The sequence below is a fragment of the Phyllostomus discolor genome, chromosome 13, assembly GCF_004126475.2.
Source record: "Phyllostomus discolor isolate MPI-MPIP mPhyDis1 chromosome 13, mPhyDis1.pri.v3, whole genome shotgun sequence".
NCBI lineage: Eukaryota > Metazoa > Chordata > Mammalia > Chiroptera > Phyllostomidae > Phyllostomus > Phyllostomus discolor.
In genome coordinates, this window is record NC_040915.2 from 9,557,916 (window position 1) to 9,628,131 (window position 70,216).

Sequence of the window (70,216 nt, forward strand, 5' to 3'; positions counted from 1 at the left end):
TGTAATTCTTTTTCTTTTTCTTTTTTTTTTGCATCTAGACAGTAAATGAAGTATTACTGTAATTCCTCTTTCTGAGCTCATGGAAAAACTCAAGTCATGGAATGTTAGTCTCACAGAGGAGGAAAGTTTGATGGCGAGGTTACCTGACTTGCCCCAAAGCCTGTAAATCATGCCGGAGGAAGAGCTGGGCCGGGCAGGGCTCCCAGGCCCTTACACACAGATGGCATTTTCCTAAAGCTGGGATGCCGCCAGTGCCCCGGCCCCAGGGGACACTGCAAGCCCTCGTTTGCATAGTTGTGAGCCTTCCCGATGTCCCGTGCCAAGTGGTCATGATGAAACAGTAATGTTTTGCCTTCCATCAATTAAATGATCATTCTCAGATGCTTGCTTCTATAGTTGCTAAATTACCCTATCTTGTCAGTGCCCTCTATCACGTGGAACAATTACTGGGGAGAAGTAGCCTTCTCATTAGCCGCTTTACTGGGATTATGTCTCTGAGGTAGGTTTTATTGTCTCCGGGCCTCAGCAGCAGAGTCTCAGAGGAGTGGAGCAGCTTGCTGAGGACCACACAGTTTCTAAGTAGTGGGACTGGGATTCCAACCCAGGACGCCCGCCTCCACAGCCTTGGAGCAGCAGCTTGTCACACCAGCGCCGCTCAGGCAAGGCTGCCATCCCTCCAGGTCCTGGCTGGGGACTCGAGACCCTAAACCACCAAGCGAAGTTGCCAAAGGCCACCTCCTCCTCTCTCGGTGCTTTTCCTTCCCCGAAACTCCTTCTAGTTCTTACCCTGCTCTCCCGGTCAGGACCACCCTGTTTTATAAAGGGGGTGTTTTAGAGCAGCTTGGACTCCGATGCCAACCCATGGAGGCTGCTGCATGCTCAGACTGCAGCCCGGGTTGACCTGAGGTTCATCCCCATGGACCATAGAGCAGGGTCATTGCCAAAGACACCTCTCTCTGCAGGATCACTGACTGAGCAAAAGTCAGCAGGTAGGATTCGTTGATATGGAAATCATCAGAATAGGGTTTCCTATCCTGATCTCTGGATTTTCTCCCTGAGGCTCCAGGACAAAAAAAGAAAGAAAATGATAGTAACACCACAATGAAGAAAAGAATTCTAAGACAAAGCAGAGCTAGATCCCGGGAGCCCAGATGCAAAGCCTCCAGCAGCAGAAGAGGCGTCCTCCTCTCTCAGACAGCAGTTTTCAGAAAAGTCCCATAATTCCAGCCTGAGGTCCTCACCAGCCAGCAGAATGAGCCTCATCCGGACAGACAGACAGGCAAAGGGAACACTTTACCCAGTGTGGCCGGGTCCCCAGCGCTGGGACTGGCTCCCACAAGAAGCCGGGACAGTGAAAGTCCTAGCTCTCCTTTCTGGGAGATGGGAGAAGGGGAGGACATCCGGGAAAGACCTGACTCTCTAAGGCCAAAGCCACCCCACGACTCCTCCTAGTCGTCAATGCAGACAATACCACCTGGGGTCAGAGTGTTCCAGAAAACTCTGGAGCCTTGTGGTCGCTGGATTCCTGAGTGCCAATCATAGTCAGGAACCACTCAGAGACAGGGTCCAGCTTGGATTCTCCTCTCCTGTGGCCATTCTGGACTTCTGCCCCTTCGGGGTTCCTTCTCTGCCTTCCCCTCAACCTCTCCAGATGGGTACTCTTCCCTCCTCCTCTTGCCCTTTCTCCTCATTTCCAACACTTGCTCCTGAGGGACGGTGTCCAGTCCGTGGCTTTAGCCACCACCTGCTGGTGTGGCGACTCCGGCCTGCATCTCCAGTCCTCGTACCTCCCCTGACCTCCAGACCTTTGGAGGTAGCCGCCTCCTGGACACGTCCTGCTGGAAATGCAGGGGGCCATCAGGCATGATGGGGACACCTGGAGTCCTGCCCCCTCCCCGGAGGGGCCCAGCGCGGACCTTCACCAGGGCCCAGCGCGCACCAGTCAGCATGGTTGTCTCCCACTTGCCCCTCCCTGACCCTTCCTGTCCACAGTGTCTCCAAGTCGGGTCTGTGCTGCCACTGAACTGTCCCCGGAACCTGTCCCCTCTACTCCACTCCTTCCAACCCCATCTCCCCCGCAGGCCCTCAGTGGCGTTTGCTCCCTCAGGACCCTGTCCCTCCTCTGGCCCCCACACTGCCACACCCCCCGCTCCTCTCCTGCTTCCCCTCCCCCCACATGAGCCCTCTCCCCCATGCTCTTGACCAACTCCTCTCCCTCAGCACCCCAACACGGCTAGGCCTCTGTGACTTTGCCTTCCCCTAGCTTCCACCCTGACTCTCCCCTTCCTGTCTCAGACAGGCTTCTTGAAAGACTCATCTGCACGCTGCACTCACTGTTTTTCCATCAGCCCACCTCCTCTGGCCTCGACCCGCCTGCTCGCCACAGCCAAGTCCCCGGCCAGGCGCCTCTCCCCTTTTGTGTGAGACACAGGGACGCTGGCTCTTTGGATGCGTCTCGGGGGCGGCATTGCTGCTATCAGCTCCCTCCCTGGGGGCCCCACCGCCCATGTCCTCCTGCCTTCCTGTCCGCACCCCTCCCCTCCCGGTGGCTGCTCTGTGCCGCACCTCCTCCCCGTCACCTGTCATCACTCACCTCTTGTTCCACACTCGCATGCCCCGAAGAATTCTCTCACTCCCACAGCGGCGGCTTCTTACAGGCCAAGGATGACTCCCACATCTGACTCTTCACCCCAGCTCTCCGGCCCGTGCTCTAGATCCTTATATCCAACTGCCCACAGGACACTCCCTCTGGGTGAATCACAAGCACCTCAAACTCAGCACATCCAATACCATTCCCCTGGCAGACCGGCACCCCCTCCCATACCCCTTATTGTAAAACTGGTGTCACCATCTACCAAGATGCCTGTGCTAATAGCACCTTAGTCACCCCTGACCCCTCCTCCTTCTCCTCCACACCCTGCCTACAGCCTCCAAGCTCTGCTGGGTCCGTTACTCTAGACACCGCCCAGGTTTATGGACTCTCTTCACACCTGCCTCCACTGCCAAGGTCAAGCTTCCACACGGTCCCCTTCCACACTACCCCTCAAGGGTAGTTACCTGACCCTCTTGCCTCCAGTCTTGCCTTGGTTTGTTTCAGCGGATCCTCTCAGAGCCTGCTCCTGACAGAGATGGAATCGCTCACCTGCTTCTCCATCCCCTGCGGGACTCCAGCTTGGCTCTAGGCCCTGCCACAGGGCCTCCCTCTTCCTCTACCCTTGACGCCACCACCCCTGCTTCGGCCAACCCCACGGCCTGAGTTCCCCGAAATGCACGCCTCGTTTTGCTTGCAAACTCCTTCTCGCCCTTCAGGCCAAAGAACAGGTGTGTCTCCTGTTGGGCCTGGTGCCCCCTCCAGGCCCCCAGACCCCAGCTGCCCCGCTGCTCCATGGCACATTGTCCACGGCCCACAGATCTGCAGGCTGTGAGCTCTTTCAAAAAGAGCCTGGATCTTATCCACTCATCCATCTCTGTCTCTCGCAGCCTAGCAGATCCAGGTAGCTAAGTGGTGGGTGATTGACAGGTGTTTGGATGAATCCTCCCTCCGTGTGACTGTTTGTTTACAGTTCCAAGCTCCTCCAGGGCAGAAATCTTTGCAGCATCCACCTGGCTGCAGTGCCAGACATATTTATTGCAGGAGAGAATGAGGTACCAAGGTGGCGGGCCCCACCCTTCTCCCGCCTTTGCAAGAGGAGCTTACATTCTTTGGGCTTCTTTCAATCACAAGATTTAGTCCTTATCTATCTTTTAGCGAGCAAGCCTGGGGAACAGAGGGGCGCTCCTGGAATGCAGAGGCAAGTCTGCTGGGGAGAGTGCTGGGGGGCTCAGCATTGCCTTTCCCCACTTCGGGCAAGGGTTTGTAGCCTCATGGCCAGTGGAGGATCTTGGGGTTCAGGGACCTGCCGGCTCCAGGAAGGGAGTGTGGAGTGCGGAGAGCCTCTCCAGTCCCGGGACCTGTAGTCTTGGTGCCAGGAAGCGGGTTGGGGAGGGGAGAAGAGGAAGAACTGGGCGGCCGGCAGGGGCGGGGTGGGGGGGGCGGGGAGGCAACGGGGCTCCCGCCCTCCGCCAGCCGGCCTCCCCGCCCCTCCTGGCCGCTTATTAGCCCGGCCGAGGTGGAGGCGCCCTCACTGCCCGCCGTCTGCTCGCCGTCGCTGCGTGCATCCTCGCTCCATGGCGCTCCTCCTGCGGCTGCTGCCCCTCGCCCTGGCGCTGGCCCTGGACCCCGCCACCACCCTGGCGGGCCCCGCCAAGTCGCCCTACCAGCTGGTGCTGCAGCACAGCCGGCTCCGGGGCCGACAGCACGGGTAAGCCGGCCGGCCGCCTGCCGGGGTGGCTTTGGGATGGGCTGGGGGCACTGGGACAAAGCCGGCGGAGTGGGGCGCTCCCTCCGCACGACGAACCTGCATAAAGTGGAGAGAGGAGGGTACAGTGGAGGGAAACCCAGCCGCGGAAGCTTTGTAGAGGAAGGGGGTGGGAGAGTCGACCAGCAACCCCAGACTCAGGCCAAAAACGTGAGACCACCCAACCCCGGCTTTCCGCTTCTCCAACCAGCGAACTTCTCCAACCCGTGACCGGGAGAAGAGGGGAGTCCGCAGCTCTGCCCAGAATCACCATGGGAAGTTGCTGGGCAGAGAGGAAGCCCACCCAACAGCACACGTCCAGCCGGGTCCTTGTCCAGCACCTCCGGGCATGACACTGGGGCCACACAAGTCGGTAGCATCCAAGGCCGCAGGTTCCTATTCACCTGGCCTGGCTCCGTGCCCGCCTCCTGGCACTAGACAGAGCTCCCTGCGCAGAGCCGGGATAGTGGAGGCAGTATCTCCCCTGCCAGATGAAGAGCTGGAGAATCCCATGGCCTCCCACCCATTGCACAGACAGGGAAACTGAGGCCGGAGGGAGCACAGCACTTTCCCAGTACTGGGATCTCTCTTAAAACACTAGCTATGTTTGTAAATTTGGGACGTTTTCATCACTGACATTCCTCAGGGGTAGATCTGCATGAGATGTGTTGGCTTTGGAAGGCAAACACAGGCAGAGGGTCTGGCCTGGCAAGGACCCTGGCAGACCCGGGCAGAGGCAGGCAGTATTTCTGCATCCCGAGCTGGGCCGTCCTGCTCACACAGAGCCGGGCCATGTGCAGCTCCCAGCCTGCCCAGGTGCCCCAGCTCCTTTCCCACCACCAGGTACAACCGCATGTGGGAGGAGTTGTGTACCAGCCCAAATGCCGCTGGGTGCAGGCGTTCGCACCCAGGGAGGTCCAGACCACCTCATAACTAGGGACATCTGTTCTCAGATCAAAACTCACTCGTTGGGGTGATTAGAGGTGACTTCATAGGACTTTACAAAGCCTCAGCTCCCACCCCAGGACTGCTGCAGGGTTTGGGGTCACTCCCTTATTATCTCTGCCTGTGTCCCTACGCCCTTACCTGGCCTTTCAGGTGCCCAGGCCTGCAGGCAGGGAGACAGCTGGGAGTGAGTTTGACAACTCTGCAGAGTGGAGTGAAGCCCGGCCGTGCCACAGACCCAGTGCCCTTCTAGGAGGACGAGAGCACCAGGGAGGGGTGTCCTGGGGTCTTCAGGGAAGGGGGACCATCAACTTGGACTCAGGCCGGTACTAAAGGGTGAGGGCACAGGTCAGAAGGATGAGGGGCTCACATGGCATTAAAGCCCAAATGGGAGCAACTGGCATTTTCACTGCCTCTGCCCAGTTCACCTTTGTCCTTCTGCCTTTCTAGCAAATGACATTATATAGTTTTTGTTATCGTTTTATGTTATAGTTTCTGCCTGGAGGTTTGTGTTCCTTTGTGTTTTTGCTGCAAAGTAAGGAGAAGCGCCCCCACAGAGTCCCCTGTAGCCCTGTCACCCAGAATGGTGTCTGCACACCACAGTGAAACCTCCCCAAGGTGTCAATCTCTGTAGCAAACCTTCTTGTCAGAGCACTAACCAGCCTGAAAACAGGTTCGTTGTTTTAATGCAAATGCTCTTTGTTAAGAATTGCAGGTATTAGATCGACTTTCCACCTCCCTCCCCAGTACCCCTGCAGGCTAGCCTTCCTGATTAGCTTCTGCGTGCAGTTGGCACGCAGTAGGAGAGGCCTGCATGCGGTGATCTGTGATGGGTGGTCTGTGATGGGCCGAACGGTCTAAGAAGGCACATGTGCACCCCTCCCCCAGGGAGGTCTAGATGCTCAGGCAGACGAACTGTGACAAAACGGTTGCAGGCGCCATTGTGTTCCCTCTGACCAAACTGTCCCTGAGAATACCCCAGGGCTGCCTGCCTGACACAGGCATGTGGCGCCCTGTGCAGAACAGATAACCTTGTTCAGGCTCCAGCCCTCCGCTCAAAGTGAAAACCAGTGAAGAGGGAAGAGAAAGCTCTCTGCCGTCTGAAGGAAGGACAGAGTGCTCCGAGGTGGCCCCGCTGGTGTGCGGCCCGGCATCACCCAGCGCCGCTGTTGTAGCCACAGCTCGTGGTCCCCTCCTGCAGGTGGGGAAAGTGCCGCTCAGCGACACGGCATGGCATAGACCGAGGCAGACAGCTGCTGGGAGAGTAGTGACGGTGACAGGGTCCCTCCACTCCCGCTGTATCTGTGTTGCCATAGGGAAGGCAAAAATAATGCTGAAAGAGAAGTGAAAATGCAGTTGCACTTCCGAATAACACCGACCAAAACTGGACTGAATTTCCTGAAGCACTTGCTTTTCAACTCCAAGTCGTGCAGCCAAGCTGCTGTGCTCGAGGCAGAAGGCCCAGACGTGGCTTGCTCACTTCACCAACTGCTGTGTACACCGCCCAACCCTGTCACTCTGATGTGAGGGGGGGCGGGCCGCAGTGCCCCCCAGCCCCTGCTCCTGTCTCAAAAGGCAGCAGCAGGGGAAACTCACTCCGCCAAGGAATGTTGGAGCCCCATTCAGAAGAGACCCGCTCAAGGCTCGCCAGACGCCCACGGGAGCCGCAGGGAGCTGGGCAGTAATTGTTTCCTGCTTGGTCAGATGGAAGAGCTTCGGAGGCTGTGCACCTAGGGCTGGAGCGTGGCCAGCAGGAACTCCCCAGGGCTTGGCTGGGGACCACTGTGGCCTGCGAGTCGCAGACAGCAAACAGAAGCAAGGTGGCTTCTTGTTACAATCCTCTGGGAGCTGCGGGCATTGGGCCAGACTGAGTCACCACTAAGGGGACCTGGGCTCTCCTCCCGGCCTGCCTGGGCTTCCCTCTGCAGCCCTAGCCACTCTGGCACTCAGGTTCTTATACCAACTCAGCTATTGCCTCCTTGTCCTACTCCCCTTTGCCTACTGAACCACCAGGCAAGAAGTGACAGCCACATGGGCAGAGAAATAAAGGGTCAGCACACTCTGCGACCTGATAACCTGGGGATGGCAGGTATAGGTGTCCTGGATTATCAGTGTCTTCCTGAAAAATGCACGCACATCAAGTGGTGCCCGTTGGTTGCATTTTACAGCAACAGAGGAGTCAGTGTGAAAGAACGACACTTGAACTTCTCCGGCCCAGGGCTTGTGTGAAAGCCCTTGGCCTCTTCGCTTTGCTTCCTTTGACTCAGGATTCGGCCGCACGGACTGCCTGCCCCCAGCTCAGGATGGGCCCCTCCCAGGGGCCACCACGAGGCCCAGGCACAGTGCGGGGCAGGACTCGGTGCACCGAGCTGGAACATACGGAAGCAGAGCCCCATGGCTCTGGGAGAGAAGGCTTCTCAGCCCGACCCCGCAGCACTTGCCCTCTGCTCTTCCACAGAGTTCCTGAGGATCCTTCTGAACTGGGTGGTCCTGGGAGCGGTATTTTCATTCTGTTCATTCAAGTTCTCTCCGAGATGTTCCTTCCCTCCGGCCCAGTGCTAGGCCCCATCTAGAATAGACCAGAACAAAGCAGAGCTCCTGCCTGAAGGTTCTTTGGGAGGTGGGGGACGGAGGAGACAGACACACCCTGGTCAGTTCTAGGATTCGGTTTAGTGCCCAGGGCCAAACAAGGGCTATCTCCCAGGTCTGAGGTAGACAGAAGAGTGTCGCCTGGGGCACCAGAAGGCTTTCTGGGGGAGGTGGGGCACGAGCTGGGGCCTAAGTATGAATGACTGAGTCCAGTGGGACAGCGTCTCGCACGAAGGTCCAGCTGGCAGCTGGCCGTGCCCTCCTGTCCCCAGGGCGGCACTGGGGCAGCTGCCTACGGGAACCAGGCGGCTGGTCTAGGGACTCGGAGTACGCCTGTGTGTGGAGCTGCCTGGGGGGTGCGGGGCCCAGGCCTCAGCCGCCCTCCTGGCATTGCGCACTGGGATGCCCGCCTGGAGCCCGCGGGCGTCTGGCTCAGTGTGAGGCAGAGAAGCAGAGGAAGGCTGGGGCTTCTCAGAAAGTTGCTTCATTTACTTAGCAAATGTACAGCTTTTACTTAACTAGTTATCTCACTTAGTGACGTGCAAGCTAAAACTTTTAAGATGCTTTTACTTCCACTTGCCAAATGTCCGTGTCAGAGAAGGACACTCGCATGAAGAAATTATGTCCCTCCCTGTGTGAGGTATTTTGGCGGTTTTTAGTTCGGAGGGAAACTTCCAGGAGGGTGATGGAAATCCAGGTCAGGAGGATCGACGTCTGCCCCAAGCCGCCCTCTGGTACCAAGACTGAAAAGACTGTATCTTCTATGTATCTAGAATGTTCCAACATGCCAGGAGGGCCCCCGGGAGGGAAGAACGTGGAGGTGGGTGGACGTGTGGTCATCTTGCCAACGCCGCTGTGTCGTTTGCAGCCCCAACGTGTGTGCGGTGCAGAAGCTCATCGGCACCAACAAGAAGTACTTCACCAACTGCAAGCAGTGGTACCAGAGGAAGATCTGTGGCAAATCGACGTGAGTATGTGTGACCACCCAAGACCGCCAGGCGCCCAGGAGGCTGGGCTCCGTGTCTGCCCGCTGCAGGGACCCCTGGGCCTGGGCCGGCCTCTGGAAGGCCGGGCTGCCTCCGGAGCTGTGCGGGTGCCTGTGCAGACACGCCAGGGAGCTGCGTGACTGGGAGTGGTGGTGTTAGTAAGCTGGCCAGTTTTGTTTTGCATTTTTAAGGCTCCTGACAAGACTTGGCTGCATTTTTCATGGGCTGATTTGAGATTACAAGAAGCATGAAATGTGGTGTGCGAGTGTGTGTATGTGTGAATTTTTTAAATGTTATTTTAAAAATTTTATTTCTTAAGTATATTTTATTGATTATGCTATTAGTTTTCCCAATTTTCCCCCTACCCCCCTGCATTCCCCAACCCTCCAGCATTCCCCCCCGCCCCGCACTTAGTTCATGTCCGTGGGTTGAACACATAAGTTCTTTGACTTCTTTGTTTCCTATACTATTCTTAACCTCTCCCCGTCCATTTTATGCCTACCAATTACACTTCTTATTCCCTGTACCGTTCCCTCCATTCTTCCCCTCCCCCTCCCCGCTGAAAACCCTCCATGTGATGTCCTTTTCTGATTCTGTTCCTGTTCTAGTTATTTGATTAGTTTTTGTTTTCCTTGAGGTTTTTTTTTTTAGATTCAGTTGTTGATAGTTGAATTGCTTGTCATTTTATTGTTCATAGTTTTTGATCTTCTTCAATTTCTTAGATAAGTCCCTTTAACATTTCATATAATAAGGGCTTGATGATGATGAACTCCTTTAACTTATCTTATCTGGGAAGCACTTTATCTGCCCTTCCATTCTAAATGATAGCTTTGCTGGATAGAGTAATCTGGGATGTATGTCCTTGCCTTTCATGACTTGGAATACTTCTTTCCAGCCCCTTCTTACCTGTGAGTTTTCTTTGGAGAAATCAGCTGATAGTCTAATGGGAACTCCTTTGTAGGTAACTGTCTCCTTTTCCCTTGCCACTTTAAAGATTCTCTATCTTTAATCTTGGGTAACTTAATGATGATGTGCCTTGGTGTGCTGCTTCTTGGGTCCAACTTTTTTAGGACTCTATGGACTTCCTGGAAGTCTATTTCCTTCACCAGTTTGAGGAGGTTTTCCTTCATTATTTGTTCAAATAAGTTTTCAATTACTTGTTCTTTCTCTTCTTCTTCTAGCATCCCTATGATTTGGATGTTGGAACATTTAAAGTTGTCCCAGAGGTTCCCAAGCCTCTCATTTTTTTGAATTCTTGTTTCTTCATTCTGTTCTGGTTGAATGTTTATTTCTTCCTTCTGGTCCAAACCATTGATTTGAGTCCCAGTTTCCTTCCTGTAATTGTTGGTTCCCTGTACATTTTCCTTTAATTTAATTTTTATAGCCTTAACTTTTTCCTCTATTTTGCCACCATACTCAACCATTTCTGTGAGCATCCTGATTACCAGTGTTTTGAACTGTGCATCGGATTGGCTATCTCCTCATTGCTTAGCTCTTTTTCTGGAGTTTTGATGTGTTCTTTTATTTGGGCCATATTTCTTTGTCTCAGCACACCAGTCTGGTTGACTGTTTCTTTAATTCGTTGGTTGTTGGAGTTCCATGCAGTTTGATTTTCTGGCATTTCTGGTTGTTTATTGTTTTTAGATTGGTAGTTATCCTCCTTTCAGTTGTGCAAGGAAGTGAAGGGTTTCTACCTATGCCTCCTTAGCCGGAGCTCCTTGAATTTCTGAATCCTCACTAAATGGCACAAATAGTATCATTAAGGAGAAGTGGGCAGCCTGTGACTCTGGAAAGAAGGCCCCCTGGTGAGCCGACATTCCGGGCTTGCTCTGCAGCACCGAGGTGGATGCCCCAGAACTGCTTGCGAGAGCCTAGAACTATGCGCATTACCAGTCAGTGTAGCATTTGAAGAACAGAGGCTGCACTCCCTCATTCAAACCCTGACTCTGCCGCTTCCCTGGGCAAGTTGCTTCCCCTCGGGGCCCTCAGTTCCCTTGTCTGTGAGATAGAAATAGCACGGACTTACAGGACTATTAGGAGGACTGAATGGAGTAGTGCATTGAAAGGCTACCTGCCGTTCTCAGCACCACTAGGCCTTGCATATCTAGGCCACGCAAACAGAGGCCAGAGTGCCAGCAGGGTGTGGGCCAGCATGGTCACGGCGGGGCTCGGCGGCGCCTCCGCCAGCGTGCAGGGAGGCGCACTCACCCGGCCACCTGCTGCCTGGCCCGGACAGGGCGGCATGCATGTTCTAACAGAAGCCCCTGGAAACCTAATCTGTTTGGGCGCCAACCGTCAACAGAACTCGAAGCTGGCTCTCTCCCACAGACAGCAACATGTGAAACCTCCCGAGCCTCTTGGGAGGGCCTGACCCCCCCTTGTCTGCATCATGGAAGGGTTCTGAGACTGCAGGCTACTGCCTTGAACACGTTCCACGTTGGGGATTTTTAAAAGTGTTGCTTTTGAGCAGATAACTCCTTCAGTTGCATAACCAACTAAGGGAAGGTAAAATGCTCTCTTTTTAATATGCATATGGAAATAAATACCCCAACTGTGATCCTTATTATGTTAGTCAATTATCCATCCTAGTATGCATCAAGAGAAGTTAGGGATCATGGCAGAGCTGGGGAGAGACCAGCAGCTCCCTGGGAGCCTGTCAAGGGCAAGTGCATGACAGCTGACTCCCCACGTGCCCAACCCCAGCTTCAAAGGTAAGGGCTAAGTGAGCTAAGAGGACACACCTCCTGGGTTCGTGAACAAACACCCAGGGATAGTTCTCGTTGCTGTGGACAAAAGAGATTATGCAGGTTCTGGACCACAGATCCTTTCATGGTGCTCAAGTTAAAAAGAAAAGAAAAGAATATACCTTGGCTGGGTGGCTCAGTTGAGTGGAGCATCGTCCTGTACACCAAAAGGACGCAGGTTCTATTCCCAGTCAGGGCAAATACCTAGGTTGTGGGTTCGATCCCTAGTCGGAGAACATATGGGAGGCAACCAATCAATGTTTCTCTCTCACATTGATGTTTGTCTTTCTCCGTTCCTTCTTCCCTCTCTCAAATTAATAAACATACCCTCTGATGAGGATTTAAAAAAAGAATACCTTTAGTACTCTGATTTTTCCCATGTGCAAATATTATGCACTCAAATAAACCAAGTACTTAAATACCAAACCAGGCCCCATATAATTGCTTCTTGGAAGGTGACCAAGCATCACCTTCCAGACAGAGAACTGTGGGTTTCAAAGAGCTCTACCTTTGTGTGAGTATCTTTGTGTTTCCCTGAAAATGGGACCTGCTTGTGATGTCAAGCTGGCAACGTAGTGGCATTGGCCTTGGTGTCCGGGGAGCCCCGCATGGAGGCCTGTGCCCGAGCAGCAGCAGTAGATTGGAGACGTGCCCCGCAGTGCCCAGCGGACACTGCTGTGGACGGTGAGCCGTCCTGGCTTATTGGCTCTTGTTCCTGCATCCGTCTCCATCTGTGTGCTAGGACATGGCACAGGTGGCACAGCGGTGTGCTGGCAGATGTCCTGGTGACCCAGTCCTCCCCTCCAGGCAGGCCTGGCTTTGAAAGCGTGGCCATGTCACGGTGCATCCCTGCACACCAGTGTGTGCAGGGAGTCCCAGGCACTGGGACAAGGAATGGATGGGTGGGGCGCATTTTCACACCTGCAGAAAATGCAGTGTGCAGGGGAGTCAGGCAGAGCCCAGTGCCCAGGCCCAGCTGTCGCCCCGGCCTTATGGAGCCAGAGGGGGCCATAGGCACATTCAGCTCTTCAGTGTGGCCGTTGCTTTGGGCAGCTTCAAAAGAGGAAATGAGGGTAGAAAAACACGGGGTGAAACAAAACTTCATGATCTGGGACAAGAGGGTCCCCTCCTGGAACATCGTGTGTGAGGCAGGTGGAGCTGAGTTGGTAGGGGTGCAGAGAACCCGGGAGGGAGAGGGGAAGCAGCTGACCATGGTCCCTGGGAGAGCTGAGGAGGAGCAGCCTTGCTGCTCACTGCGGTGCCCAGGACCGAGAGCCACGTTGGAGCCACCATCTGACCCCCGGAACTAAGTGCCGTGGGTGTCCAGGACAGGAAGGGGAGAGAGCTGTGCTGCCTGGAGTTGATGTCACACTGGTGGGAAGGGGTCCCTGCACACCTTTGTCTGGGTGAGGACCAGACTGGGCAGTGGGGAGCACGAGGTGGTTGGAGGACCCTTCCACGAGGGGCCACCTTGGGCAGTGGGGACTTTCTCAGCAAGTCTCCAGGGAAGAGGTTGGAGCAGAAGTGTATGTTGTCACAGGGAAGGGGAAGCACAAGTCACCAAGAGCCCAAGACCAAGGAGAGCTTGAACTTGAAAGCAGTCCAGTGACACCAAGCAGGGGTAGGAGACACCTGTGCACATATGTGCATGTGAAGACTTTGTAGTGTCAGGTCAGACCCAGAAGCCTGGAGCCACCTCCCTGGAGGGAGGGAGGGAGGGAGGGAGGGGACACCCCACACTTAGCACTCCCTTCAAGAGTCCTACCTACATTGTAGGAGTCCTCCCTACATTGTCCTTGACAATAACTTCTCTGCTTTTCCTGAAAGAGAAGAACCAGAGTCTTTGGTGCTATTTGTCAAGCCAACGTGTGGACCTTATTACCAGAAGAGGTTACCAATGGGCCTCTATTTAGGGACTTGAGTGAAACTTCAGACTGGGACATTTCAGGCAGCTTTCATTTCGGACCCCAGGAGCACCAGAGTGGTCCAGTAGCTAAGGACACAAAGAGAACTGAGAGCGGGCAGCATCCCACTCCAGTTTTAGGCCCCAGTTGGGTCGGCCACCAGGACGTTTATACACGCAATGGCTTGAGTGACGGTGCAGGAAACTGTGGTCAGGAACCTTGCTGGCCCTGCGACGGGCCTCCTTTGTGAGAACCCCGGCGAGAGGGAGGCCTAGTTCACAGCCAAGTCAGAGCTGACATCGCCAGTGCAGGAGCTCAGATGTCATAAATGTGGCACCCCAGGGCCAGTGGGACCTGGCAGGTTGGAGTGGCAGCTGTCTGTTCCAGAAGTCGTGAAGTTGCTTCACCAGCAACACATTTCACAAGCACAGTAGCCCTTCTCCAGAGCCGAGCTGAGCAGGCAAGACACTCCCCTTTCTCAAGGAGCAAGCAGCACTTTGCCCCAGGCTGAAGTATTGGTGCTGCTCCAGCATGCATCAGCGTTTCAAAATCCACCTCTGACCAAAGCCGCCGGTGGAGTTGAGCTGTTCATCAGCTGGTAGGGCCATTTCAAGGAGATTTCATCCCGGCGGGGCATCGACATGAAGCTGTGTAAGAGCCTCCTTGTCCTCCCTTTTCTATGTCCCACAACTTTGGTCCCAAGAGGAAAAAGAAGAGGATGGGGAGAAGCCGTGCAGGGAAGCCAGCTGTCCCCAGACCCACACCAGCACTGCCTTCCTTGTTTCCTATTCGCCACCCTGCTTGCTGGGACCTGTGAGTGACCTGCTCCAAAACAGCTGAGATTTGACATACACCCAACGCCAGGGGCTCATCAAACCTCTCTGCTGTGCAGGGCTTCCCGAAGGTTCTGTCCCATTCTGCAAACTCCTGGGCAGCAGCGTAGCTGATGTGGAAGTTTGTTTCATTGAGTATTTTCATAAATCCATGTACCATCTGGGGCAAGGCCCTGTGGTGGACCCCTACACATGCCCAGGCCCTAATCTCTGAACCTGCGAATGTGCCCCTTACAAGGAAAGAAAAACTTTGCAGATATGATTAAGTTAAGGGTCTCAAGAGGGGGGGTTATCCAGCATTATCTGGTGAGCCCATTGTAATCACAAGGGTCCTTGTAAGCGGGAGGCAGGAGGGTGGGAGTCAGAGCAGGGCGTGGCAATGAACACTGAAGTAGGATGGGTGCGGCCAGCGGGCTCAGAAACCCAAGCAGCGTCTGGAAGCCGGGTAAGATGAAGGACGGATTCGGCCCTGGAGGCTCCCGAAGGAATGCTGCCTTTGAGCTTAGCCTCACGAGGTCAGTTCCTGGCTCCAGGCTTGTGAGTTCATAAATGTGCGTTGTTTTAAGCTACTAAAATGGTGCAGATCTGTTATAGCAACAACGGGGAACTAATGTGAGCCCTGTCTAGTGCATTCTGTAGATGTGCTGTGGGAGATTTGCAACTACGTCACTGATTAATGGTCTCATGTAAGACATTACTTTTAGTGAAATTATTAACCTACCCTCAATTTTAAAGTTTATAGCTGGAGTTTTTAAAGAGAAAGCTCAACAGTGAGCAGTCGGTAAATACTGAGCATCTATTAAGTGCCTTTCCTGTGTGAGCTCCTTCAAGCCTCACAGCTACCCACCTGATCTCATCAGTCTGGCCATCAGCCCATTTACAGAGGGGAAGACTGAGGCTCAGAAGGGCTAAGCAACCTGCTGGTCAGCAGGCTAGGTCTGCTGCCCTGCTCTGCTCGGCTTCCCTGGGGGAATGAAGTCCGGCGGCTAATGTCAGTGAGCAGCCCTGTCAGGCCTGGGCGAATGGCCCCGGATCGCTGTCTACAGCCCTACGACCTGCGGCTTTGGGCCCTAGGGAGAGGCCTTCTCAGGGTCAGCAGAGGCCATTTGGCCCTGACTCACCAACCTTCTCCTGGTTGTTCCCCGCCCCCGGTCTGGTGTCATTCTGATCACCAGCTATGAGGGGCCTCCCCAACTCCCCTGGTGAGGTGGTGAAGGGCCTGGGAACAGAGGAACCACGGCCAACATCCAGGAGCCCCCGGAATGCCCTCACGCTGCACACAGATTGCCACCAGAGAACGTAACTACATTTTCTGAAGACAGCCTCATCGCTAACCAAGCTGCGCCCTGGTGGTTGGGGGTGGTGAGGTCTTTGGGGATGGACAGTCGGTTAGAACAAGCCCACTTTCACTAGCCGGCTCAACATTTTGATCTTCTGCTGGGAAGCTCGAGAAAGCTCAGCTGTTTCCCAGGCCAGCCGTGCGGGAAACGGACCACTGCAGGCAGCCCATCTGTGGGGCGAGTTGAATGTCTAGACAACATGGGTCTGTGTTTGCTCTGTGATTCCTCTTGGAAATCATGACAAGCTGAACGGTTTACCTCCTGTCACAGGAAACCAGCTCTCGGGCGCTGCTCCTTGCTCCACCTCCTTCCAAGGTCTAGTTCATCCCTAGGGTATTTACAGCTGCGGTAGCCAGCCAAGAGCATGAAGCACACTTGGGCGAGAGTGATTGTTTTAACTTATTATATTAACTCTTTGGAAAATTATTTGGGGAGAGAAACACCAAAAATTCTCTCAATTAAGTCATGAGTTAAAAATCTGGGGGGACTGGAGGGGAGCTTCCAGAGCACCTCTGTTCTCAGACCGTGGATCGACACTATCGCCGTGGCCCTCCTGAACCTCCTCTCACTTCTTTCCTCAAGTGGGTCTCCTGGCCAGGGAAGCTGAAAGGTCTCAGTGTCCCTCCAGGACATGCTTTTTCTGACCCAAGGTTTCTCCTTACTGGACAGTGTCAGGCCAAGGAGAGCCAGACACCTTCATTAGAACAGCTTTTGCTGATGGGATTCGATTCAAAGCCCAACAAGTTGGTCCTCTCCGCACAGGGAAGCCCAGGAACTTGGGAGACACAGATGGGGCTCCCCTAGGTCTCCATCCTTGGCTGCCTTCATCCTAGAGGGATGGCATCAGGCCTGCGACCCTGTGGCTGCCCCCGGCTACCCCACAGCATGGACATTCTCCCCAGGGCCAGGGCTGCACACTGGGCTGAAAACAGACCACTTGCCCGGGAAAATTTGGTCAAGATTGTCTTGACGGGCTGTCTTCTCAGACTTCAGTTTCCAGCTGCTCTCCGCTGCTTGGGGTTGTGCAGACAGAGTCCAAGGACAGTGGGCATTATTGGGGCAGCTGGCAGCAGGGAACCCTCTGCCGTGGCAGCATCTCAGCTCGTAGGGCTGCCAGGCTCAGGCTGAGAGGCTGGGCTTCCACCCGCTCACCTCGAGTGCCACTTCAGGTGCTGGACTGGGCAGCAGGAGGGCAGGGGAGGGAGAGATCAGGGCGAGAGGAGTGGGAGGACGCTTCCTGGCAGAGGACCAGAAGGAAGCCTTCAGCTAGGGAACTGAGCCCCTGTGGGGTAGCGTGCTGGGGACACAGGTGCGGCGAGCCCGCCCGGAGGAGGCACAGGGAATGCTGACAAGGGGTGGCTCTTGTCACCCTGGAGAAGACACCTGTGACCTTCCACTGTCGAAGTCTGCAAATCCGCTGGCTTCCCCCTGTATGTGCGAGGTCTACAGTACTGGGGAGGGGGTTGGACTTGCTGAAAGCTGGGAGGAGTCCTGGATCTGCCCCTCCCCAGCTGTGAGCTCAGAGACCCCTTGCCCCTCAGAGCCCTCCCCTCGCAGCTTTCTGACTCCCTGGAAGTATCCTCCCCGAGGAGACTTTTCTCTCAGATCTGCCCCTCCTCCCGCCCTCTGTTTCTCCTGTGTCATTCTGACCACTTCCCCTCCCCCACCCCCATACACTGTTTCCCCTGTGTCATTCTGACCACTCCCCCTCCCCCACCCCCATACAGTATTTCTCCTGTGTCATTCTGATCACTTCCCCCCCACACACACACATTCACACTTGGCCACAGGAACCACTGCACTCTTGGGGGTTGGTTTTCCTTTGTCCTCAGTGAAATCCTGGTGAGGTCACCTGGGCTGTTGAGCTCTCTTGTGGTTTTTTGGGATGAAACTCAGGTGCTAACACCCTGGAAGAAGAGTCTTCTGGTGACTCCCGTGGCTCAGCAGGGCCAGCGTGGCTGGAGACTTCGAGGCACGGAATGTACAGCACCCAGGTGTACGGGGTCCCCAGAAATAAGGAAGGCTTGCAGGAGAAGACCCGTCCTCCCCCTGTGCCTCTCCAACTTCATGGCATGTCACCCAGGCACTTTGGGAAAAAAACTAAGCTTTGGGAGACTTGACTTAATCCCCCCTCCCTACCTCAGTCCCAGAACCCCGGTATTTGTTAGAGAAAGCCTGGGATCCCGTGTGTGGGTGCCCGTCCCCTCGTCCTGTGGGCTCAAGGCTTGGCGCTGTCCCTGGGTTTAGCTGGGAGACGCTGGTGCTCTCCTTTCAGAGTTTCTCCGCCCCTGGAAACACTCCCACTGACTAGAATTCTGCATGTGAGATGGGAAGGGACCTTAGAGGTCATCTAATTCAACTTAGGGATTGAAGTCAATCCTAAAAGTCAATCCAATTTTACTGTAATTTTCAAAGATAAATTTGTGGGTTGGTCCAGTGGAGTCCTGAGAGCACCGGCCTGTTCGGCCCTTACAAGCACAGGGATGAAGGGTCCGGAAGGGCCGGGATGGTGAGGGGCGGGGGCAAGGGGCAGGAGAGGGGCAGGACGGTGGAGAGGCCGGGGCAGAGAAGAGTGCACAGGGCTTGTCACTCCTCGGCCACGCCCTGGGGCTGGGGGAGCGTTTCTGCCAGTGGCACGCGCAGCTCCCTGGCATCCCGAGAATCCTAGCCAATCCGCCGCTGAAACAGTTGGATCACAGAGGAACGGGCTTCATCTCCTCAGGACTCACGGGGCTTCCCTGAGGCGATTTCCGGTGCAACCGTGAGCCAGAGCAGACGTCTGGGCTCACTGAGAGCACGCTCCCCTCTGCTCCCCCAGTGCAAAGCCCGTTCTTCCCCATCCGCCCACCCCTTCTGGTGATGTCATCAGATGGCCGCGGTGAGCAGCCCCAGTAAAACCCATAAAACCTGCTGCAATTAAAGTCTGAGTTCTCTACTGTCCCAGAGGGCGTCTCCGTGGGTAAGAAAGGAAGGGGAGCACATGGCTGTCTGCATCTGGTTTCTGGGCTGCCGAGGAGGGGCCTTAGGGGTGGGAGGGAGTAAAGGGTAAAGGGGGCCAAATGGGCGGTGACGGGAGATGACTGGACTTCGGGTGGTGGGCACGCAGCGCGATATACAGATCACGTGTCATAGAATTGTACACTTGAAACCTATGTGAGCTTATTAAGGAATATCACCCCCCATAGATTTAATTTAAGACAAATTTTTTAAAGAGAGAACACCTACTTCCTTGCAGTGATATTTTAAAGTCTTGGGGCTTCCCCAGAACACGGGGTTAGCTAAAGCTGGGTGTTTCAGACATCCAGAGGAGGTAAATGCCCCATGATGGACGGGTCTGAGTTAGAAGAAGAGAAATTTGTGAGTTTCTCTGCCAAACGATGTCAAAGTTTACAACTGTATGCCGCCAGGTTCGCTCCTCCAAACACACAGACTTGCCAACTGGCGATGTCGGTTGCCTCCTGGAAGGCGGGTAGGGTCTTTGGGGATTGGGGATCAGGGTGCGTGGGGAACACTTAACTATACGGTCCTTTGCGTATTTCCAATTTGAAACCATACAAATGTTTTCACTGATTAAAATTTTGTTTTTAATTTTTTAAAAATTTAAAAACATCTTGATAAAATGAGAATATGTTTTCATTTTCACTTTTTTAAATATATAACCTCTATTATACTTTTTCCATTACCATTTAGTCTTCTTGTACGCCCCTCCCCCCACCGAGAAAAACTTGATCACATGCACACCACCCTCCTTGGTCATTACATTGGAGAGCTAGAAGGACACAGAGGTGTAACCCAGCGACCATCACACGATACACAGATTATGTTTCGCAGATGAGGAAACCGTGACCCAGAGGGTGGGGCAGGACTGCCCGGGAGGTTGCAGGTAGTGAGTGGCAGGCTCAGAGCCAGGACAGGTCTGGGGCTCTTTGTAGCCCTCCCTGCTGCCTCTCGGGGACGCTAACTCCTGGGTCCCAGGAACTACATTAGAGATAAGTTCTTGGTGTGTTTTTCGAATTCCACTGTTGAACATGCCACTGCCATCCCCTGACCATTTCCCAGTTGGCAGCCATCAGGAACACTCCACAAAGGGAAGAGGAGTGACAAGCCCCTTGCCGACGAAAGGCACAAGCGTGACACAGCGAACGATCTCCAGGCACAGGGTGTTCTCCCAGCCGTTTCCCTCGTCGATGGAGGCCGTCCGCTCTTCCCGGGGAGAGGACTATTGCCACATGCAGGAGGAAGCCCTGCCTAATGCTGCCTCTGTGTGTCTCACTGCAGAGTCATCAGCTACGAGTGCTGTCCTGGCTACGAAAAGGTCCCGGGAGAGAAGGGCTGTCCCGCAGGTGAGTGAGCCAGGCCTTGCCCATCGGTGCAGATGGAGGGCAGGGGTAGGGGAGGTGAGCACCCACATAAAAGGCAGCAGCGTCTGAGTGGGGCCTGAGGGGTGAGGTTGGGCAGACCTCCCCGCCACGTGCCTCTGACCTCCAGGCTCCGTGCAAGGGCCAGAGGACAGGCGCTGGAGACTGAGCTGCCCGCACTGCTCCTTCCTGCTCAAGCAGACCTCCCTGATGAGTGCTCTGTCTGTGTGCATGGGCTCAGACCTTGTAAGCTCCGGCTGGGAGGGATTCTAAACACAGCCAGCACTTCTGGCCTGCCATGCTAGAGAGCAGATGGGACAGGTGTGGTCTCCGGCTGGGTCGAGTCCACCTCACTTGGTGGAAACCTGGCCCGTTGGAGCGCCGCGGCAGGAAAAGTGGCAGGCCAGGCAGGCTTCCTGCCAGGTGACAGAGGATGCCACAAAGGGCCACCTGAGGCCAAGGGCTGTGTGGCACCTGTGAATGCCGGTGAAGCCTCCCTGTTAGTCCCCATGCACCACCAGGGACTGTGCAGAGGAGATTTTTTATAAACTTTGAAATATTTGCTATTTTATTAGTTGAGAATGTGAGCCCAAGACTTAAAAGGAAGGGGGCCACACACCCTGGGTGCCAGGGTCACCAGGGGGTGTGGTTGGCACCCCCGGGCCATGGCCTTCCTGGCCTACGTGGAAGGACAGGTGGGGATGTGGAATGGGAAAGGAGTGTGACTGTAGAAGAGGGGAGCCTGGCCTCTGCACCCGAAGGCCACGCCCCGGGCCCAAACAGCAGGCGCGCTGTGGGAGGGAACGCCCCCTCGGCTGCTGCAGACACACGAAGTGCCGCAGAGACTTGTGGGCAGTTCTCGCACTCCGGGAACAAGTCTTGACGACTGACAAGCCTGGAAGCCTGGCTGGTGACACCTCTGGTGTGCATTCCTGCCTGCACCGTCTCAGTGCCTGGGGCCTGAAGCTTTGCTCCCATGCGGTTAAAATGATTAAAAATTACCAATTGGTCCAGTTCCAGTAAGGAGGCATTAGACCGAGTTCTTTTAAGAAGCTTTAGACCCCCACCAGCCTCTCTCTGCGACAGGGAAGGGTGTGGCCTGGTGGGGGTGGCCTCACCCCCACCCCCTGTCTGTTCTCTGCCCCTGCAGCCCTACCGCTCTCAAACCTTTACGAGACGCTGGGAGTCGTCGGATCAACCACCACTCAGCTGTACACGGACCGTACCGAGAAGCTGAGGCCTGAGATGGAGGGGCCCGGCAGCTTCACCATCTTCGCCCCCAGCAATGACGCCTGGGCTTCCTTGCCAGCTGTGAGTTGACCTCCTTCTGTGGGGTGGGGGGCTCTTACTGGGGACTGCCTTACTCCCCAGAGGGCAGGTGTGAAGGACAAGACTCTGCAGGGATTTCCCACTGTCTCAGGAAAAAGCCAGGGACCTCCAGCTAAAACAGACCTCACCAGGTTCTTCCAATTGGACAGGCCACCCCAGTTGAGGGCCCTGGCTGAGTGGAGGCCTGGGTCACTGGGGCTGCAGAGCGTCTTGTCCTGGGTAGCAATGGCCCATCTCTTGGACCCAGGATCCGCAGCCCCCTGAGCACCACACCACCCTTCCCCCAGGAAGTGCTGGACTCCCTGGTGAGCAACGTCAACATTGAGCTGCTGAACGCCCTCCGCTACCACATGGTGAACAGACGCGTGCTGACGGACGAGCTGAAACACGGCCTGGCCCTCACCTCCATGTACCAGAACTCCGACATCCAGATCCACCACTACCCCAACGGGGTAGGGCATCCCTGCGGCGCGGCACGGGCTGGGCCCCGGGGGCTGGTGCCTGAGCCATGGTCCCACAGGGGGCATAAGCTGCAGACACCCCTGTGCCCCCGCCCCTGCTTCTGCCCGGGCTCTCTAGTCCCACAGCTTGTGGGGCCCCCATGCTGCACTGGGTCTTCCCTGCCTGGGGCTTTGAGACGGTGCCTCCAAGTGCTAACCGCTCGTCTTTACTGCTTTTCTGGGCAGATCGTGACTGTCAACTGTGCCCGGCTGCTGAAAGCCGACCACCACGCAACCAACGGAGTGGTACACCTCATTGACAAGGTCATCTCCACCACCACCAACAACATCCAGCAGATCATCGAGATCGAGGACACCTTCGAGACCCTTCGGGTGAGGTGCTGCCCGGGGAGGGGCCCAGCCCGGAGAGGGGCTGCGTCTGCAGGAGGGGCCGAGAAGGTCTCCCTGCTTTAGGCATTCAGGGGACGTGAAGCCAGTTCCTCCAAAGGCCTGTGAATGTGGAGAATCCGTGAATCCGAGCCCCAGCGTGGCCACACAGCGAGACGCTGCGATCGCGTGCCGTAAATCCCCTCAGCCCATCATCTTCCGTGTGAAGCTTTCCTTCCCTTCACTGCCCTGCAAAGTCAGCAGCTTGTGGCAGCAGCAGACCAGGGTCCTCTGAGCGTCCAGGCCTGCCCTTGGTTCCCACATGTGGGACTCAGGCTGCATGGTCTCCTTGATATGTCCCCACCAGGGGCCCCTGCTCCCGCCCTACCCATGTTTCCTTGGAGCCCAGGCCGGCAGTGAGGGGGCCACAGAACACTGCCCCTCCCCCACTGCCCAGCAGACATTTGTCTTGCAACCGGAGCGCAAGCGGGTGTTCCTCTTGGCAACCGCCGCTCAGAGGAAGTGAACACAGGCTGCCCCGTCAGGGTTTTTGCCCTGATTCAAGAACTTCCTGACCACAAAGGATGCAGAGTGGGAGTGGGGCGGCTCCACCCCTGGAGATCTCCAACACACAGAGACAAACACCCCCGGGCTGGGCTGGCACCGCGGGGCCTCAGGAAGTGGCTCTGGAGGGCCCCGGGGACCCTGCTGTCTAAGCCCTTCCCCTGCTTCCCTCCCAGGTCACTCACAGGTCAGGAGTCTGCTCAGGAATGATATTCCCACAGAGTGGGTGGTGCATCTTTTGATTAACATCCTTTGACCCCACTGAAGGACCTCTTACTGTTTAGGTTTGGCAAATATGCCTTCCTCGCTCCTCCCTAACGCCCGTCTTTTCTTCTGTGAACACGTTTAAGCACCTGCTACTTCACCGCAGGCGTTGCCATGCATGCCAAGGGTAGCGAGGTGAACAGGACATACAAATGCCTGTCCTCCGTGGCTCGTACGTTCTTTCTGGGCCGACAAACAAGAAACGAACGAGGTTCCCACAGATTGTGCTAAGCATTTGAAGTCAGGAAGTGGCAAGCAGAGGAGGCTGGTTGGGACCAGGTGGTCAGGGAAGGTCCCTGGAAGAGGTGACTTTTGAGCTGAGGCCTGAAGGATGAGAACAGCCGGTTATACAAAACTCGGGGTCAGAAGCCCAGTGGGCAGAGGGAGGTCAGCAGTGAACACGAGCAAGGGCTCGGAGCCAGGCAGGAGGCCCGTGGAGCCAGAGGGAAGGCAGCCAAGGAGAGGGGCATGGCCAGGCGGGCTGTGAGGAGGGCAGCTCCTTCGGGGCCGGCAGACCTGGCCCAGGAGCGCAGCTTCATCCCAAGGGCAGTGGGAAGCCACCTGTGCTTGCAGATCTTTCTGGCTGCTCCTAAGATAGCAGGTGACATGAGGCTTATACTCACGGGGCTCACACAGGTCATCGTCACCAGTAACTATTTAATTACAAAGTGAGAAGGACAGCAAGCTGTGCGAGTGTGTGTAACAGCCCATTTCATGGGGGCAGTGGTGAGGCGGGGGGCATGAGGCAATGTCCCATTGACTACCTAGAGAAATGACATTTTAGGTGGAGCCCAAAGAAGGACAAGGAATCGCAGGAGCAAAGACGGGGAAGGGCGGGGGTGCAGGCTGGAGGCGGGAGGGGAGAAGGCACATGCAGTCCCTGAGGGGCTGGGCTCAGGCTGGGCCATGCCCCAGGCAGCCCCCACCATGGTAGCAAGTGAGCTTCCGCTTGGCCTTTCTTTCCCCCTTGGGCTTCTGTGAAGGCCTAGAGACCTCCGAGGGAGCACTGGCGAGGCTGCGGCTGCGCGCGGTCCATCCGCAGAAATTCCCAGAGCCTTCAGGGACTCTTGTCCTCTCCCCTCCCCCACAGGCTGCTGTGGCTGCCTCGGGGCTCAACACCCTGCTTGAAGGCGACGGCCAGTACACACTCTTGGCCCCCACCAATGAGGCCTTCAAGAAGATTCCTGCTGAGACCTTGAACCGGATACTGGGTGACCCAGAGGCCTTGAGAGGTGAGCACCCTTCAGCTTACGTTGCGGACTCGTGGATGCAGCCACACTGAGCCCAAGGCCTGCTCCCATCCAAGGTACACAGGCCGCCTGCTGTCCTGTCCCGTTGCTCCCGGTGGCCCCGTCTCTGTGGAGGCCTGGTCAGAGGGGTGCACACGGAACCGGCAGCCTTTGCCCAGGGTCAGCGTTGGGCTGAGGAGGGCGCAGAACTGGAGGCTGACAGCAGGCCCAGGCCAGGTTCGGGGAGAGTTGAAGACCCCGGGGATCGAAGGCAGAACAAAGCAGCCGGGTGGGTAGCAGCTCGGTGGTATGGGGAGGGGCTGGCCCATCCTGGCATCCCTGAAATGGAGTCATCATGCTGACCCCTGAACTCTTCCCATGTATGCCCAGGCGTGTCATGAGTAATCTAGGACGGTGGTTAAAAACTGGTAACCGTCAGCTCTGGACTGTTCCTGGCCAGGCCCGTCCACTCTCCTCAGTGGGCCTCGGAGCTGGGGGCACACTGATTATCACTGGGGGGGCAGGGAGGACCGAGCATGTAAGGAAAGTAGGAGAGGAGACCGGGCTCTGCGCCAGCCCCCAGTCTGTCCCCTTCCGTTCCCAGGCCACTGAGCTGCTGCCTGGTGGTCCCTGTGCATGGGCTCAGGTCCCCCGAGTGCCCCAACCACCCCTCTTCCTCCCGGATATAACCCAGGGGAGACTTCGTTTCTTTTGAATCTATGTAAGCCCACCTTTGAAATGTACAACCGACATGCCTGGTGCATTTCCAACACCCTGTAAACTCGAGGGGCTCTCCTCACAGACACACAGGGTCAGAAGAGGGCGCATTGTCAAATGCACAGATGGGGATGCGCCGTGTCCTGAAGGCGTGCGGCCTGTGTGTGTCTAGCCTGAGCCAGGAACTGAGCCTCAAAGGTGAATACAACACCACCTTCACCTGCAAGGAAGTTGAAGGATAGTAGGGATGACAGGCCTAAAAATGGGCCTCGGTGACAAAGATACTCACCATGAGGGCAGGACACCAGTGGGGCGCATACAGACTGAGGGGTCTGGAAGGCTTCCTGGAGGAGGTGAGGTGCTTCTTAGTATACTCAGCTTTCCATTTAGAACTATGTTTTCTTTAAAATGTGTTTTTATATAGCACACTTTTATCTTGTAGATGTCAAAACTCATTATAAAGTAAAAATAAAAACTCACCCCTGATGTATTCTTTATGCACATCTGCCTTTTCCCACTCAATGACCCATTTGTTCCAAGCCAGAGCCCTCTGTGGGGCCTGGGCTGGCAGCTGGAAGGCAGAGGCCACAAATCCATCCCACAGTGTCCTGTGGTTCCTCGTGGGCTGGCAAACAGGCGAGACGCAGCCCCAGGCTGGTGTGCCCCATTGGAAGCCTGGCTTCCAGCCCTGGCCCAGCTCACCCCTCCAGTGGCCCTGGCAGGTCTCCTCCCCCGGCCCTGCTTTCAGTTCCCGTGCTCGGGAAGTGAAATCCCCAAGGCCTCATAGTGACCTAGCCGACCTCTCTCTTCCGCACCGGCCGAATTGGGTCAGTGCCGGCTTTCAAGTCCCCCGCACTTCTGCAGGCACCCGAGGGCCCTGTGGGGCCCCCGAGCTCCCCCCTGACCATAGCAGTGTGGTTTTGGTTCCCATACACAGGACAAACAGAAACTCGCCTCTGCGGCAGGAATAAGATGGGTCTTGGTGGCTCTGGTGAGCGGCAGGCCCAGAGTCTGCTCTGCTGGGCTGGGGCTGGCACGCACCCCCCTGGTCTGCCCCCTGCAGCTTCCGCAGGGCCCCCAGCCCCTGTCTGGTCCCTAAAGCAGCACTTGGGCGAGTAACTGGATGATTGTACTTATGATCCATGTGGGGGTAAGTGGGGCGGCCAAGACCAGGCTGTGCTGGTTACCATTCCCAACCCCTAAGGCAGCCTGGCAGCTAGCAGACCTTTGGGTAGAATGTACAAAAACAAATAAAATGTACAAGTAATTCATAACCTCATTTACCAGTTTCCATCTTTTCATACCACATTTTACATTTTTACTAATGTCTATAGATGCGAAGTCCCTGGGTAAACTCCTTCGAGTTTTCCCTCTCCCCCTGAAGTTCAGGCATGAACAGGCTAATCACAAACACGCACTGGCTTCTACTCTGTCACACTGGGTGCCTCGCAGCCAGCCTCATCCCCGCCCTAGCCCTGGGAGGCGAATGCTCTGCTGAGCTCCACCTGCCTCTAAAAGGCCGAGTGACTTGCCTCAGGTCCCACAGTTGGCAAGTGGCCGAGCCGGAATTCGAACTCAGGCAGCCCGACCACAGAGCCCCAGCCCATTTTAGAGGGGCAGCAGGCAGGAGGAGAGGAGGGTCTGGGCCGTGAGCTGCTGCGGCTTCGATGGAAGGCTAGCACCGCAGAGGACAGAATCCTCAGAACCAGGGGTGGGCTGTGCTGACCTGCCCGTATGCTTCGGCCCCCAGACCTGCTCAAGAACCACATCCTGAAGTCGGCCATGTGTGCGGAAGCCATCGTCTCAGGGCTGTCTGTGGAGACGCTGCAGGGCACCACGCTGGAGGTGGGCTGCAGCGGCGACATGCTCACCATCAACGGGAAGCCCATCATCTCCAATAAAGACGTCCTGGCCACCAATGGCGTGATCCACTTCATCGAGGAGCTGCTCATCCCAGACTCAGGTAAGCCAGGCCTCGGGGCGCCCCGGTCCTACCAGACCCACTGTCCCCTCTGCCGTCCATGGTGGCAGAGCTGGGGGAATTCAGGGATCTCCAGGGCCAACTCCCCGCTGGGGCCTGCACCCAGCTCGCAGCCCCTTGGAAGAGAAGGCTGGGCATGCAGGGGGCTGCAGCCAGAGTGCGGAGAATCCTGAGCTACAGGCCTGGGGGCCGGTGGAGAGCCACCGGAGGCATCGGGGGAGGGAGCGATGAGATCACAGGAGCCTTTCAGAAGATCTGCCCGCTGTAGCTGGGCGTGGAAGGCCATTGCTTCCTCAATAGTGCGCACGCATCCCAGGGTTGGTGGCCCTGAGAGAAATGACCGAAGGGACTATGGCTTGGGTTTCATTCAGCGTCCTAGCCCCATTCTGAAATTCCAGGGTCTATGTCCCATGAGTGCCAGATTTTCAAAGGAAAAACCAAACCAGAAGAAAACTCTTTCCATAGGTGTGGTCACTGTCTTTCTCTGCGCTTCAGAAGCCATGACACAGACGGTGGTGCCTTTGTCCCTGGCATTCGACAGTGCTCTGACCAAGGGCTGGGGGGGTGGCCGGCCCCTGCCCCGCCGAGCCTCCCCTGGCTGCCCCAACCAGGGAGGGTTTTTGGGCGACCGTCCCCTGAGGACACGAGCCCGCAGTGCCCCAATGCCACAGTGTTCAGAGGCATTGTTGACTCACGAGGTGACATTCCTGCTGGTGTATGTCAGGCTCTGGGGTGCACGGATGACAAACGAAAACAGCACTTTTAACTTTTGAACTCACTGTCTCCTTCCTGGTAGCCAAGACGCTGTTTGAGTTGGCTGCAGAGTCCGATGTCTCCACTGCCATCGATCTTTTCAAACAAGCGGGCCTCAGCTCCCATCTCTCTGGAAATGAGCCGCTGACTCTCCTGGCCCCCCTGAATTCTGTCTTCAAAGGTAACGTAGGGAAGGCACCCCTGTGAGTGCGTCACTGGGGGCAGCTGCCCCGCCACTGTCACCTCCCTGATTTATAGCACCCTGCGGAATGTTAGCGCTCCTGCCCAGCTCAGCCGAAAGCAGATGTGACTTCACCAGCAACTTCAGAGCTGCTGCTGTTTTCTTTGGCAGAGCAGAGAATGCATTTGGGGCTCTGGCCCTCAGAACTGAAGAGTCTGCATCCGTCGGGGGAGCAGAGCGCTCCCCTGCCTCTTTATTTGCAGGGGCAATGGCCAGGGTGATAGTCAGGTGGTCAGAGTGGGGATGCAGCTGAGTCGTGGCCACGGGGACGGTGGAGACGGGGGACCAGCTGTGCCTATGCCTTCCCCTCCCTCTCAGGGCGAGACCAAACTGCCTCGACTCCCTGGACCTTCTCATGTTGTTCTCTGATTTGCAGAAGCTGCCAGATGTTAAGGAATAGTGCAGCCTCGTTTGATCTCTCAGTCTTCGTCTCCAAAGTCAGGGAGAGCCGGGCTCCTGGCCTCTCTTCCTCTCAGGGCGCCTGCACCTGACCACACCTTCTCTTGCAGATGGAACCCCTCGTGTGGATGCCCGCACAAAGAACTTGCTTCTGAACCACATGGTTAAAGAGCCGCTGGCCTCCAAGTATCTGTACCACGGGCAGACCCTGGACACTCTGGGCGGCAAAAAGCTACGCGTTTTTGTTTATCGGAATGTAAGTCCTGGGTCCTCGATCACGCTCATTCTCTCAGCTCCAAGAAATAGAAGAGCTGTGTGAGTGTAAAAAAAAATAAGGAAGGAAGGAATTTCTGCAAAATATATCTGATACCAAAGAGTCAAATAAGCTTTTGCAGAAGGACTAGAATCTCTTTTTGTGGAGGCCTTTGGGAATAAACCGCACCCCTGGCCGGGCTGGCTGGGAGGGCAGCAGTCCGCCTGGAACTTAGAGTGAGGAACTCAGGGCGGAGGGATGAGGGTCTGAATCCACCCCAGCTTAGGCAAAGAGGCGCCCCCTGGACTGAAGCACTGCCCTCCTTGGTCCAAAGGTTCTGTCCTCCCTTTTCCTGTCCCCTCTCTCTCTGCAAACCCAGCAGTGACCCGGGAGTGTCAGGCAGGAAGCACAGCACAACGCAGCTCTTGCTCTGGACCAGCCTGCACCATGTGACCGGAGGCTGTTGACATCTGTTAAACACATAAATCAATAGACTTGGCCTACTTATTTGGCCATTGTCAATGGACCTCATGTGTCACATGATAGTCTCATTGTGGGGCCTCTGTGGGACTTTACTGGGGCCTCTGTGGCCCTCTTTCCGAATTAAGGAACACACTTTTATGTTTTTCTTTCCTGGAGAAAAGACATTATTTCATCCTAGTCATGAAAACCCATCCCAGTGCATACTCGCTGGCGCTTGTGGGTGACCCCATCAGCACAGAGCAGGGGGCTCCTTCTGGGGGGTAACTGGCCCTTCCCACTCCCTCCGCCCAGAGCCTGTGCATCGAGAACAGCTGCATCGCCGCCCACGACAAGAGGGGGAGGTACGGGACCCTGTTCACCATGGACCGCATGCTGACCCCTCCGATGGGGACCGTCATGGACGTCCTGAAGGGGGACAATCGCTTCAGGTAACCAGCCCCATCCCAGGGCGTGGCTTCTGCCAAGGGGTCGTGCTGGGGAGGATGCTGGGTGGTGGCTATTTGTCGAGGTCTCCCCTTCCCCTGGGCATCAGTGAACACTAGTGACACACTGATGTGACCTTCCAGGCTTGTGGGAAAGAGGACCTTGGAAGCCGCAGCTGAGAAAATGGGTTACTTCCGAGAGCGTGGCCCTCGCCCATGTGGGGAATGGGGAGGGGCTGCACTTTTATTACTCAAGTGCAGGGAAGGCCTCACGCCCTCAGTTCACAGTCCTGGGTGAGCCGAGAGCTCCCGGTTTTGAACGCACACGAGCCCCACTCTGTGTAGTGCCGCCCCACTCTGTGTAGTGTCCGCCAGTTGCACTTGAGGACTTCTTGCTGCTCCTTTTCGGGCTCCCTGTGCCAGTCTCCTGGCCCATGTTCTCCATTTCTGACCTCGCTCACCACTAGGTGCCGTGACACTGGTTGTCTCCTGTTACTGAGATCAGCTACCTGGGCAACAGCCTGGGGGACCCACCCAGGGCCCAGTGGCTCAGCCAGGCTCCATGTCAGCCATGCCGCTGCCCCTTCCCTCCTCCTTCCCCCTCTGGCCTCTGACTTCTCGCTGTTGAGCTGAGCTTAGCATTTAGGAGAGAAGATGCTGACTGGAATTAATTGTCCCTTTTTGTGCATGGGGTGGAGGGGGGAGCCCCGGTGCTCTGGGCCCCAGCTGCCCGCAGTCGGGAGGTGTATGAGGGAAAGAGACGGCCCCCCCAGGCAGGTGACATTTTCTGTGCATGTGCCCACAGCATGCTGGTGGCCGCCATCCAGACTGCAGGGCTGACGGAGACGCTGAACCGGGACGGGGTCTACACAGTCTTCGCCCCCACAGATGAAGCTTTCCAAGCCATGCCACCGGCAGAACGGAACAAACTTTTGGGTAAAGACCAGCTTGAGTCCATGTTGCAGCTTTCCGAAGTCCCTGTGTCAGTTAGGGTCCCCCAGGAAAGAGCTGGCCCAGCACAAAGAGTTTGACTGAAAGACACGTAACAATGAGACTGTTGGCAGAGATGGGGGCAGGATTAAGGATTCTGCAAAGGGTGACGGCACCTGGGGACTAAGAGACCTGGGAAGCCTCTGCCGCCCCAGGTGTGGGGCGGGGTGGTGGGTGGGACCAGGGAGAGCTGGACTGGGGGAGCGCAGGACAGTAGGCAGAGCCACAAACAGCTGCCCTCAGAGCCATGGTCACTGCGTGCCTCAGCCCAGCTCCCCTCCCACATGCCCACGCCTGCCAGGCTGCCTGATGGCTGGCTGCAGGAGGAGAGCGAGGGAGCCTGGAAGACACATTCCTGGCGTCAGCCTTCCCAGCACCTAACAAGACAGAAAAGAACAGAGAGGACTTCCCGGTGGGTGACAACCAGCCAGTCACCGCAACATGGCTTTCACTCAGGGCCTGTGAGTGGAGGCCATCTACCTGCATCGCATGTTTTATCCTCGGGACAAAAGCTGTACTGAGAAGGGGGTCACAGCCCTGAGAAATGAGGTTGAGCATGTTTGAGCAGAAATCTAGTGGTCAAGAGCTTGGGCTCCCAGATGATATGAACGCCGGTTCAAATCCCAGCTCTGGCGTTTGCTAGCTGAGTGGTCTCTATCAAGTTGCTTAACCTCTCTGAGTCTCAGTTTTCCCATTAGAAAAATGAAGATGATAAGAGTACCTTGCTCGGTGCGTTGAGGATTAAATGCAGTGTTCCCCACAGTGCTGAGCATACACCCACCACCAGCTGTTACTACGGCTGGGGTGGAGGGGAAGCGGGATGGGGTTGCGGTGCCAAGTTCTGGTGCCTGCTTGTGAGAGACACTTCCACCCATCACGGAAGGTGGGCCTGAGAAGGAGGAGGATGAGGAAGGACCTTGGCCAAACCCTGGGGCCACATAGTCTACACCTCCCTTCCTGCTCTGGAACAGAATAGAAGGTTCAGGTTGCAGGCAGCTGTGAGCAGAATTTGTGTCCTGTTTAATTTTCTTTACTGCTGAATGAATGCTTATGTCTCCAACGCTGACGTGTGTTCCTGAGAAGAGGGGAGAAGTTCAGTCTGAACATAAACTTTCCACCCTCTCTCTGTCCGGCAGGAACAAAATATTCCCCAGGGGGCCTGAGCCCGCTCGGCTTCCGTTTCAGTTTCAGCTGTGTGGGAGCAGAGCGGGGTGAGGGCCGAGCTTCCCGAGGCGCCCTCCTATGGGCCGGTGGGTGGGATCGGACCCCAGCACTCCGGGGCATGGAGGGCCGGCCACATGGCAGACACCTCGAGGGCTGGCAGTGTTTCTGTGGGAGGGGAGCTCTGGCCAGCCACAGGCTGGCTGTGTTTGGAAATCACTTGGTACCTGGTGGCTCCGTCCCACGGCACTAATGTGGATGTGCCGATAACCAAGCGAACTCTCCAAAATGCTTTAGAACTTCCTGTTTCCTCAGTTCCAAGATGCTGGAAATAGCCCTGGGGAAATTCAGCCATTTGGCTGGTTATGTGAGGACCAGGGGGTAGCCTTGATAGAGATGAGAGAGCAGCTGGCGGCTTAAAGAGCTGCCTCCCACACTTAATTTGGGAAATGCCTGTGTACCTTGATGAGCCGTCTGATGCTTTCCAGTCGGTGGGGAGGCTGATGTGGGCTGGAAGGAATGCTGGGGCGTGTGGCGGGGGACCCGGGGCGGGAATGCCCCCTCGGCCCTGACCTCGTCGGCTCCATGGCTCCTCCAGATTGCAGCTGTCGACTCTTTCAAGTTCTCCCATCAGGAAATAGCCAGTCTCTGAATATGCATTTGAGAGCAGAATGTGTAAATATTTCACTACTGTTATAACTATCAGGAGCCACGCTGATGATGAAATGTCCCAGATGCCAAGTGCTGGAAGGTCCCTGGCTTCCCAAGCAAATATTTAGCTCATGGAAACATGAGTCACACTCACAGAGGGGTATGGATTAACTCCTTCTCAGCACCACAACTCAGCAGCCCGCCAGCTGCAGGGGAGGTTCATGGCCACGGACTTATGCCTTGTTCACCTGGTCACCTCGGAATGGTGGGGCAGAGGGCTGAGCACACAGCGGTGCTCAGTGAGTATCTATCTATTAGCCAGGCAAGTTCTCCAACTCAGGGGTGACCCCTTGTATCTTTTCCTCTGGGCCCTCCTTGGCCACGCCAATGACCAACCTTGGCATTAACTCTGCTTTCTTTCCCACAAACCTGTAGGCAATGCCAAGGAACTTGCCAACATCCTGAAATACCACGTTGGTGATGAAATCCTGGTTAGCGGAGGCATCGGGGCCCTGGTGCGACTGAAGTCTCTCCAAGGCGACAAGCTAGAAATCAGCTCAGTAAGTGTGCCTGCAAATTAAAAGGCTGGCTGTGGCCTGCCACCCAGGCTCCAGGGCCCTCCTCTCCCCCAGAACGGCAGTAGACACACACACACAGCCTTTAAGACATACCTTGAATCCCTGTGTGCATTTTGTCCAAAAAAAAAGAAAATAGAAAAGGGTCTCCAGGGAAATCAACTGACACTGTAGTTAAACATGAATAAGAACTTCCAGATTTGTGGGGAAATAAAGGCTCTGATTGGCATCTAGGAGAGGCTACTGGATCTTCCTTCCCTTAAGGAGATGATGGGCAATGACTTATATGTCTTGAGAGATAAATCCCCCTCCCCTTCTCACTTCACGCAAATCCAGGGCTCACTGAATTGTGCCATGAGCCAGACCATCTGAAAATGCTTGCTCTATGAGCCTTCCCTCACTCTGCACGTTGAGACACATTCCACTTCGGAGCTGCCTGAGGCCTCCCTGGCTGCTCCAGGGAGGGCAGCCTCTCCCCAGAGCATGGGAGAGCATGTAGGGAGGCAGGAGGGTCACCCGAGACTCTCTCAGCTCTTAGATTTGGCTGTCAGGTCCTGTCCATCACAGGCTTCCGTCCCCGCTTCCTGCCGTGGATCTGATATGTAGGTTGTTCAGGAAAGCCTAGACAGATTTACCCCAGTGTACTTCCTGTGAGAAAGTCCCAACCAGGGCATCAAGCCAAAGTGCAAAGAGCCCTTAACTCAGAGCTGGAGGCCTGGCTTCTGTCTCCATCGATCCAATTAACTTAGCTTAAAGAAGGCCCCTGGCTTCTCTGGAGCCTCAGTTTCCCCTTCTGTGAAGTGAGGCAGTACTACCTGCTTCATCACCATACACTGCTGTGAGGACGAGGTGAGGAACACCAAAGAGCATATTGTGAATCCTGACTCTCTGAGTCCGCACGAGGGGCAGGGGTGAGTCCAGCAGACCAGAGGGTTGCAGCGGGCAGGGACTCCTCCTTTCACCAGGGCATCCCCGACACTTAGCCCAGGGTCCGCTCTCCAGACGTGCTGAGTCAACACTGGCTGAATGAATGAGGTAAGCATGCTCTACAGTCAATCATTGTTGCCTTTTTTCTCCCAGAAAAACAATGTTGTGTGTGTCAACAAAGAGCCCGTTGCAGAAGCCGACATCATGGCTACCAATGGCGTGGTCTATGCCATCTCCAGTGTCCTGCAGCCTCCAGGTAAGGCCCTGGAGCAGCCCCCCGCCCCTCAGTGCGCAGCTGCCTTTCTCTAGCGTTTGGTGTGTGATAGAAAAGCTCTTCTAAGCAAAACTAAGAATGAGGTTCGACCTGCAAACCCGCCTCTGTGGATGGCATCGAGGTGGCTGGGTGAAAGTGAGTGAGGAACTGTCCTTTCAAAGCCATCACAATGATATGTGCAAGGCCAGACTTGTCCTTCTGCGTGGTCTGGCTGGCTCAGCCCACCCAGACACAGCCCCGTCTGTCGTCCCGTGTGGACTCTGTGAATGTGGCTCTCACCATGTAGCTCCCCGAGGGAGCTCTGTGCCTCCAGCAGAGCCGAGCCTGCATCCAGCCTCTGCCCTCACGTGTGCGTCCTCCTCCCTTTGTGCTCTCTCCCCACGGGCTGGATTCTGCCCTGCAGTGTGAACCTCGTAAGGGAAAAATTCAGGGGAAAATGTGGGCCAGAAAGCCCCATGGGGCCCCTCAGTCGTGGCGGTTAGGCAGCGACTTTCCACCTTTCTCCTGTCACGGCACACGTAAATGAGTTACTAAAGTTCTGCAGCACACCAAAAAATGTGTTCTTTGTCACTCAAAAAAAAAACAGGTATAATTTTGATTCTTTCACATTGGACAGCTATTGTTGTATTGGTGTCTCTTTTTTCTAACTTGATAATCTAAGGGAGAAGAAGTCAGTCCCCCTGACTAAATAGTCAGGTACTGCATGTTTTAAAAATTCAGTGGCACACCAGTTGAAAATCACTGGTATTAGGAATGGCATGCTAATAGTTTCTCCCTCACCAAAGCTGCCTCTTCTTTCATCTCCAGCCAACAGACCTCAGGAACGAGGGGATGAGCTGGCAGACTCTGCACTTGAGATTTTCAGACAGGCAGCAGCCTTTTCCAGGGTAAGATGCCTGCTAGGTTGGGCCCTGGCCTGAGCAGCCTTGGGTGGGGCCCCCGTCTGTCTTCCTGGGCTCACAGAGGGGTCCTCCGGGTCCCCTGTCTTCCTCAGCTGCTGCCCCAGGGCTCTCTTGAAACTTCTTCCCTCTCCCATTGGGCATCCTTAGCCCTGGCCTGTGTGGAGTGCAGGGACAGGAACCCAGGCAGTCCCGGCTTCCCAGGCCTTCCAACGGAGGCCGCTAGCCCCTGTCTTTGGGGAAGCTGCTGCTGGTGAGGACACAGGCAGCCCCAGAATCCATCTCTCCAAGGAGGGCCACCCATCCTGAATCCGCCTGATGGTGGCCTGGCCTGCCCTCAGCCTGGCCTGTTTACCATGACGTGGCTCCTTTCGGGTGCTGTGGGGGCTTCCTGGGCTATGGTGTGGGTACTGGACACAGGGCCAGCTCCGTGTGGAGACTCCGCCCCTTGCCTCAGCCCCATCCTCCTCAGGACACCTGACTCTTTCTGCTGCTCTTCCTGCTTCCTGCCAGGCCCAGGGCCTGGAGCCCCACCCAGGTTGCTCCACTTCTTTGGGGCAGGTGGAGCCCCTTGGGAATATTGAGTAGCAAAGGGAAGGCTTACATTTCAAATAAAAGGGTCTGCGGGAGGTTGCCCTTAGTGCAGAGGCCTGCAGTTGAAATTTGTCGCTTTCCTTTTGGACAGAAGGCTGTCCTTAGTGCCCCTTAGGAAGGTTCTTGACTCTGAGCTCCGACTCCCCTGTGCAATCCCAGCTCCCCAAGCTCCAGGCTGGGGTACTGGTGGAAGCCTGGTTTTGGAGTCTCCTGGGAATGTTCACCTCAGGCTCCACTTGGTATGGGTTTGCACCCCACTTAGGGCTGCTGAGATGAACTGAGGGGCTCCCCGGGGCCCGGCAGTTCCATATCCCCTGTCCTCTTCCTCATCCCCAGCATTCGTTCCGAGGAGGGATGGCAGTGAGCGAAGCCACTGCCATGAGCAGGTTTAGGCACACCTGTCACTCAAAGTCCTGACACCTTGCGTTCTCTTTCAGGCTGCCCAGAGCTCTGTGAAGCTAGGTAAGTCTGGTCGGGTCCGAGGTCCCCACAGGCCTGTTGGGGCATTGCCCCAAGCAGGCCGTCCCTACCATCTGCTGCATAGAGATGAAAACCTTGGGGTGTGAAAGCCAACCTGGTCTTCGGGGCCAGGCACAGAACACTCCATCTCCTCCTCTATAAGATGGGGATGATAAGTTCATACTAGCCTCTCACGGCTGATGTAAATGTTTGGCTTCGGGAGCCCAGAAATAGTGCACAGGAGCTCAGCAGGAGCCCGCCGTGAGGACGTGGCTCCTAGCCGGCAGTGTGGAAAATCCCGGTTCAGGACCTCATTGGGGCAGGAGGTTTCACAAACCACAAGGGACCTGCTGGGTGCAGGGGGGAGTGGCAGAAAGGGGCTCCACGCTCATGAACCCAACAGGTCCTAGACAGACGTGGAGAAGTGTGCGTCCTTCTCACCTTCAAACCCCTCTCTTTCAGCCCCAGTGTACCAGCGGTTACTGGAGAGGATGAAGCACTAGTGCGAAGCACCGAGGGAGCAGTGCGCCTCTGCAGCTCCTGGCCAGTTTCTCCCAGTTCGCCAAAGAGACTGAATGTTTTCGAAACCAAATAGCACACTTCAATGTACACGGGCCGCACCAGAGTGAGCTCTGAGCCTTGGGCGGGTTGGGGGAGGAAGGAGAGAGATGTACTTTTCATTTTTGTCCTCTCTAAACATGGCCGTTAGCCCACTGCGTAGAGAGACCCGGATGTCCCTGCCTGACATTTGCTTTCAGAAAGGACCTGTCCCGAACATGGAACTTCCTGCCTATGCCCACTGCTCCGGAAAAGGGAACCGAAGCTTGTGGTGTTTCCACAACATGCATCAAACAACCCGGCGCAGTGGGGCGTCCTGGCACTGTCTGTGCTAGCTGTTCACGCTGGAGAAATGGCGTCACTATAAGCTATGAGTTGAACGCTCTGTCAAATGTGTCTCAAGTCTACACGTGGCTTGGACACTTCTGTTGGCCAGGTAGATAAGAGAGGGTGGGTAGAGCACGCAGAGCCCAGGATTTCCCAGGCGTGGCAGAGCCATGATGTGTTTGTAATAATAAAGCCAAAGAAACGTGTGCCCGTGTGGATGGGGACTGTACTGGCCTGGGACTCTCCAGGGACGGGCTTCTGTCCTTGGGGCTGTGATGCTCCTTCACACCGACAGCACTCCTGGGAGCGTCTCAGCTGGGAGCCCTCCCAGAGGACGGGCTGCTCCTCAGATACCCAGACAGGATGTGGGGTTTGCATCTCAGTCTTTGTGGCACTTGTGTTCATTTCTGCTTTCACCAGCCCTGGGGCCTTGGGTCCTCAGGGTTCACTTCACCAGCATTTTTCTTACCGGCCTGAAGCCTCCCTGTTCCCTTACCGCATTGGGACCCTATGAAATGGGTGCCCGCGCAGTCCCATTATACAGATGGGGAGACTGAGGCTCCGCAAGGGGGGAACCACTGGGGACAGAGAAAATGGCTGAGTTGGGACTGGAAGCTCAGTCTCCGGACTCCCAGAGGCCACTACATGAGGAAGCAAAACCAGGTTTTCCGGTCATACCCTCTGGGCCAATAGTGTGCCAGTCCCCTCCCCTGCTTCTTTTGTCTTCTCCATTGTCCTTGGCACTCAGAGGCTACTGTAGCCATGGCATCATTGCTCCCCAGCTGTGTGGCCTCCAGTCTATCACTTCACCACTCAGTGCCTCTGTTTCTTCATCTGTTAACATGAATGACCATCATATCCACTTCATAGGTCCATCATGGTAATGAAATAAGATGATACTTACAATATGCTTGGCACAGCAGTAGATATCCTTTTTTAAAAAATATTTTATTTATTTATTCTTAGAGACAGGGGAAGGGAAGGAGAGAAACATCACTGTGTGGTTACCTCACGCACGCCCCCTACTGGGGACCTAGCCTGCAACCCAGGCATGTGCCCTGACTGGGAATCGAACCGGCGACACTTTGCTTCACGGTCCGGCACTCAATCCACTGAGCCACCCCAGCCAGGGTGGAATTCTTACTCATCATGCCGAGGTTGCTCAGGATCAGAGCAGCTGAGGGCCTTGTTGTGTGTGTCTTTTCCCGAAGGCAGCCCACTTTCTTGGGAAATGGGACAGCCCTGCCCTCCCACACTTCCCTGGGCCAAGGCTGCCTCTCTCCAGCAGGCGGAGCTCATTTCACTTACTGGACCCACTGAGCCAATACCACTGCTCCTCTGCTGCTCCTTTGTCCACTGCTGGGAACAGCGGTGGCCGAGCAGACGGCCCTGCTGTACAGACATCACACGTCATCCAATAAAGTCATTCACTCATTTCACAGCTGGAAGAGAATCGTGTCAGCCAGGGGCACTACCTCCTGTGTGCATATCCACATGGGCTGGGAAGGGCAGCCCTGTGGTTCTGTGCACAGAGTGAAGAAATCTGAGGGAGCAGAGGCCTGGGGCAGGACACACAGGAGCTCTACACAGTGGGGGGACTCGGGAGGAGGTGAAGGAGCTCACCTGGGAAGTGGTCAGGCTCAGGAGAAGGGGTCCTGTGAGGGGAGATGTCACCGGTCCTGCTCACCTGGCGGTCACACGGGCTGGGGCTGTGGCGATGGCCTGGCTCAGCGCTGGGTGTGCCCAGCTTCACCTCACTTTCAGCACGCAGAGTGCACGCAGTGGGCTTTGTAAGAACGTCAGAACCTGAGTGATAAGATATGAAATAAAAATCACCATAGGACTCCTTAAAAAACCCAAACCCCCTCCTTCTGTCACTTCGACCTCTGCCCTGCCCCAACCCAGCCTCCCCAAAAAGGGGATCTCCACTCCTCTCAGCTCCCCCTGGGAGTCCTCCTTGTGACCGCCATTGCCCTGCCTTCTCCTCCCAGCCTGAGAAGGTCAAGTTCCCATTCCGGGGTCCAAACAGCGTGCGTGTGCATGTGCGCACCTACACACACACACACACACACACACACACAGATTTTTCCTGGAGACTCAGTAGGCTAAGTATTCTGTGCTGCCGCCAGGAAATGGACTCCCTGGTTAAGGGGTCAGCCACTGGCTGAGGCTGGGGGTGGGTGATTGCCAGAGGAAGGGGTGTGTTGCCCCTGCCCCATCTGTCAGAAGGCCAGAGGAGGTTGCCAGGCCTTTTTTGTCTGAGCCCTGCCCGCTGCACCCTGACCGGGAGAAAGAGGGACTGGGAGACAGGAAAGGGCTCTCTGCTTGGGCCCTTCTCTCTTTGCTGTCACTCTGGGGCTACAAAGCCTCTGGGGTGTGTAGGGGGACTACAAAGATGCTCTGCACTGGGGTCCAAGGACCGACTAGCCTGGGTGGGCCTTCCGCACACAGGAGGCCGGGGCCATCTAGACCTGGCCTCACTGGCCAGCAGACAGGCCAGCCCAGCTGTGGGCACAGAGGCCTGCCACAGTGCCGGGTTGTGGACCAAAGTCACGGCCTCCACTCTTCCTGACATCAGTGCTGTGAGACGGGTGAGTGCTGGCAGAGCTTCCATTTCACTGCTGTGGAAATAGAGGCGTGAAGAGATCCAGCAGTTTGGTCACAGAACAGGGAGAGGCTGGCACACAGCCCAGGCCCAGGCGAGTCCGGGTCCCACCCTCTTGTCCAGTCTGCCCCATCTGCCCCACCCCACAGCCTCCCTGGAGGAGGAGCCCAGGCAGCCCTGGGCAAGCAGGACATGGGTGCCAGGGTGGCCAGGAAGGACTCGAAAGCCCCACCCCTCCTGAGAAGCCCCAGCGGCCTGGTCTCTGCTCGCACAGCCCGACCACATCATGGGGGAGGGGGACCCACAGCAGCCAGGGAAGCCCCCACCACATGCATGTCAAGAAGAAGAGAACGGAAAGGGATTCTCACGCAGAGGAAAAGACTTCTATGCCTGAAACCACAGCTCAATGTAATGCTCTGAGAGGCACTGCCCGGGACACTGAGCTCTGGAACTTTCCATAGCTGGGAAGGAAGACCATGAGATGAGGGACAGGCCTGGTGCCCTACCTGGAGAGTCAAGTGGGGCTGTCCCTGGCCCTCCCTGCCCAGGGTGGAAAGAAAGCCCCACTGCATGATGACCTTTGGCCAAAGCTCAGATGCAGGTAGTTCAGAGAAGAAGTGGTGCGGCCGTGGGAATGTGGGACAGCCCCTACACACGTCCACCGGCCTGGGGCCTGAGGCAGCCACAGGCCTGGGTAACTCCCACAGAGCCGTCTGCACCCTGGCCGGCTGCTTGCCCGAGCCTGCCCTTGGTGCAGCGGACGGTGGAGCTCACGCTGACACCTGGAGGATGACGAGGCTGGGGAGAGGATCTGGCTGAAAGAACAGTGTGCAGAGTCTCCGAGGCAGGTACTACAGAGATTTGTGTGACTAGAGTGGCGAAAGTAGAGAAAATGCCATCTGGAAGCGAGACAACGCCAGGCCTCGTAGGCTGTAGTCGGAATTTTAGGCATTTTTCTTAAGAGAAAGCCATTGGAGGGTTTTAGATGGGGAAGGTGTGCTATGATCAGATTATTTTTTACTGTGGTAAAACATGCATGAATGTGTCATTTTAAGGCCAGGAAGATTGGCAAGAAATATTCAAAGTGATGAAAAGCAGGGACCTACAGCCGAGATTGCTCTACCCAGCAAAGTTATCATTTAGTATCAAAGGGTTGCCGGTTTGATTCCCAGTCAGACCACATGCCTGGGTTGCAGGCCAGGTCCCTAGGAGGGGGTGTGCAAGAGGCAACCATACATTGATGTTTCTCTCCTTCTCTTTCTCCCTCCCTTCCCCTCTGTCTAAAATAAATAAATAAAATCTTAAAAAAAAAAAGGGCAGATAAAGAGCTTCCCAGACAAGGAAAAACTAAAGGAGTTTGTCATCACCAAACCAGTATTATATGAAATGTTAAAGGGTCTCCTTTAAGAAGGAGAAGAAGAAGAAAAAAGACAAAAAATGTGAATAATAAAATGGCAATAAGTGCATATCTATCGACAATTAAATGTAAAAAAACAAAAGAAACAAGCGGAACAGAAACAGACTCATAGATACAGAGGACGTTTTGCTCGTTGCTGGTCAGAAACAGGTTTGGGAGGATGAGTGGCAGGGGGAAGGGGCTAAGAAGCACAGACTGGTAGTTACAGAGCAGTCCCAGGGGTGGGAAGTATGGCACAGTGAACAGAGTCAATAACCTTCTGGTAACTGTGTGTCTATCAGACAAAGAAGAGTGCCAGGGACTGAGGCCTGGCCGAGGGAGAGAAAGCTGCGGAGGGCCTGAGAACTAGTGTGCGCACCCCGAGAGCCAAGACAGGAGAGCCTTTCAGCAAGGAGAGAGCGTCAGCTGTGTCAGATTACTGGCGTGCCCACTGGAAATGGCCACGTGAATGTCGTCAGCAACCCTGGCAAGGCCATTCTCGAGAGGCAAGAGGGCTGCCTCTAGAGAGTGGGGAAAGAAGGGTGAGGAGGACAGGTTTTGTGGTTTGAGTGCTTACTGGGTGCTGTTTTCAGGGACTGAAAACCCTGTATGGGGAACAAAGAACGGGAGATAATTTAGTCACTCAGTTTTACCCCTCAAGCCTGGGTCAGAAGCCCTCCCTCCTGCCTGTGCACCCACCATTGCCAGGGGCGGGCTGCTCTGAGGTGGGGTCCTGTCCCTCTTCTGGGTGTCTGCACCTAGCACAGGGCCTGGCACACAACGAATATTCAAAAACTGTTACCCCAGGGCCTGGTTTCCAGAGGACAAATGGCCTCTGCATTTAAGAAGGTGGGCCCAGCCTTGGCAGGTGTGTCTCAGTTGGCTGAAGCGTTGTTCTGCTGATGGGAGTTCTCGGGTTTGATTTCTGGTCAGGGCACACACCCAGGCTGCACTCTCCTCAGGTTGCTTGCAGGAAAGGCGATGGTGGCCTGGCGGCATCACCGTGCCCAGGGCAGCCCAGCAGCTGTGCCTCTGACCACTTTGTCTGAGAAGAGTCCCCAGCTGAGAGAGAGTGCTCGTGGTCAGCCGGCCCTGGGGCGAGGAGAACACCCGGGGCCGAGAATGGACATTGGCTGCTTAATCACACCGCAGGGCGGGTCACCTCATCTGGACCAGGTGACCCGACCCTCCGTCCCCTTTGGAGAGAAGTTTCATGCTTAGAGAGTGCCTCCCAATTCTAGGATCCTCTGCCTCCAGTTCCGTTAGAAGGAAGAAGTTCTGAGATTTGCGAGTAGCACAGACCGAGGGGAAAGCCGTCTGATTAAATACCCTCATTTGGGCGGAAATGAGTTTCTGAGTGAACAGATGGGAAACCACTCTCATTCCCGCCAGTGAGTCCCCATGGCGCCTTGGCAACAGCTCCTAAATAATTTGTTCAAGGAAGCCGCCTGCCTGCAGGGACCTTCCCCTGCTGACAGCTCTCAGCCAGGCTCCCAGAAGTGCGGGCGAGGGAAACAGCCCTGGTGACGGAGGAGAGGCTTAGTCACACGGCGGGGGCGGCAGGGCACGAACACCCGGCTTTGGGGGAGCCCCCTTGTCCTCCGTTCTTCAGTCGTGCGGGGGCAGCTCCTCAGAACACGGCTGGCGACGGGAAAGAACAGTCTGAAGTGCCCGGACAGACGCAGCTCAGGACGCAGCTCGGGAGCCAGCCCCGCTTCATTCAGATCCTGCCAACTTCTGGCCCAGAGCGGAGGTGGCGGGGGGTGCCTAATAGAACCAGGCACCCCTGCTCAGGGTCCAGTCCGGGCCCTCCCCTCAGGATAATGCACAGTATCTGCAATGCACAGTTTTGGTGACTGGCCACCGCCCCGGAAGCCCTGCTCTCGATACATTTTACCTGGACCTGAAATCTGCAGAGCTGCTGGCTTTTTGAGGGCAGCAAGCAGGTCGTCTGCCCCATAGCATCTAGCTTAGCCACACAGTAGGTCATCAATAAATAGAGAAGGAGTAGGCCATCGAACTGCAGTGCAGTTTCTGGGTCTGCAGCAGGGCCCAGAGGCTGTCCCTCAATGGCAGGGCAAGAGAGGAGAGAGAAAAACCACAGCCAGGTGTGATGTGGGGAAAGGCCTCCCCCCAGAGCCCGCCTCGGCACGCATGCCCAGTGAGAGGCCGAGGATGTCTTGGCGAAGCATTTCAACATGGCAGAGCCCATTCGGTGGGAACCCCTGGGCATCCGGGCAACGTGGAAACACCTTTATTTGGGGCTGACGGTCTACACACTTGGGAGAACTCAACCAGGAGAAATGCCCCCAAATGAAGGAAATCTTTGAAGGTATTTTATCAATAGCCTATACCTTATTTTTTGAAAATCATGAAATTTATACCAGTGAATAATTTAAAATCACTTGGTCATCTTTCCAGTCACGTTTTCAGCTTTAGAAAACTCATCTTTGTGGATTTAGTTTTGTTTCCTAACCTGCTTATCATTTTCTTGTTACCTTTCAAATCCAGTTTGAATGTGGTTAACTCTAAGATGGGTGAATTATTCACACTGAATAATTTCACCCCCAAATTTTTCTCCCACCACCTGGAGTCCAGCAATCATTGCGTCCCCACTGCACGCTGCCCTCCTGGGCATGCCTCTCACTCTCAGACACGTCAGCAGCATGTTGGGGCCACATTTTCCCTCCCTTTGATCTGCAAAGCTGCGCTTGCACCGGAACCACACCACTTAAATTGGTGTTAATTTAGTATCTTTTAACATCAGGTACAGTTGACGCCTTTGCTTTTGAAGATAACTTTTTCCTTTTCACAAAATCAACACTTTCTCCAGGCAAAAGTTTTACAGACACTAGAGGAGCAGAAAAAGTTAAGGTTTCCTCTACAAGTTAAGACTAATTCCAGCAACCGGTGACAACCATCATCGAATTATTGGAGCTGGCACTTCCAGATGTTTCTGAGGAAAGCGTGAGTGTATATAACGTATTGTAATCTTTCATTGTGCCAAAACAAACTGTTAATAAGTTTCAAAATAAAAACAAGGCAGGCGTCGTGGTAGGTCAAATTCTAACATGGCCCCTGTGACCTTTGCCCCCTAATTTACTCCCCTGAAGGCAAACGGGAGATTATCCAGGTGCATCCAATCTAACCACACAGCCCCTTGAAAGCAGATTGTTTTTCCCCAGCTGGTGGCCAAGGAGGAAATCAAAGAGATCTGAGTGCTGAGAAGAGCTGGGTGCAAAGTTGCTGGTTTGAATGTGGAGGGGGCTTCCAGCAGCAGAGAGCAGCCGCTGGCAGCCAGCCAGGAAGGGGGAACCTCGGAGCCACACCTGCAGGGAACGCAATTCTCTGACCACCTACGTGAGCTTGGAAAGGCTCCCTCTCCGGAGCCTCCAGGCAGGAGCCTGTCGGCGCCACGGTTCCTGGCTGGGAGACCCTGAGCTGTCCACCAGCGCTCTCACTTGGAGAAGGGCGAAATGATTGGTGGGTATTGTTTTAAGCCACTAAGTTTGTGGTGACTTGTTACACAGCAACAGCAAACTAATCTAGGCATTTCAACCTGTGAACAAGTTTTAAAGTGCTTTTATTACCTTTTTAATGGTGTTTTCAACATTAGAAAAGTTGTATTTGGGAATAATCCTGTGGATGTAGTTTATTTTCTTCACTCAGCCTCTGCAGAGGCCTCGCTCCATGGAAAGCCCTAGTTCTAGTCCTGGGCTGGGGTTAGGGGTCAGGCCCTTCGAGGCCCCAGTGTGTTCTGGGAAATGGGGTGACTCCCACCCCTGAAACTGCCCCAGGCCCACCAGAGACCTGCTGAAACCTAGGGGTATGGCAGCATCCCTTCTCCATCGGCATTCTCCCAGAGGGAGAGCCCTTGATCAGAAGGGCTGCATGTGACTGAGGGAGAGTGATCCCCACATTCTGGTTTATTATCTTATCATCGTTCCAGTTTGCAGAGGGGGAAACTGAGGCTCAGAGAGGTTGTGGAACTTACCCAAGGAGAGCTCACGGAATGGGCAAGGGAGCCGGGATTCGAACCCAGCTCCGATGTGGACTCCTAGCCACCGCCTTCGCAGCCGAGGGGAAGGTGGGCATTCCACCCCAATCCTGCATGCAAGAATCCTGTGGGGCTTTTTAAATTCCTCAAGCCTGGACCTCAGTGCCAGAGATTCTGATTTTCTTTTCTTTTTATCCTCGCCCAAGGATATTTTTGCATTGCTTTCACAGTGAGAGAGAGGGAGAGAGAGAGCGGAAGGGAGAGAGAAAGGGAAAGAGAGAAACATCAATGCGAGACAGAAGCATCAATTGGTTGCCTCCCCTGTGCTCCAGGACTGGGGATCAAACCCACAACCCAGGCATGTGTCCTGACTAGGACTTGAACTTGCAGCCTGCAGCCCTTTGGTTATGGAACAACACTCCAACCAACTGAGCCACACTGGCCAGAGATTCTGCTTTTAATTGTCCTTAAGGGAGTCAGACCTCAGTAGTTTCAAAACCTCCCCAGGTGATGTTAACATTCTGTAACTCTGCCCTGTAAGAACCCCCTAGGGAACTTTGTTACCTGTGCAGATGCCTACCTGTGAAATTCTGCTTCCGTCTGGACCATGGGGCAGGGGAGGGCCCGCCCAGGAATTTGCACATTTCCCCCCTCCCTCTGTGCTTTTCAAACTTGTTGAAATGAAGAGTATGATGCAACAGGTCAGATGGAGCCTCAGATTCTGAATTTCAAACAAGTTTCCAGATGACACCAGTGCCACTGATCTTGGGGACACACTTTGCATGGTAAGTGTCCCAGCAGACTGGGAAGAACTGCCCTTCCCAGTCTTCCTAGATCCCTGTTCCCCTCAGTGTAGTCCCAGGACCAGCAGCATTGCCTGGAAGCTTGTTGGAAACAAAAATTGGGAGCCGCAGCCTGAGACCTACTGGATCAGGAACTTGAGGGGCATGGAGCCAGCAGTTTTAATAAGCCCCCCAGGTGACTCCGGGCAGGGGACAGTGTAAGAACCGTTATTAGAGGAAAGGGCCACATCTGCTGGGCCAGAGCCAGCAGAGAAGGGGTGTCTGGCTCCCAGGCTCTCTCTGGGCTCCACACCCCAGAGGCCAGGTCCGGCTGAGCAGGAAGCAGACGGGGCCCTGCCAGCCACATCTGGATCCCAGCAGGCTTGCTGCAGCTCCCTGACAGAGTCAGGGGCTGCCACGTTGGTATCATTATGCAGATATGCAAAAGGCAACATTCTTGGAGGAAAGCCATTGACTTCGGGGTTTTAATGAGATCTGGCTCAGCCTTCCCTCCAGATGTCCATTTATTGGTTCACCAACAGCTGCCAGGGAGATGCAATACAGAGTTTGTCAGGGTTTTGTTGTTGTTTTCTCAGTTTTATGCATCCGTTTCTGGAGCCTATACACTCATTTTTAGAAAGCAGTGGAATTTCCCTGGTCTGGGGAAATAGGGAAAGCTGGCACCTCCCTGAAAGGAGGGGAGTACGAGTATCATTTTGGACATTTCAGTATTTCAATAAATATGTATTGAATGCCTGTGTGTGCTAAGCACTGAGCCACACACTGGGGAGAGAAATAGTAATACCATTCATTGTATTAATGAATGGCATGTTAACTAACATATGTACGTGTTAAAAGTTTTAACTTCCACGGCAGCAAGTCTTGTCGAAAGAAAGAGTGTGTGCCCTGGCTGGTCAGTGGATTGAGTGCAGGCCTGAGAACGGAAAGGTCAGCAGATCAGGGCCCAGTCAGTTCACATATCTGGGTTGCAGGCCAGGTCCCCAGCTGGGGGTGTGGGAAAGGCAACTGATCGATGTTTGTCTCACACATCAGTGTTTTTCTCTTTCTCCCTGCCTTCTTGTCTCTTCAAAGGAGGCAAAGGTCCCCTTTCTCCTTTTCTGGAGAACAGGCCCAGCCCTCCAGTGCCCCACCCCAGGGCTGGGGAAGGTCACAGGAGGCTCGCAGTCAAAGCCCAGCTCCTCTGCTTGGCCCTGCGTGGAAGCTTTTAAAAACCAGGACATCAGCAAGATGAGCCAAAGATGCAGCAGGGTGCAGCCTCACCAACCCGGAGGTCTCTGAATAGCTAAGGGATCTGGTAGTCACAGAAAAGACGAGAAGCTGATGCCGTGTTTCAAGTCTGAAACAAAGGCAGGACCAAAAGCCACCACCCATAGCAGGAAAGGCAGGGCAGAGGAGAGTGAGTCTCCACTTCATCCTCTGCCAGACACATGCCTTTTCTGCTGTCCGTAGTTTCCCGCCTGAGGATGGGGTGTCTCCAGCCATCCTCCCGAGATTCAGATTTAGGGATCCAAGTGGTCTCAGGTCATCTCCGTATGCTCCTCGGGACCAGCTAGCTTCTGTATCCTGGTTTGACCCCAGTAGTGTTAAGCGTTTCCTTGCTTTTTTTAATAATAGAAAATTGGAAAGGAAGGTCACTGCTGTGCAAAGAATGGACTGGAGGGTGGACGAGAAAGCAGGAAGCCCAGCCGGATGCTGTCAAGGAGTCTAGGTGAAAGGCACAGTGGCCATGGTAAGTGATTGGATTACTGATGCACTTTAGACGTAACAACAAAAGAACTTAGTGGACTGAATGTGGGGGAGTGAAGAAAAGAGGAAAATCAAAGACGGCAAGTGTCCTGGCACCTTCTGCACTGAACTGTTAAGGAAGCAGGTAAAGAGTTTAGGGCCCATGCGTTGGCTTTGGTGGTGGGAAGGTGAGGAGATTCTGTGCTTCTGTGAACTCATATGAATTACAAGGCAGGGCCACCCACTGGGGAGGAGGTCTGAGGAGAGGAGGAATGAAATAGCCTCCCAAAAGTTCTTTACAAATGCAGATTCTGGCCATCACCCAGGATCCGGACTAGTCCTTCCGAGGCAGAGCCTGGGAATCCGAAGTTTCAACCAGATCCCTGGAGGTGGGGGGTGGGGGGTGGATACCTGTGGCGGGGAGGTGTCCTCCTCCAAACTACAGCCAGAAGGGTTTCTTGTTTGTCTTGTTTTACATTAAATACTCTGTGTTTATGGAAAACTGGAAAAGAAGAGTTGGTCAAAATGTCAAGTTTAATCCCCAGCCTCATCTCTGCTAACATCTTATCTTCAAAGCTAGATCTAGCTCAAGTTTCCCCTGGCTCTGGGGCAGGGACAGGGACGTGGGGGGGGGGGGGCGCGGTCGGGGGGTGCTCCTCTTTGTACGCGAAGACTGTTTTCTGCCCATTGGAGGCGCCTGTTTGCCGGCGGTTCGCTGCCGCCAGCCCCCTCTCAAGGTCCTGCGGCCGCTCACCTGGGACGGAGGGAGTGCACGAACCTCCGAGGGCCCTCTCTGCTCCTGCCTGCTGGAGTTGCAGCAGGGTGCCGCGGAGGCCTGGAGACCCAGCGTTCCAAGGGTGCATGACCCTGGGGAATCTCTCTGGCTGCGGTGTGGGCTCAGGGATTGCGAGGCCCGCGGACTTGAGCCCAAGCTGGCAGGCTCAGCAGTGTGCGGTGACGCGGGGTGGGGAGTGGTGGGGAGGAAGCTCTGTTGCTCAGACTTAGAAGCGTGAGAAAACGTGGCGTGATCGAAGGTGTGTGTGGCATCTTCAGAGCCCAGTGGGGCAGATCGCAAGCCCAGACATCTGGTCCGAGGTCCTCAAGAGTGTCCCCAGGAAGCCTCCCCACCTTCAGTGACACCCCTTCGTCCCTGGGACGCAGGATGTCCTACCCTGAGAACCAAGGCCCATATCAGCCCCACCTTTCAGAAAGGAACTTGAGCAGTGCCAAGTGCTGGCCCTGCAACTGCACTCACGGAATTCGGGGGCGGGGGGGGTGGGGGTCGGGACCTAGACGTGCAGTCCTCCTGAGGCTTCCATCCTACAGAGGAACATGCCCCCTACCCCAGTAAACAAAATCACATAAAATGTCTGGAAATGTGCAAAAATGCTGTGAAGGAAACAAGAGGAGGAGGGAGATTAGGAGAAATCTTTTGATTGGGAGGGAGGCTTGCTGGGGAACATTCTGTACGAGTAAGCCCCCACACAGGTGAGCCAGGGGCATTCAAGGACCTGAAAGAATCAGGGGTGGCTGGAGAGTAAGGAGGGGACGGTATCACTAGTTATGTTCTACTGAGTAAGATCTGTGGACATTGGTGCATGCAAAGGAAATAGTCTCTAAAGATGAAATAGTAAGTGGCAGTGATTGTTAATAAAGCTCTGGAGTCTGTCTCCTTGTAGTTCCTTGTAGTAGTTACCCTGGCCTGAGTTCCTGGGGCTCTGACCTTAAATGAGGCTCCTGCTGCGTGACTTTTTTTTTCTTTCTTTCTTTCTCTCCTTTTTTTTTTTTTTTTTTTTGCCATCTTATATCTAACTTTGGCCCAAGGGTACCCAACCGATTAATTAATTGGCCAAAAGTTAGAGCAATGGAGCACACATTTAAAATCCTCGAAGAGGGAGCTACACAGAATCCAGAGCAGAGAGTTTGGAACAAAAGGGTCAGAAAGCACCCGCGGGTCTCGAACCCCAGGGCAGGAACTAGTGTCTGCCATGACGAAGTAACCGCTTGAGCTAAAGCCGACCCAGGAGGGAGGGTGCAATCTTCGCTTCTAAACTGTAGTGGAATGACGTGGAGGGGCTGGGCTGCCTCTGCTCCACGCCTCTGAGCTCTTTGCGTCACCGGTCCTGCCTGCTCCCTGCTTGGTGTCCAGAGAGAGCCTGTCTGAGGAGCAGGAGAAAGCCTCTAGGTTCTCTTGCACGCAGAAAGGGGCCGTCATGCGCATCAGGGGAAAGGTGAGGGTGGTCCCTGGGCAGGCAACCAAATGGCAGAGGCCTCTCCCAGAAACTTTTCAGGGTGTTCCTAGGCAAATGGGGGTAGCCCATGGCCTCACATAACACGGCCCACGAGCAGCCAGTGAGCTTTTCAAGGGCTGAAGCCAGCTCTTTTCGTCTCTGGGTCAGGTCCTGAGCTGGGTCCTAGAGACAGGGTTTCGGGTCAGCAGATGATTTCGGGGTGGGGAGGTGAGTGAGTTGTGAATGATTATCAGAGCACCAGGGCCCAGGATGGAGTCTGTGGGCTGAAGACTTTAAAGCCTCATAGCCCGGGAGAAACTGCCTGTCCTAGATGAGGCGGGGTGAATCCTTTCCCTGCCCCCACCCCCACCCCCACCCCCACCCCTTCCCTACACTCCCCCTTAGGGAGGATTCAAGGGCCACATGGAGACCTTACCCATACAATTGCTAACAGAGGGACTGGCACCTCAAGGACAAATGTCCCCATCATTGGGCACACATCTCAATACCAAGCTCTGAATTAAGCAGTTACCCATTGAACGGCCAAAACAACTCAGTTTAGTAATGTTGCCCTGCTTTGCAGATGAATAAACTGAGTGAGACTCAGTGTAAACAATGGGAATGTTAGGAATTACAAAAAGTGACACAACTATTCAGGGACAGAACCAAAGTCTGAACTCTCAGGAAAAGGGAAGACTTACCCATGGGGTCTGTCTATCTTGCTTCGAAATGTGTCAGTGAGTGAACTGCACTGGACAGAGTCCTTCCATTTTATTCTGTGCTGTTCGCTGGTACCTAGCGCAGCACCTGGTCCGAAGCCGACATTCAAGAAGCATCGGTTAGGTGAGCGAGTCACTGCCTGGGAGAGCAGGATGGTGCTGTACCGGACACCGTGTCTGTCATCCCCAACCTGGGCCGCAGCCCAGCTCCTTCTCTTCCTTGCTGTGTCCTTTCAACTTCAAGCTCGTTGTAAACTGTTTTTTTTTTTTTATAATCATTTTGTGAAACAGAAACTACTTGAAAGATTAAAAACCATGCAGGTAATGAAAGCCACTCTAATCCCAGCTACATACCCAGACCCGTCCCCAGAGGAAACGGCTATTTTTAAAAGGTTTGCTTTGCCTCCTGCCAGTTCTCTATCAATTTGCATACGAAGGTAAATAAAGCTCTGTAGCTTGTTTATGGTTGGGTTTTGTTTGATGTCCTGGGACTGCGCTGCATCAGCTTTGTGGGAAACGGCAGTGTGTCTGGGAGACATCCCCACGGCGACGTCTAGGATGCCTCATTATTTACAACAGCTCCCGGAGAGTGCGTGAACCCCGATTTGTTTGGCTGTTCTCCTGGTAGGACTGGACATTTAAGTTATGTTTTTTCGTCTAGTTTACAAATAGTGCTCCAACGAACATCCACGCACAAGCCTCTTCATGAAAATGAGCAAGTAGAACAAGCATTTCCCAAGGATGAATTCCCAGAAGTGGAATAGCTGGGCTCAGAGGCATACACACTTAAAATGGCAATTGCCAAGCTGCCATCCAAAAGTGGGCCTATTAACAGTGTCTCCCTAACGAAGGTCTGGACGTTATACTGTAATAATGCACCTCATTCAGGCCAGGCACATAGTAGGCTCAGTAAGCAGTTTCCCTTTCCCTTCCTCTCCATTCCCAGCCCTTGATCTGATTAAGCCCTGGCTTTGGGCCCGCAGCTTGGGTGCAGAGAGGAGAACAGGCCCCAGCAAGGCGAAGACACAGCGGCTGCGTCCCAGGCACTCCCCCTGGTGGGCAAGTGCCCCTGGACAGTAAGGAAAGCCAGGTCTTTGTAAACCCCGAAGCAGAGCACCTCCATTCCCCCTTGGAGGGCTGAAAGACCTCGCACTCTCAGACTCCAAACCAGACTCCGCTCTCTGTGCGCTCTGGTGCCCGCCTCCCTTTCCGGTGGTGCCCGATGCCCCTCTCCTCTCCCCTTGTTCTGTTGCAACGACATTGCCATCTCTGGTTCTCCAGGTGGGCCCTTTCTAGCTCCTTCACTGTTTCTCAGCTCTCCCCACCCTCCCGTGATTCTTTAACACACAACTCATATGCTGCCTCGGAGGGGGCCTTTCCCTGAAGACTGTCTAGAGGGCCACCTCTCTCCCTTCCACACCCCCCTCCTCCTTCCTTGTCCCATCAGCCTGTGTTTTTCACTTATTAGCAAGTGTATACTCAAGTAAACCCAGACATTTCTTTTTCTTCCCCCTTCTCACAGGAAGTGGAAGGGAGGGAGATAAACACCAGTGTGAGAGAGAAACATATGGTTGCCTCTTATACACCCCCAGCAAGGGACCTGGCCTGTAACCCAGGCATGTGCCCTGGCTGGGAATCAAGCCAGCAGCCTTTTGCTTCATGGGAAGATACCCATCCAACTGAGCCACACCAGCCAGGGCTTAACCCAGGCATTTCCAAGGGTGGCAGAGCACAGTGTTGTGAGGGCAGGGAGACTGTCTGTCTTATGTAGGACCCTGGTCTCCCAGGACCTGCCATAGCACCTGGCAGTAGCAGGCACTCGATGTTTGTTTGTGAATGGATGAGTGAATGAATAAATGACACTGACAAGCAGAAATAGAACTGACATTGACAGCTAGACTTGAGAGGCAGGACATGACTTCCAGGGTTTTGGCTCTTTTCCCCTCCATGATCACTATGAACATTTTTTGCTAGGGTAACCTTTAGCCACAGATAGTATCCTGAGGTAGAGGGAAGGAGACAGAATGCAGAGGAAGTTTCTGCACCTTTGCTTTGGTATTCCTCTCCACAATCTGTGTGGCAGTCCCTATTATTTGCTGGATGAGGAAACTGAGGGTCAGAGAGCCAGAATAGGGTGCCAGAGTGCACAGCTAGCATCAGGCCCCATGATTGGGACTGCCTGCCGATTGGAGGGTTAGCCAGCAGTCCCACCCTCTAATCCAAAAGGACACACAGCCCAAAAGAAGTACAACCCCACGTTTATGTCTTAGAGGCCCTTCTCAATGGAGAAATCCACCCTGGCTGGCATTAGTTGGTGGGCTCATCCATTCAACACACTCTTGAAAATCATCTATCATGCTCCAGGTCCTTCAAAGAGGATTGAGGGCTGAATTCAGCCTTCAAAGGCCGTACAGCCAAGAGATAAGAGTAGACCATTGTTCTGTAAGATGTCAGGTGGCGTGCTTGGAGCATGTCCAAACAGGAAAGCCCTGTGTGGCCAGGTTGTGCACACTCCAACCTGGGCATCTTCCATAGGAATGATTGCAATGTGAGCAGTGCGCTCTGTGGTTGTGCCGTGCGCAGCCTGAGCAAGTGCCTGTGGCTGCTAGTGGGGATGGGGTAAGTCGTCTGGAGTCAGGTGATCGGTCTGAGGAGTGAGAGGAGAGACTAGGTCTCAGGTGCCCACCAACACGTAGGTGTCTGGGGAAGAAGTAAAGCCAGAGAGGCAGGAGGAAGACTGGGTGTTAGAGGAATCAATGGAAGAAGAAGCAGGATGGAGGAGCAGGCAGTAGCGCCAAAGGCTGGGAATTGTCAAACAGAGAAGGGCTCCCAGGGGATGCAGTGCTTGTGGGTGATTTTGGCAGGAGTGAGAAGGATGAGAGATGTGGACAAAGACCTCTCTTGTTTGTCGTGGGGTGCATGAGATGTGGAAACGGAGGGAGGGTGTTCAGCCCTGTCTGGAATTTGGGCTGTGGAAGGAGAGGGAAGGCAAGGGTGGTAAGGGTCTTAGGACTAGGGAGGGGTTTGTTGTGCTGTTCGTTTTTAAAAGAAGAGCCTGGAGCGTGTCTAAATGCTGTTGGGAAGGAGGCAGTCACAAAGAGAAGTTGAAAGCCCACTAGAGATGATTTTCACCAGGGTGAGTGGCACAGGGAAGTTTCTAGGAGGGAGAGAGGTTGGATTCATAGTGGGCAAAGATTCCAGAGGATGGCTAGTCAGGATTCCAGAAGGCTTTATGCAGAAGGCGTGCCTCAATCCTGGGCAAAATGGGCCCCTGCCCTGTGCCCTGTGCTTGAAGACCCAGGCCTGCTATGCTCTCCACGGTGCAATGAGGAATTGTCCAGGAGCCAAGGGAACACGCATACTCAGAACTCTGCCAGGTTGTGTTCCAGGTAGCCGGAACGCTTAAGTCACCTGGCAGAACAGCCCTGAGTGTCTTCCAGGGTCTGTGTGCACCTTTTCCTCAGGGATCCCTCCCAAGAACAGACCACACCCAGGGGGAAGCCCACCACACCCAGGGGGAAGCCAGCCACACCCAGGAGATTCCATTACCCTAATACCACACCAGAAAAACTCATTACCAAAAACAATAGACCATTATCCTTCATGAACACAGATGCCAAAATTCTAAACAAAATTTTAGCTAATAGAATCCAACAGTCTATTAAAAACATATCATGACCAAGTGGGTTTTATCCCAGGAAGGTTGATTTAATATTTGAAAATTATTCACTATATTAAACTTTTTTTAAAAATCCACAAAACAAACAAATAAATAAAAAAAATAGCATTACAGCAGTAGATGCAGAAAAGGAATTTAGAAATCCAGGATCCATTGCTGATTTAAAAAAAAAAAACTCTCAGCAACTTGGAAACAGTAGGAAACTTCTTCTACTTGCTAATGGGCACCTACAAAAGACCTACATCTGCCATCACACTTAAGTGTGAAAGACCACCTGGCTTTCCCCCTGAAACTGAGAACCAAGCAGGAGGTCAGCTCTTCCACTTTTATTTAACATTATACTAGGTTCTAGTCAGTACAATACGTCAGAAAGGAAGGAGGAAGGAGAAAAGGAAGGAGGGAAGGAAGGAAGGGAGGGACAAAGGGAGGAAGGAGAGACATGAGGGAGGAAAGGAAGAATGAAGAAAAAGGAGCCCAGAGCCCTGGCTTGAGTAGCTCAGTGGACTGAGCCACACCCGTGGTACATGAGAGGCAGCTATACAGTAATGTTTCTCTCCCTCTCCTTCCCAAATCTTTTTTCCCCCCAAAATCCCTCTTTTCCTAAGATTTTTTAAAAAATATTTTATTAGCCCTGGCTGGCGTAGCTCAGTGGATTGAGTGTGGGCTGGGAACTAAAGTGTCCCAGGTTCAATTCCCAGCCAGGGTACATTCCTGGGTTGCAGGCCATAAGCCCCAGCAACCGCACATTGATGTTTCTCTCTCTCTCTCTGTCTCTCTCTCTCTCTCTGTCTCTCTCTTTCTCTCTCTCCCTTCCCTCTCTAAACATAAATAAAATCTTTAAAAAAATATTTTATTTATTTATTTTTAGAGAGAGGGGAAGGAAGGGAGAAACAGAGGGAGAGAGCATCAGCGTGTGAGACGTCAGTGGCCTCTTGCACACCGCCAACCAGGGGCCTGGCCCACAACCCAGGCGTGTGCCCTTGCCAGGAATCGAACTAGCGACCTTTCACTTTGCTTTGTGGGATGGCACTCAACCCACAGAGCCACACCAGTCAGGGCCCTTCCTAAATCTTTTAAAGATGAACTGATTCTAAAATCCATACAAAAATTAAAGGACCTAAATTAGCCAAAACAACCTTGAAACAAAAAAATAAAACTGGAGGGCTAACTCTCTCTGATGTTAAAACTATAATAAGCAAGACAGTGTGATAATGGCATAAAGACAGACAAATAGATCAGAGGAACAGAACGAAGACCCCAGAAATAGAGCTGTGGAAGCAGACAACTGATTCTTGACAAAGTTGCAAAAGCAATTTGGTAGAGAAGATGTAATTTTTTCAACAAGTGGGATGAAAACAATTGGTTGTTCTCATGCAGAAGAAGTCTGAGCTATAACTCCCACCATATACAACATGGAATTATTAAAAACAAACAAACAAACCAACAATAGATCATAGACCTAAATGTAAAACCCTAAAATCCACAAAACTTTCAGAAGAAATCTTTTCACCTTGATTTAGGCAAAGATTTCTTAGCTATGAGATAAAAAACATTCATAAAAGATAAAAATGATTAATTGAATTTCCTCAAGATTTAAAACTGTTCTTTGAAAGATAGTGTTAATGGACTAAAAGAAACTGTGAACTGAGAGAAAAAATGTTTGCAATCATATACCTGGTAAATGGCTTATATACAGAATATAAAAGAATCCTCCAAACTCAATAGTAAGAAAACAAACAGATTATTTTTAAACAATAGGCCAAAGTTTTGAACAGACATTTCACCAAACAAGATTATGGATGACAAGCCCATGATAGAAAAGTTCTCAGCATCTGTAGTCTTTAAGGAAATGCAGATTAAAACCACAATAAGATAACCACTACACATTTATTACAGTAGCTAGGATGAAAAAGACAAATCATTCCAAGTGCTGGCAAAAACATGAAAGAACTAGAACTCTCATATGCTGCTGGTGGGAATGTAAAATGGCTAACCGCTGTGGGAGAAAAAAACTGGCAGTTTCTTAAACAGCCAAACTTAGACATATCATATGATCCAGGCACTCCACTACCAGGTGGTTACTCAAGAGAAAAGAAAGCATAGATAGAAATAAAATCTTGTATATGAAAATTCCTAGAACCTTTGTTTACAATAGCCCCAAACAGGAAACAACTTAAATATTCATGAGTAGGTCAATGGATAAATAATTTGTGTTATGTCTGCACAATGGAATACTACTCAATGGTAAAAGGGAATGAAATATTTGTACATGGCCCTGGCTGGATGGCTTATTTGGTTGGAGCATTGTTCTGATACACCAAGGCTGAGGATTCAATCCCTAATTGGGGCACAGGCAAGAAGCAACCAACGAATACATATAATAAGTGGGGGTACCAAATCAATGTTTCTTTCTCCCTTCCCTTCTCTCTCTTTTTTAAAAAACATATTTTATTGATTATGCTATTACAGTTGTCCCATTTCCCCTGCTTTATTCCCCCGCCCTGCACACACCCTCCCACCTGCATTCCCCCACTTTAGTTCATGTCCGTGGGTCATACATATAAGTTCTTTGGCTTCTACATTTCCTATACTATTCTTAACCTCCCCCTGTCTATGTTCTACCTACCATTTATGCTACTTATTCTCTGTACCTTTTCCCCCTATCTCCCCACCCACTCCTCTGCTGATAACCCTCTATGTGATCTCCATTTCTGTGGTTCTGTTCCTGTTCTAGTTGTTTGCTTAGTTTTTGTTTTAGGTTTGGTTATTAATAACTGTGAGTTTGTTGTCATTTTATTGTTCATATTTTTTATCTTCTTTTTCTTAGATAAATCCCTTTAACATTTCATATAATAAGGGCTTGGTGATCATGAAATCCTTTAACTTGACCTTATCTGAGAAGCACTTTATCTGCTCTTCCATTCTAAATGATAGTTTTGCTGGATAGAGTATCTGGGATGTAGGTCCTTGCCTTTCATGACTTCGAATACTTTTTTCCAGCCCCTTCTTGCCTATGAGGTCTCTTTTGAGAAATCAGCTGACAGTCTTATGGGAACTCCTTTGTAGGTAACTGTCTCCTCTCTTGCTGCTTTTAAGATTCTCTCCTTATCTTTCATCTTGGGTAATGTAATTATGATGTGCCTTGGTGTGTTTCTCCTTGGGTCCAACTTCTTTGGGACTCTCTGAGCTTCTTGGACTTCCGGGAAGTCTATTTCCTTTGCCAGATTAGGGAAGTTCTCCTTCACTATTTGTTCAAATAAGTTTTTGATTTCTTGCTCTTCCTCTTCTCCTTTTGGTACCCCTATGATTTGGATGTTGGAACATTTAAAGATGTCCTGGAAATTCCTAAGCCTCTCCTCATTTTTTTGAATTCTTCTTTCTTCATTCTGTTTTGGTTGAGTGTTTATTTCTTCCTTTTGGTCCACTCCATTGATTTGAGACCCAGTTTCCTTCCCGTCACTATTGGTTCCCTGTACATTTTCCTTTATTTCACTTAGCATAGCCTTCATTTTTTTCATCTAATTTGTGACCATATTCAACCAATCCTGTGAGCATCCCGATTACCAGTGCTTTGAACTGTGCATCTGATAGGTTGGCGATCTCTTTGTCACTTAGTTGTAATTTTTCTGGAGCTTTGATCTGTTCTTTTGTTTGGGCCTTTTTTTTTTTTTTTTTTTTTTTTTTTTTGTCTTGACACGCCTGTTACATAGTGAGGGATGGATCCTTAGGTGCTCATGTGGGCGGGGCAACCCAGATGCTGGGTTGTGACGCTATATGTGGGGGCAGGGTCTGAGAGGGAACAATGGTGCTTGCTCTTCTCTCTGTTGGATTTCAGTCCCTTCTGCCACTTCCCCCAAGCAAACTGGGCCCTTCTGGTGCTGATTCCTGAGTGGGTGGGCTTGTGTACATTTTAGGACCCTGTGGGTCTCTCCAATGGACTCTCCTGTGAGGCTGGGAGTTGCTCCTGCTGCTACGACCCCCACAGGTGTTTTTAATCAGAGGTTTGAGGCTTTATTTCCCTGCACTGGGACCCTGGGTTGCAGGGTCTGTCTCACTCCCCAGTTGTTCCTCCCCATTTATCTGCACTGGAATGTGGGACCACCCACTCCACCAGCCTTGCCCTGCCTTGAGTCCTTGCCGCCCAGCTCCCCATCTCTGCCCCTCCCACCCATCTGGATGAATGTTTCTGCTTTAACTCCTTTGTTGTTGGACTTCTATACCATTCGATTTTCTGTTAGTTCTGGTTGTTTTGTATTTTTAAATTTGTTGTTGTACCCCTTTTGGTTGTGCAAGGAGGCATAGTATATCTACTTATGCCTCCATCTTAGCTGGAAGTCCCATTCTTATTCTCTCTCTTTAATTCAATAAATAAAAATTTAAAAATATTCATACATGCATTGTGCATCAACTTGGATGAATCTCTAAATAATTACGTAAAAATAGAGTAACCAAACCAAAAGGGTACATCCTATGTGGTTCCATTTATATGAAACTCTAAAAAAATGTAAATTAATTTTGACAGAAAGCTGAGCAGTGGTTGCTTGGGGATGGGGGTGGGGTGGGGTGGGGTGAGGGGTGTAGGAGGGCAGAACCATTAAGGGGGAATCTTTGGGGAGTATTAGATGTATTCACTGTCTGACTGTGGTGGGGGTTTCATGGGTGTATGCCTGTGTCAAAACCTGCCATGTGTACTTGATTATACTGTTAACGCTACCCCAATAAAACTGTTTACTATCTAGGCCCATAGTGTATGGGCCTCTCTATCACTCAGCTTTTTGCCCCACAAACATTAGGAGCAAGCTTAGTGATGGGACATCAATGAAGAAGAGTTCAACATTAAGAAAGATGACAAGCAAATGACCTTTCCGGAGTATGTACGTGCGAGTGTGCTGTACTTGTGAGAGAGAAAGAACAAGGTCATTTTTCTCAAGCACAAAGTCAACGGATGATATAATAAACAGCAAGTATTTCTTTAGCAGCCACTATGACCCACACTTTGAGTCAAATTCTTGGCAAATATATACAGTAATCCCAACAAATCCACAATATTTTGACAATGCAGAAAACTGAAGCTCAGAGGCCTGGAGTCAACTACCCAAAACTGCCCAGCAAAGAAATGGCTGAGCTGGGCCAGGACTTTGGGGCCTGAGGGGCTGGCCTTGTTCGCCCTCCCCCTGTGGGCTCCTCCCTCCCGGCCACTCCCAGCTGGGGCTGCGGGCCTCTGGCTACACTTGTGGGCAGCTGTTGAGACAATAGGCCAGGACTGTCCCAGCTCTCAGTCCTCCAAGGTTAGCTATTGTGCGTGGAGCTATATTTAGCTGACCGTTGGGAAGAAAGAGAAAGTAAGATTGATTTGGAGGCTCAGATGATTTAGGCAACTTGAAATGTCCTGAGGCTTTTGCAGACCGGAACTGAAAGATCACTGGCTAAGCCCAGTTAGAATGTGGTTTCTTGGCAAGGGAGGAGGTGTCTTGGCCCAGGGAGGTGTGATCTGTTCCTCTGCTCAAAATAGAGACTGGCCGCTTCCTGAGTGGGAGTCAGCTGGGGGTGGGAAGGCAGGCCCAGACCTCCTGCCTCCAGCCTCGGAGGGCCTGGAAGCCCTGGCAGCCAGTGGGAAGGCGGCAAACATTCAGGGCCCCTGGGCGTCTCAGGCTGCGGTTGGGGGATGGCCAACAACAGGGATGGATGCCTGCTATATTGCTGACAGGGGAAGGGGGGTTCCCGCCTCTGCCTGGTAAGGCTGGGACACAGGGGAACACAAGTGAAACTTAAGGACAGGGAAGAGTTTCCAGGGAAAGGCCACTCCCTTCAAAGTGCAATAGTAGGGGTGTTGCTGAGGCTGCGAGTCGCTGAGAATGGAGGGAGTCGGTGGTTCCTGTGCCAAAGTAACCAAAGAAGCATCCAGAAGGGGAGGCCAAGGCCTGACCGTGACTCTGGAGGGGTGAGGGTGCACTCACAGGTGGGTTAGAAAACTGGGTGAGGACCAGCAGTGCCAGAGGGTTTAGATCCCACAGGATCTAACTCAGTACCAGCTCCAGGGTTCATGGTGAGCTAGTGGGCAGTGGTGCAGCTGCCTGGCTGTTAAACGTAGAATCCCTTCCACACTGGTGGGTGACCAGCCACTGCCCCGAGCCCCAAAATGAGCCCCACCACCCAGCCATCCCTGCCTCCTCACCACACCTCTGTCCCATGGTACCTGGCTTTTTGCTTCCCACAGATTTAACCACCGAAAGTTGAATGCTTGGCTTCCCTCTGATTGGCTCGTGCCAAGGTTGTTAAATATTTGAACATCACCTTGGCTGGACTCAAAGGAGTAGCAGTAGTCAGTGATATTTGCCATGTGTCTGACAGCCACCACTCTGGATACTGTGTGTACATCCACGATAGCAATGACAATACGATAGCAATAGCTGACTAGTGTTGGGTGCTCATTGGTGCCAGGCACTGTGCTCTGCGCAGATTAGGACATTTTAATGCCCACCAATTCACTAGAACCCTACATGGTAGGTTCTGACATTGTCCTCCATTTTCTGAGAGGAAAAATTCCTGCAGGCCCAGAGAGGTTAAACAACTTGCTTTGGGCCACACAGTAAGTAGCAGGGCCCGATTCAAGCCCAGGTCTTGCTGACTCCAAAGCCCTTACTCTGGCATTACTCTATACTGTGAGAAATAATACAAAAATGCTCATAAATTTTTTAAAAACATGTTATCAATACTAAAAGCATCCTCTTCCCTTCTGATCTGAGAGTCCATCACCGTCATCAGGCAGTTCCTAGAACTTTGCTCCTTAGGGGTTTCTAATATGTCCTCTGGCTTGGATGGGTAACACTCTCATGCTGTGAAAATAAGTGAGATTGTGCCATGAGTCACACAGTTAACCTGGTTGAACGGTGGCCCAGAAACATTCCATGTAGAAGATAGAGGTGAATTCTAGCTGACGTCTGCAAGAGACTAATGGGAATATGGAACCTTCCTCAGCTCCATGCCGCACATGTACCTTCCAGACTCCAGAACTGTCCTCGAAACTCTCCTTCCTGACTCTTTTTTAATTGTTGTGTTTAAGTCAGTGCAAGGGCCATTAATCTGGGCAGTGTCTCATTGGCAAGCTCGTGAGAGATGCCCTATTCCTGAAAGCGGACCTCTCCTGACTGCGTTCCAGGAACTGTCCAGTGTATTGATGGCTGCTATGAGCTCGCACTCATCCATTCAACGGCTACCTAGAGGGGGCTCACCGTGGGCCAGACACTGTTCTGGATCCTGCGGTTAGAACTATGGATAAAGTAGCACCTGCCCCTGCCCTCAGGGAGCAGGTAGTCTAGGAAAAGAAAGAGGTATTGGACACATGATGATGAAAACACAGCTAACTGTGTAATTATATTTTGTGATAAATGTTATGAGAGAAAAGTAAGAGCAAAATGAAAGTTGATGCTAGATCTTAGGTTGGATTCTCAAAGAAGTAGGAACAAGGAATATCACAACTAATATTTCAGCGGATACACTAAGAGGCAGCCAAATGAAGAAAGGAAAAGGTCTCAGAAGAAAGTTCCAGGCAGGGGGAACAGTGTGGGCGAAGGCCTGGAGGTAAGGTGAAAGCCTGGCACTGTTGAAGTCATGAAAGAAAGAAGCATGGCATCCGGAGCTCAGTAAGGAGGGAGAGAGTGAGAGGGGATGAGGCTGGATGCTGGGAGAGACAGACTTTCTATGAACAAGGGTCTCCATTTAAGAAGTATGAATGAAGCCCTGGATGGTGTGGCTCAGTGGACTAAGTACCAGCCTGCAAACTAAAGGGTTGCTGGTTCAATTCCCAGTCAGGGCACACACCTAGGTTGTGGGCCAGGCCTCCAGTAGGGGGCGTGTGAGAGGCAACCACACATTGATGTTTCTCTCCCTCTCTTTCTCCCTCCCTTCCCCTCTGTCCAAAACTAAATAAATAAAATATTTTTTTTAAAAGAAGTACAAATGAAGAACAAAGCACAATGAAAAAAGATCAAGCCTACCTACCCTTCAAAAAAATGCAGATGAGAATTTGGAGCCTGAAGAGGGCAGCGGCACCATCCCCAAAGAACACCCTTTGGTGGAACAGAGGAGCCACTTGCTAAGGGTAAGAGGAGGAGCCCCCAAAGCTCTCTTTATTCACACGGAGAGTACGAAGGGCGGTTGCTTTCATAGAAAAAAAGATTTATCTTGGGCTGAACTCATATCATACAGGGAAGGAAAGCATTCTTAAAGTAAACCCAGACAGGCGGTGTTAGTAAACATGTCCCACACTCAGAGGGGCTGGGACATCGCCATAGTCACAACTTCAGTTTACAGTGACAGAATCCAACTCTCATTAGCTCGAGCTAAGAGAAATGCATTGAGTCAAACAACTGGGGGGTCTGAGGGGTAAGCAAGCAGGGGAGGGGGGCTCAGACCTGTCACCAGTTGTCTGTCTCTTTCGGTCTTCCAGGCTCTCTCTGTTCCTCAGTTTCCTTAGTGATTTTCCCTGATGTGGCTGCATTCCAGGTCAGGTAAAGATGGCCTCGTGCTAACTTCCGATACAAGAGCTAGATCTAGATTGTTATGGGAGTTCTGAGTCTCAGCTGGGATCACATACCTGTCCCTGAATGGACTGCCAGGGGGCGGGGGGGGGGGGGGAAGGGGGGAGGCAGGGGCAGAACAGCCTGCCCAGAGGGATCTTAACACAACCATGTGGACAAGAAAATGGGAGCATGGAACACCAGAGGGTTCGTCCCCCAAAGGAGGCCAAAACAGACCTCTAGCGCCTCCCGGAGCCAAAACTTGTCCTGCCTCCACATGTAGAATTGTATTGTTCCATTAGTTTTTCTGAATTAAAGAAGAATGAAGGTACCCGCCATAAATAAATAAACCTGCCACCTGTTGCTGATGCTTTGTTGTGTGTCCTATTCATCGCAGACGCACGCACATAGAAACATGCGTTATGTTGTTGGCTTTGTTTTCCTTGGTAGTCATTTGGTAGGAGAATTTAACTCCCATGCTATTAACTTTTAATTTTTCCAAAGAAACTTAAACCTGTATTCCTCTAATAAATGACGTCCCACATGAAGCTTTTGCCGACACTCCTTTGTGTGAACCCCGTTCACAGCTTTTAGTCATTCCCATCTCTCTGGACGTTTACACTGATGTCATTACCCTCAGTCAGCTTCTCATCGCTGGTGTTCAACTCAACCACAAATGTGACCACGCTCAGGTTCTTGAAGTTTCTTGTCCCCTGTAGCTCATCTTAGCTGGCAGTCTTTAGTTTCTGATTTGAACTTCACCCAGCCCCCAGAAAATACAGTTTACTTTCTGAGTCCTGGCACATACAGAAAAGTGGTCTTGCCATATGAATCAGTCATACACCTTGGTTGGGTATAAGAGTCTTGGGATGTAGTCCTTTTCTTTCAAAATCTAAGGTGATGTTCCACTGTCTTCTAGTTTCCACTGTTACAGATGAGAAGTTTAACACCAATCTGATTTCTTTTCCTTTGTAAGTTTTCTCTGTGCTTAGAAACATTTTGAATTTTCTCGTTAACTTTGAATTTGAGAAACTTCACCAGGATATGATTAGTTTTTTTTTTTAAATCAGTTTGTGAGAGAGAGAAAGGAAAGGTGGGGTGGGGACAGGGGATGGAGAGAGAGAGAGAAGGAGAAAGAGAACCATTGATTTTATTCTTCCACTTATTGATGCACTCATTGGTTAATTCTTATATGTGCCCTGACCAGGGATTGAACCTACAGCCTTGGTGTATTGGGATGATGCTCTAACCAACTGAGCTATGCAGCCAGGGTTAGTTTTGTGGGTTTTTTAATGCAATTTGGAAGTTGATGAGCCCTTTAGTCCTAAAATATAAGTTTTTCGAGAACTGAGGGTTTTCTCTCATTATTTCTTTAATTGGTATTTTTCTCCTTCTATGCCTCTGGCCTTTAGGCACTCCTGTCACTTGCATACCGACCTTCCAGAACTACCCTCTGTGAAGACAGGTTTGTACCTCTGATGGGCATTACTTTGGTTTTTGCCTCTGAGCCTTTGTGATGCATCTTCCTTCATTTGGTTTTCCAGCATACAAATTCCACTCTAAGCAATAATTGTTCTCCTTTTCTAGTTCCTTGGTTAGTTTTTTAACTGAGGTTTCAGGTCACACTGTAAAGTTTTCCATTTCAGAGATTTCTTGTCCTTGTTTTATTAGATCTGCCTCCGGAGGTGCACAGTACCTGTTGGAAGCTCAGCTCCACCCCCCCCCCCCCCTCTAATATGGCTGCAGACTTTCCTCCCCTACACTGATGGTTTTGCTCCATTGCTTTCTGCGATATGGTATTGTTGAGAAAAAGTTTGACACAGCTTGATTTCTGTTCCCCTGTGTGACACCAGTTTTCTTTTGCTCTAGTGCCTAGAAAGCCATGTTCATGCTGGGGCTGGAGATGGGTGGCTCCTTTCTGTAGTTAGAGAAGGCGACATCTAACCAGTGGGGGGCCACACTGAAGATGGGCAGAAATCCTCCTCATTTGGTTTTTCTGCCCGTGGCTTCAGTAATTGACCTCTGGGCTTGCTCCAGGCTCTTACTGACAGAGAATCCTCCTGAGTCTTGAACCATTGCCCAGCAGTCTGGTGCCTAATATTCTAATGAAATATTCATACAGTTCTTTATGTGTTTGCATGGATATTTCTGTGAGGAGATGGTGTAGAGGAAGATAAATGATTCCCGATAGTAATTAACCTTCTTTATTGCAAACAACATAAACTTTCTCTCTGTTGTTTCATTTGAAAGCTATTGGGAAGCTCCAAGGATTGATGGGCATGGCAGAGAAGCAGACTTGGAAAGCACTACGGTTTTAGTTCACAAACAGAGAGTCCGATGAATAGTTATTGAGAATCTACTATGGACCAGGCTGTCATTGTTCCATTTAAAAAAAAAATTTCATCTGTTCTATTACCTTAACTGCATTGTCTTTGAAAAATGGCTTCTCTTCCAAAAGTATTCAAGAGGATGAGATGGAGCACTCAGGAGGGTGCTTTTGAAAATTGTTTAGATTGACTAGTTTGAATACCTTATAAAAGCATTTCCCCCCATTTTAAAATAAGAGATCTCATTTGAAGATGGACACTATAAATGAATACATGTACATACAGGGTCTGGCAGAAGCACGGCCTGCTCGACTGTGGTTGGTATAGTTTTAACTTGCACATTTCACCTAAAATGTCATACATTGTGCTTCAGTGTGATATTGTTCTGTTACAGAATTACATGCTTATGATTTTGTAATAAAAGCTTTTGTAATAAATGGGTGTTATTTGTGCTGGGCCCTATATATCTGATTTTTTGACAGCTTATGGAACCCAGCTTACCTATTCCCTCTGTACTGTTTGAATTTCTACTCCAAGGATGAATGACTTTTATAACATAAAAAAGCATGAGTTCAGAAAAGTTTTACACACACACGTACACATGCGGTTTTTCTCTCTGACGAGTCTCCCTGGTTAGCGACTCTTCTGCTCTTCGGAAGCCTTGCCCTCTGTCCCCTGCCGAGGTTCCTGTGCCCCTCTGCACGGTCTGCCCCACCCACCGGGGCAGGGACCCCACTCCACCATCCCGATGCGCTGCTTTCTTCTCTGACCCTGACCCTTGTATCTCTCCCAAAGATGTTACGAGAGCGGGAGGAAGAATGCAGCGGGCATTTTAGAACCATTCAGAGTTCATGGCTTGACTACCTTAATAAAGGATTTCAGAAGCGTTTTTCCATAGATGTTCGTTGAAAAACATACCATGTCATATTTTCCCCGAGCCCCACTCTGCCTGACTGGCATAAAGCGTTGCTCATTGTAAAGCATTTGGTTGTTCTGACTCCTTCCGCAAATTAATTTACCTCAGGAAGCCACATTCCTCCATCAAGGGGGGCCGGGTGCGAAACAAAGAGGCCTTTTACCTTCTCAGTAATATGGTGCTCGTTAGCTAAATGCTGACTCTGTTGGGCTCTGGAACAGAACGTAATATCCTAAAGCAAGGTCATGACTGTAGCAAACTGGAAAGAAAGGGGGCCCCACACCTGTGTCTGAGCCCTGGGTGGGGAAGAGCCGGCTGGGAGTCTAGGGCGGGAAGGATGCTGCCCAGGTGGCCTCCTGCTCCTCCCCGGGGGCCCCCGGGCCCAGAGGGAGCGACGGAGCACCTTACAGACCAGCAGCCTCCACGCTGTCTTCTTCCCCATGCCGTTTTGATCACAGCCACTTTATTGGTGAAAATGCTTGGGCTTATCCTCCCAGTATAAATTATGGTATGTTACATATCTCATGAGCTGAAAGTCAACATGCTAAAGGATGAAATTGAGAACTAAACATAAAGAGAAATTTAAATATGAGACCATTTCTGTAGATGCGGCAGGAGGGGTCCTGCGGTCCCCGTGGTTCTCCGAGGAATCAACACGATTCGTGGAAGTGGCAGCTTTAAGTACAAGGTAGCAGAATGTTTGGGAAGGTACCAAAAAGGCCCAAGGTTCATCTTGCCTGAAGGACAACTAGAAACTGAATTTGGGGAGAATTTCCACCAAATCTAGGGCTAACGGAGCAGGGTAGACAGGAAAGTGACAATCCTGCTTCACCCGTGAAACCAAGGATCCCCGCTTCCTAAAAGAAGGCAGAGAATCTTCAGCAACCTCCACTGCTGACCGCCCTGGGGCTCTGCAACAGCCTCACAGCCAGGTAGACCTTTCAGAAAACCCTGAGGCTGCCTTTGAGGAGCTCTGAGGACGACCAGGTCCCACTCCCTCCAAACCCACATGTTCTACATCCACCCAGAGACGGCAAATCACAGAAAGGGGAAGGGCAGGGAGTTTGGGGGTGGGCAAGAGAGGAAGAGGGAAAGAAGTGTGGGGGATTTTGAAGGGCTGGGGTCCCCAGGTCAATGCTTTGACAATAAGGAAGAGAGAAGAAATCTTCATGACAGCCCCTGATGAGGGTTTGCATTTCTCACTTGAGGGCCAAGAACTGGGAAGTAGGAGGAAGCTCACCTTCGGACAGCAGAGGTACATGGCGGGAGTGATATTCTTCGCCTCTATTGCTCACTTCAATCAAGCTTTTATGATTTCGTGGACTTTTCTGTTGGTATTCTAAGATTTTTTTTTCTGATAAAGGGTCCTGCTGAAAACCAATACGGTTATTCCTACTGAACGCTGGGAATTAGGTCACGAGCTATTGTGTCCACTTGCTCTACCGGTGAATTCGTGATACGTGGTGTGGAGCCATTGACGCACTCACCTGCCTCCACAGTTCATTCTCTTTGTGCAGAACCAAGTGGAGAAGGGGGAACCTGACAAGACACAGCTAAAACCCTAGTGAAGAATGTAGGAACAGATAACATCTTAAACATTCAGAGGACAAATGTAACAATGAAATAATGATTTATGGCAAAGCACAGAAGAAAATTTTAGAAAACTGGAAACTTCATTAAACACAGCTTCTATAAAATGGAAGTAGAAAATCATGAGAAATAAACAAGATGAGATGAAAAGGGATATAAGTAGGACTAGGAAACTCATATATTAATGGTAAGATTAAAATCATCTGAAGTGGAGGCAATAAAAAACTAAATGCCCAGAAAATTAAATCATTCACATGGAAGATAAACTTTAGCAGTCTTTAGAAAATTCAAAGGAAATGGGGAAAGCAATAAAGATTATGAGAAAGGAAATCATCTACTTGAAGGATAAATAATAAAGACTAATTCCAAGAAGTGTAGGCTATTCTAAATAAGAATCAAAATAAGTGGGTGAGAACCAAGAAAACATAATTGAAACATTGCAGGGATTTAAAAATTTTTTATGAGTATGCAAATCAAAAATAAAACCATAAAAGAGAAAATATAGGCAAGTCTTTATCTGATATTAGGGGCAAGAAATCTCTAAACAGACAAACAACACCAACAATAATAAATATGCTCATCAAAATGTGACTAGAACAATGGCCGACATGGCTCGGTTGGCTAGAGCATCATCCTGTGCACCAGAGGGCTGGGGGTTTGATTCCCAGTCGGGACACATGCGGGAGGCAACCAGTCAATTTTCCTCTCTCACAGTGACGTCTGTCTGTCTGTCTCTTTCCCCCGTCCTCTCTCTCTCAAATCAATTAGCAAATTTTTAAAATTAAAAATATGAATAGACTTGGATATAATACTTTTTCTACATTTTAAGAGTATTACAAAATTGAGGTAAATTACAAATTTGGAAAAATGTTGGAATAATATAACAAAGGGTTAATATATTAAATATATAATGAGCTTTTAAATAAGTAAGAAAAATAAAATACAGACCTGCTTTAAAAAGAAAGTTGGATGAAGACCATAAATAAAATAAAGACTCAAATGACCAATAAATATTTGAAAACATCTTTAACCTTATTAATAATCAAAGATACACAAATATAGGGCAGTGTTGACATATAAATATTTGCTTTTTACATTTGCAGATATTTTTAAAAGTTATAACACCTAAGCACTAAAGGGGATTCTGACATAATTGGTTTTTGCAAAGCATAATTTGAATATTTTTTGTTTTCCATCTGAAGGATTAATCTTATCTTTTGGGTCTTAGCTTTACCTTCACTTTCACCAAGGACTTCCCTCTGACCACCCAGGCTAGGCTATGCTCTGCTATTATAATTTTTTACTGCACCTTACACTTTGTGACATATCAACCATATTGTGACAAGTTGTGTGATTTATTTATTCACTATTTGGCACCTCAGTGCGACTGTCATTATAGCTAAAGTTTATATTAAGAATTTACTTTGTGCTTTTACTTGTTCTATCTCATTTAATCCCTCCCCCGCCCCACCCCATAACCTCTTGGTACAGAGTCTCTAATTGTGACTGTTTGTAAGGGAGGGGACTGATGGCATTTCCCTGCTCTAGGGGACGGGGCTGGGTCCTGCCTCCTGGCTCCAAGCCACCGCTCCTGCTGTGGAGGCTCCGGGCCTTCTTTCTAGGCCTTTTCAGTCCAGGGGGATCACACAGAAGCAAAGCCCCCTTTCTCCAGAATGGACCTGGTCTTTCATTTTCTGAGCCTCAGGTAGCACCATAACACCGTCTTCTGAGGCTACACCCACAGATCAAGGTTACTTCTTAAAGATATAAAGCAAGTGGCTTAATTAGAAAACAGAATTCACCTTCATTTTTTTTTGTCTCAGTAAGCAAAACTTTTCCCCATGACAGTCATCTCCATATTTCAAAATGTCACATTCCCCCATAAAGATTCAAAGCAAAGCTGGGGTCACTGAGGAATTCACAACTCAAGGGTACAAATTCTTTCTTGGATTCCAAGGGAAATAACTTGCTGCTTTCACGGCTGCGCTGTGAATGCCAGACAGATAATGAGATAAGCAACAGTGGTGAGGATGCATTAGAATCAAGTCAAGTGAAGGTGGGGGTGGCACCCTTTTGTTCACAAGGAGATAGCCCTGAGTAGGGGCTTCAAGTCTGGGGAAGAGGGGAGTGGGCAGCTGGGAATGAAAGGAGCTTTTCTAATTAACATCTGCAACCAGCAGGGAACAAGGAAGGAATTGCCTAAGGCAGGCATGCTGTTTTGTAGACAGAGACACTCCTCTGAACCTCTCTTCTGCCTCAACCCCCTTCACACAGCTACTGGCACAAGAACCAAAGCAGTTCAGGACACTAGTTTGGTAACTGGAGCTTTGATGTTAGGAAGGTCTGGGTTCGAGTCCCAGCTCTGCAGCTTTCCTGTGGGCCTGGCTGTGAGCTTCCCAACCCTGTGAGCCCAGCTCTGCTGCACGTAAAACCAGGACAGTGAAAGGGGCTGCTCACAGGGCTGTAGTGACCTGTGTCCACAAAGTACGTGGCTCAGAGCCTGGCGTGTCCTTGTCCCTCAGTGTATGGTAAGCATTATCATTTCATAGCAGCAATTTGACCTGCCAGTGAGATGGCCCTTTCCTTTGTACCTTAATTATTTTTCTTTAAACCTTCATTACTTTTATGAAAACACTCTCAACTGAAGTGCGTATTTTTCAGGTTTATTAAATAGAACATGTGAACTACACTGGGTGCTTTGGCCTTCACTGTGGTAAACGGACCTCACCGCACAAAGACAGTGCAGGGTCTGCAGAGCTTAGACTACACATCTGCCCCACCTGCCCCAACTCTCCA

General features: G+C 52.3%; 1 protein-coding gene across 2 annotated transcripts; it reads left to right on the top strand.

Moving 5' to 3' along the window:
* Positions 1–4,103: 4,103 nt before the first annotated feature.
* Positions 4,104–37,119, top strand: TGFBI (transforming growth factor beta induced). 2 transcript variants are annotated; one of them, XR_004900586.1, is made up of 17 exons: positions 4,104–4,301; positions 8,740–8,838; positions 19,957–20,021; positions 21,187–21,347; positions 21,653–21,817; positions 22,052–22,198; positions 24,111–24,252; positions 26,717–26,929; positions 27,744–27,881; positions 28,451–28,596; positions 29,368–29,504; positions 30,304–30,434; positions 32,736–32,864; positions 33,956–34,058; positions 34,884–34,963; positions 36,007–36,031; positions 36,491–37,119. XR_004900586.1 is itself a non-coding variant. In XM_028528716.2 (17 exons), exons 1-17 carry the CDS (start codon positions 4,168–4,170, stop codon positions 36,529–36,531), a joined length of 2,052 nt encoding a protein of 683 aa, XP_028384517.1. In that variant the 5' UTR covers positions 4,105–4,167; the 3' UTR covers positions 36,532–37,119. The 2 variants fall into 2 exon arrangements, 1 of the variants encoding a protein (XP_028384517.1); XM_028528716.2 differs by having other exon boundaries at positions 4,105–4,301; positions 32,736–32,860.
* Positions 37,120–70,216: the final 33,097 nt, after the last annotated feature.

Coding starts and splice junctions, on each gene's coding strand:
- TGFBI (XM_028528716.2), top strand. CDS start 4,168: ATGGCGCTCCTCCTGCGGCTGCTGCCCCTCGCCCTGGCGCTGGCCCTG. Junction 21,818..22,051: donor TCCACCACTACCCCAACGGG/GTAGGGCATCCC, acceptor TTTTCTGGGCAG/ATCGTGACTGTCAACTGTGC. Junction 36,032..36,490: donor CCAGAGCTCTGTGAAGCTAG/GTAAGTCTGGTC, acceptor CCTCTCTTTCAG/CCCCAGTGTACCAGCGGTTA.